This window comes from Manacus vitellinus, unplaced genomic scaffold, assembly GCF_001715985.3.
Source record: "Manacus vitellinus isolate BGI_N305 unplaced genomic scaffold, ASM171598v3 scaffold_0_pilon, whole genome shotgun sequence".
Taxonomy (NCBI): domain Eukaryota; kingdom Metazoa; phylum Chordata; class Aves; order Passeriformes; family Pipridae; genus Manacus; species Manacus vitellinus.
In genome coordinates, this window is record NW_021938789.1 from 10,817,356 (window position 1) to 10,889,444 (window position 72,089).

Here is a 72,089-nt window from a genome sequence, read left to right on the forward strand (position 1 = left end):
AGTTACAAACGCCTTTGAAAATCCACCCATTGAGAAAGCTGTGAATGTCCACCCTGTTAGAACATCACCTATGGGAGTAACGAGGACAGTGCTGTCCTAGTTTATAGACATAATCTAGCAATGAGGGTTTTCACAGTTAAGTATTCGAGTGTAATCACCCAGCACAGAAGGATAATTGTGATAACCTTCACCATAAATTTTCCTACAGATGTTGGAGACAGCAAGAATTTCTTTGTAGTCTGACACGAGTAAGCTCTTCTCCAGGTAAGAGTCTTAGCGTTGTCTTTTGTCTTTGCCTTGACAAGCGTAATAGCTGCTTCCTCTCCAAGGCCAGTAAACACCTTCTGATATGTTGTCAAACTTTCACCAGAGTAGGGAAACCACTCTGCAAGTCTTCTAGATTCTCAGTAGTCCTCATTTTAACAGATACGTCATCAGTTCCATCCTGCCATTGGAAAACATGTGAAGTAAAATTCCTTTCTAAGTGTACTGTATTGTCCAGACCTTAGCAGTGCCTTTTTTTTTTTTTAGGATAGGAAAAGTTTTTAGTATCTAGGAGAAAAAATTGAGTGTTATTTAACTAACATATTTGACATCACTTCTGATTTGCAGTATTTTTAAGCAGATGGCAATTATTCAGAATACTGAACAAAAATTAAGCTGATTTCTTTAAGCATCATCCATTGCACCTTGACACGTTCCCTTGTGCGTTGCCACTGAACGAATGGGTACATACTGTGCCGTTTGACAGTGCACTTGATCAAACTCTCACCTCATGCCTCTGCTACTATCAAGGACTATTAAAATTTAAATACAACATTTTATCTACATATGAAACAATTATTGAGAACTTATTTTAAAACTTAAGTGGAAGTTTTAAATAATAGGGGAAAAAAATCTTTTTGCTAAAAACCACAGTTATGAGATGTTAAATATTGCTTATTGAGCTCAGAAATTCAGATATCAGCAAACAGAAACATAATCATGCTCTATCATTTCAGCCCTGTCTGAGAAAAAGAATCAAACTTTTTCAAAATTAATAAAAAGAAATTTTTAATTTTTTTAATTAAAGCCATTTTATTAAAATTTTGTTGGACAGTAGAATATTATTAAGCAAAGTGTTTTCTTTTGTATTGCTTGCTCTCTGCAGCTACTAGAGCCAAGAAACTGTCATGTGCAGAACGTACAGTGCTCAAAGTCATAACGTAGTCAACCATTAGCATAGGATACATTTCCAGACCTCTTTCCATTTCATATAATAGAGCGACATCTATTTCCCCCTTTCATTCAACTAAAACGATTTAAGAATAAGAAACAATAATGCTTCAAATGAACTAAACTTTCCAATCCATCTGCAGAAACTAAAATTTGGATTAACTGCACCATCAATATAATCTTCTAGCATTTATTAAAGAAGTGTTTTATAAGTATGAAGCTGAAATTGTGATCAGAAAGAATGAATGTTTTCTGTTTGGGTTTACTGAACAGATCAATAATGGCAATGTCATTCCCTGTCATTCCCATGTCTCTAGAATGCCATTTACTATTCCCATGTAGTTTCTTTGCTACTGAGAAGCAAACATTGAAATGTCATGTAGGTTTTACATTCAAAAAAATCACCAAAAACGTACACTGAAGCTGAAAGTTACTCTTCTGAGCTGCGTATGAACAACAGCCTTTTACAGCCATTCATCATGCTCCTTTCACTGCAGACCTATTGATCAGGTAGATGTACAAGGGAATAAACAGAAGCGTTAGCCATTTCCAGTTGCAGGTAAATTGATTCTTTAAATCTGTCAAATAACAAAATATTCAAAGGCATGACAGGGTTCTGCAGTCACCATTCAACCCAGACAAGAATATTATTTATATTATATATTGTAGCAATTCAATTTGCTAAACTGTTTATTTGACATTAAAATATTATCAAGGAAGATTTAAAAGGCCACATTCTTACATCCTCACTCAAAATGAATAAGGATTTTTCTGGAGGCAGTGAGGCAATCTACAGCACAGAAGCAACAGATTTGAAAGCCAAGTAATACATTAACGAAGAGCATGATAACAAACTGCAAATATTTTATATTTATAATCACTGTGGAGAGAAAGAAATTATTAACTTTGATTAGACTTGTGTATATTCTATAATTGAAGACTGTATAGATAGAAATAATGACAATAAATTAGAATATATCACAAAGAAACTACTGACAATCATAGTATTTATCTTATAGGAAATTCCTCAAACCGAGTTCTTATTACATAGCAATTACAATCTAGATTGGATAACAAAAATAACAGCAGTAAACCTACAATTTTGGCAACGAATTGCAGCCAATAATTTAATATACCAGATATTTTCTACCAACCTTTCATTAAAGGACATTTGAGGGAATAATGAGGCATCAAAAGAGTTATCATATTGAATTATTTTTTCAATTTTTCATTTTATTCACTCACTGAATAATTTATCATCTAAATGTATTTATAAAAAAAACCCCAAACACCTACTTGAAAATTTCCTTTGCTGCTAAACCAGGCTGAATTCTTTATCTATGTCTTTCATGTGATTTTTTTTTCCAAAAAAACTAATAGCATGAGAAAAACTTGCAAATGTGACTAGATAAAAGAATAAAACATGAGAGAAGAAGAATTAGTTTTTTGCTCATCCTTATAGTTGCAAACAGTGGAGAAACAGTGTGAGTTATAAATATGGATCATATTTTCACTTCATAGGAGGTACAGGATACACTGCAGTAGAAAGAAAACCTTACTCAGCCAAGAACTAATGTTACATGTTGTGAGATCAGACAACCCCTATAGGAAATATCTACTTTAAAAAGGATGAAGGCACAGAATGGTATTATGGTTTTCAGGTCTAGTCTGAAAATTCGGTTTAGTGAAACTCTAAATCAACAACATTTGTGTGTAAAAAACTTATTCTCTTCAATTATATGGCCAACCGAGGTGGATAATACAGAGGATGCAGGGAAATCTGTAGTCAAAATAGTCACTAGATCTTTTGCCCTCAAGCTCCCTCCTGCTGCTAGTAGGGTCACTTCAACTTCCCCACAGTGGAGTTACTCCTTTCAAGTACTTCATAAAACGAAGAAAAGCTGCGGGTGATCATTTTCTTCTCTCTTCTAATACCTTTCTTGCTTTCACATGAAAATCTAAGAGATATTACAAAAAGATGAAAAGCTTTGAATTCAAATTAACTTAAGTCCATCAACTCTGAGTGATTTGTGAAAATACGAGCTAAAGCTCCATTAGTTTTGATTCCAAAACACAGGTTTATGGCTCACCAAATCCAAACAGTAGGTGTAGCCATGACTGCAGCTCAAACCTACAGTCCCAGCAAAACAGTCAAATTCCTTCTCAGACCATATAGATGTTCCAGATGTGCAAACAAGGGAAGTGAAAACTGGTTCTTCTGGGGTTTGAACAGAATATTTGGATAAAATAGGCACAGATAATACATCTGTGCTTCTGACTGTGATGCAAGGGTATTGCCAAGCCACCTTCAAATTAGCTAGCCAAGATACCAGAAGCAGATTTGCTGAGGCAACATGGACTTCAACACCACACGGCCAACCCACATGAGAAGCAGAACAAATTAGCCCACACTGAGTTCTTTGCTGCCTTGGCTAAACCATTTCTTATACATGTAAACTACACTACAGTCTGCACAGGAGACATGCCCACAGAAAAAAACATGCATGACTTGATATTGGAATTTCAAGGATAGAGGCAGAAGTACATCTGAGACTGTATGGAGGGTGGTATTATGGGCAAAACCACTGATAATATCTAACAGTCATTGTGCAGATAGACATCAGGTGATTGGTTTGCCAGACCTTAGCCTGGAGACCCTTGTTAAGGAGACCCTAGAGACCCTGGACAAATATGTTCCTTTCTGCACTTTATTCTAAAATGTAATGAATGCTTACCCATACCCCACAAATGTTTGAGAAAATTATTGAATCATTTTGATGTCACACCAAATCCAAAGTACATCTGTAGCAGCAGGCTGGTAAGGGATGCATAGGGAAGAGTAAAAGAATAGGACAAGTTCCCAGAACTTTCTCCCCAGGTGAATGCCAAAGAATGTTTATTCCGTAAAATGTAAGGTCACTTTTTGAATCCATACAAACCTATAAATATATGTCATGCCTTTCAGTTAAATTAACGTGAGAAAGTACATCTTTCTTAATTTTGATTTGCCTTGAGCAGTGCTGCATTGAATTCACTTGATTTCTCCCTAGCTCTTGTAGAGTAGGCCACAAGGAGCAGTCCTTCCCTTTGCATTTTCTCCATGATACTTTGTTTTCAATACACCTGTTAAATTCTTCATTGATCATTTCTTTTTCATTCTAAATTAGGGCTTCCAGACAATCTAAATAGAGCCCATGTCCACTCAGCTGTTCCTTTTTATTTTTCCTATTTTCTTTGTCCAGACTTTTTCAATTCTTACACCTACATTTTTGAAATGCGGGATGAAAACTGTACATGGTATGCAAGATGTGCACAGGCTGATCTATGTCCCCATTGAAATTACAGTGTTTCCTCTTCTGGTTTTTTACCATTTTTGTAATCATTACTGATTTTTCCTTATGATCAATATTTTTATTGTGCTAATTTTTCATAGAACTATTATAAATTCAGTATTTAATTCATGAATTATAGTAATGAGATCTGAGCCTATTAGAGTGCACATAAATTTGAGGGGTTTGTCTGTCACTTTACATATAACTTATTAATAATTTTTTGTTCAATTTTATGACATTCTACTTTGTGTGATTCTTCTGCGAATCTTTGATAACACCTCAGTTTATTACCCTGATAACTTGATATTGCAGACAAATGTATTTAAGTCATTGTTCTTTCACTTTTCCAGATGTTGAAGAGCACATACACGGAACAGATCCCTGAAGGACTTCATTCTCTCCTCTATGAAGTCTGCCCCTGCATTTCTACTCTTAATTTCCTTCATTTTAAACTGAGCATTTTTAGAGTTATTTTTATATGTGACTATATTCTCTCTCATCCCATGACAGAATACTTGCATTAAGAGCAAAAGCTCTTAAATACCCTCACCAAAAGCTAAGGTGGTCAGATGTGGGTTTTTTTGTTTTAAAATTAAAGTATATTTTTCAATCAAATATATTTCTGAAAAATATTATTAGTATTAGAACGATAATAATATAAGCAATAAGATAACAAGAACATTAATAAGGCAGTCAGTTGGCCCGTTGTGGTATCAAGGAGTGAAAGAAACTATTGATAATGTTAAGGATGTTACAACACAAAACACCTTTAGCAATCTTAACCATTAACAGGAGTGTTAAGATACTTAACCAAAGTGACTTCTTTCAGGCAATAAAAAAGTTGTGATTGGCTTTTTACTATGATAATGAAATGAAAAGTGCTTAGAATGAATGAAATAATTTAAAGGTTAGAAGAACACTGACATGCATATCACTGCAGTCACATTTCCAGTTGTGAGCTCCACAGAGCACAGCAGTAAGATACGTTGTTTCATGTTTAGACATAAAGTGGCCACAGACTGATCATGTCGCCAGCAAATAAATTAATTCACAGACATCTTATAACTGTCAATCTCTCCATTAGAGAAATATTGCAACTTCTCAAGGTTTCATTGTTCTCATATAAAAGCTCATAGGAGACATAAAATATTCAGCTCTGGGTCCAGGTTATTCTTATCACAATGTGCTCTTGAGAAGTAAGGACTGACTTCTTTATATCTAGAGCTTGTTCAAATATGACTGAGCAACCAGACAAAATACATAAGTCTTCAATTTCATTCTTTATGACTTAGAAGACATGGATTTCTGCTATATATTATGCACTGGAGGGGAAATACATCTATATAAATAAATCTGACACAGATTTCTTGTGTGCACTTGACCAAAATTCCTGCAGGATGATTATCACATTACACACTCCAATCAAGGTCTTGTAAAATTGAATTTGTGTATACATATACCTTTAGCACTTATTCAGCAGCCAAATGCTCCGGTCCTAAACTGAGAAAGTTGGTTTCACCTTTCTGAATTCTGCATTACATTTGTCTGTATCTGAGTCCACTTTGCAATGAGTGAATTTCAGTTCACCAAGCATCAGAGCAAAACGATTACATTCTTGCATTGCCTCTCTTACAGTTTTGAAAAGTTCTGTTTCATTATGAAAATTTGGACATAAATGGATCCTTTGAAAAGAATGTTCAGAATAAATCTTACATTATCAAGGGCAGCTGTCTCTTGTTTGTCTGTGAAAGTAATCTTCCTTCATATCCTGATATCTCAAACATAAGGAAATGATTCACCTTTGACACAAGAGAAAAATGTGTTTAAGTTCTAAGGCTGCATTTTTTTGTAATACTGGGATATATGATTGAATCATATGCACTGGTATTCACATAGCCATATGGGTCAAATAATAAAAGTAATTTTGTAGATTAACATAACAAATATTTATATATCTCATTGCTTTTGAAAGTGTAGGTTTTGCAAGCACGTATTCTGTTTTATTTCAAATTCATGCAGTCCTCTTCCCTGCTCTCCCAGGAGCTAAAGTAAAACAACCCTCAAATATTCTAATAATAAAACTTGTCAGAGAAGTGTACTGATATGTCTTTTCTGGAAAATAATACTGTTTAAGGACTAAATCAAAGCAAAGTTTTCTGTCATTTCAAAGACAGTGTGTTGTCTTTGATACTATCCACTCCCATAATCACACTTCTGAGACAGTGAACTGAATTTGATCTTTACCAAGTCACTGAGCTTTTTTGTTTGATATCAGAAAACTAAAAGTTGATTAAAACATGTTATTAAATTGGTCCATACGATAGTTCAGTGTTCCAAATTCTTGCTTTCAATTCATTTAGAGAGAGATTGAGATATGAATTTAATGCCACTTTAGGGAGCATGCAAGATAAATGTGAAAAAAATCCAATAAACAATGATTTTAAGGAACATATTAAAAATTATATTTATGGATTGACTTGCAACAAAGACATAGTAAGACATCCTAAGCACTTGGAGTAAAAATGCCTGTAAATTGACTGTGCATTCCAAACTAATCCCAGAATGCTTGATAATTTAAAAAGAGCAACAAATCTAAATGTTACAGTTGATTCAATGAATCTTTATTCTTCTTCCATTCCATATGAAGAATGTCTGAGGATTACAGTGCCCACTTTAGCAAAATAGTCTTCCATGAGCTTATGTGAAATTCATTTAACTGAATGTTAATGATATTCTACTGACATTTAATAAGCATTAGCCCTAAGTTGCCCACTAGAGCAGAGCAAAATGTAAATAATAAGATGGTCAGGAAAGTATTAATCTCAGGGACACTCTCATGAGGAGTGTGTATTCACAGTGTTGCACAGACAGTCACGGTAGAGCAAGAAGCTCCTGGCAGCAGAGGATTTGTAGCCTCATTCTGGCTGCCATCAAGATGGTAAACATCAAGCAGAAGGAAAGTAAACATTTCTCTGGCTTCTAAACATAGGGTGGTTTTCTATTTTCCCAGTTGATGTTCCTGAGCCATTCCACCAACCACTCCACCTTTTTCACCAGCATTTCCGTTATAACTCTTGGAACTTCTATATTCAAAGAACAATTTTGCTTGTAGCGCTTCATGTATCTAGATCTAGAGTTTGAAAATTTTAGTGTTCCCTTTTCCAAAAGAATTACTGTTTGGGAAATTATATCCTTTCCCCTTTCTTCAGCTGGGTAAATGGTAGATTTGCATGAACATAAACTCAGTATCTGTGGACTAAATTATTATGATCCTAGTTTGCTGGACTCCATCAGTGATTACACTGTTAATTGTATTCATGTAGATACAGTTCAGTATTACACTGCTGATGACAATGGCAAAGGCATGTGAGGCCAAATGAGGAAAGGAAAAAGGGAGGGGAGGGGAGGAGAGGGGAGGCACCTCATTATAGGAATATTAGAATAAAGAACATCCAAAGCAATGTGAAAATTACTCCTTCCTAATCACTGTTATTTAATTCAGATGATAGTCTTCTCATTAATCATGAAGTATTTTGTAGAATTTTTTGTTTTAAAAGCTTCACGTACGCATGTCCTCATTCCTGATGATAATCTAACCATATATCTAAATAGATGAAAAACATTGCCCTTAACCAGAACACTGACAAACTTTATATTTATTTTCATTAAATACATTTGGAATACAGTATTCAGCATAGGGACAGGTATCCTTTGTTTTCTTTTTCCCAAAATTATCTTTTATTTTGACAAAGTCATTATTCAGAAGAAATAATTTAAAAAATAGACGAGGAGAATAACATATATTGAATGTAGTTGTAATAAAGGTTAGACAATGGAACTCAAAAAGTTTGATTTACCTTTTTATTGTTGCCATAGTGCAGAATAGGCTGGGAAGGAAAAAAGAATTATTTTCCATGCCAAACAAGTCTCTCCATGCTAACCAGTTATTAAGTTTTAGGAGACTTTTTCCTTCCAGTCACACTATTATTTGAATGACTTCCACCTCTCCATAGAAAATTAGAGACTGGAAAATATCAAGATCCAGTGTCATATAATTCCTTGTCAGAATATTCAGTCTCACTGGCCATATTTTAGGCAGAGAGCTCATCTAATTCAAAACTATTCAATGATATAAGCATGTGTAAGATACTTCATCTTCCTAGCATGGTGCTAACTACCAATCATACTGATCACTTTAGGTACCTGTGAGGAAGGTCTCTTGAAGTTGTCCTAAGCAAGGCCTCCCAAAAGGAGGGACATGGATAACTTCAACTGTTCATGCTCCAATTTATTGCAGAATCAAGGCAATCTATCTCAAAATATCCACTTTCCAAATAATAGCACAGATTTCTTTGTTAGTGAATAGTTTCCAACTGAGAGGATAAATTGGGGTTTTGTATTCTTTATGCCTCCACTTCATAGGATCATGACATTCAGAAGCACAGGGATGTTACAGTTCCTTTCCTCCCAGCCATCAGATCCTCCTATTATTCAGGGCAGCCTTCATTTGCCAGCAGCTCACACTCCAATTCATGCCGGTTCACCCAACTTCATTGCGCATTCCCTGAGTTCTTCAGAATCAACCTAGGTATGCCTTACCACTACCAAGAAAGGAGAGGAAAAGAAAGAAAAGGCAACATATAAATACCATGAGACTAGAATTTTTATGATGAAAGGAAGGGCTCTTCACACAAAGCATAATTAAAATAAATCTTGTTGCCGTGGGGTGTTATGGATGCCAGGAGAAAGAAAAGGATTCAAAAGCAGTTCTAGAAATTTAGAGGAATGGCCTATTGAGAGTCTATCTAGTGAACACAAAGGTGTTAGTTCACTAGCTCTGCTAGCCACAGATTGCAACCTATGCTGGAAGAAACATTGCATATTTGCGCTATATAACTATATACAGTTATATTTTTATAGTTATATATATAACTATATAACTATATTGCCCTGATCTTAAACTGTTTCTCCAAGTATCCCCCACCAACCATTATCAGAGACCAGATACCCCCTAGACAGATGAGATAAATTTTTTTCCTGTGGTCACTGAGGCCTCAAATAATGGAAATAAAACTATTATTTTTGCTAGCTATTCATTGTAGAAGTACTGAATAATCTATTGGCAGCTTGATTGTGTTCACAAGACCAGTGCAATAATATTAGGAATATACCAGAGTATAAAAATCTCCTTAGACTATATGATATAGGGGAATATGCTATAACTGTGTTATCAATAGATCTGAAGACAGAGGAAAACAATTTTTTTCTTTTTGCTTCAAATGGCAAAGAAGTCTGAGAAATATATTACATTTTTTCAAGTTTATTGGAAATGTAGACAAATATTTCTGTAATCTACAGATGAAAGGATCCTAATATTTTCCAGCTATTAGAACTACCTTTTTTTGGATGCAAGGTAAGGATTTCTCATCTGCAGTTTTGGATTCTTTATGCATGACAAAAAATGGAAATGCTAGAGAAAAATTTTCTGTGTTTAGTACTTCATTAAGCAGCTTGTTTATTATATTTTTTTTTAAAAAACAAACAAATAATATAATATTGAATGCATTGAAATGTACATAGTTATTTTTTATAGAAGGAAAACACTACAAAAAATATTGATGTCGTAAACTTATTATTTCTGTTAAGTGTAACTACTAAATTTAGGATGTGTAATGTCAAAGGAGAAAGATATAAGGAGTTTCCAGCCTATATAATATATTATCATCCAAATAGCTGACTTTATGTTTTGATTTCAGCAAACAAAATTATCTTCATCTAATTCAGTCACTTTCTCACAAAAAAGTATGACTTTTCAAGAAATCATAAATATTACAGAAGGGTTGAAGCCTGTCAAAAAGTTCAATATGGAATGCTTGAAGAATATTGTGTCAAGAAAGATTTAAGGATGTATGTGTGTATGCTTCAGCAGCTTAATGATAGAAATGTTCACTCAATACCTTAAAACTTGAGATATTTATCATATTCACTGTTGTCACAAGCTCAGCAGTGGATTATATATAATAACTACACATACATACATATGTTCCTTGTATAAATAGACTGCCTGAGATTGCAGAGATCTGCTAAATATTCTAGTAAGGCTAAACTCCTAATTAAAGTTATTTTCCTTCTATCCGAAAATATGTTAATGGTTGTTTCCACTATGTGTTTATGGTTAGGAAAAAAAAGTATTAGATATTTAAAGTGACAATACTATGGTTTTAAATTCTGAATTGAGTTTAACTGAGTTGGGAAGCTGAGGTCATCCTAAGTATCTCACTGAGACAATTTGGAGGGGCAAAGACCTCAGACAGAAGTGTTCTTCCTCAGATTCTATGGCCTTGGTTTCTCTAATACAAAGGGAGGGACCAAATACATTCAAATGTAAGTGAACAAAATAACTCTTTACCAAGAAGGTCTCCCCCACACCCAGAAAACTGAGCAGGAACAGTTGGAGAGTCAACATTGGAACGAGGCTGCGGTGCTGGTACCTGCAGTCAGAGTAGGGTTGTGGACCCCCCAGGTGACTGGAAGGACCCACAAGACACCCCTTGGACCCAGAGAGATCCTTGGAGACTTGATTGTTGCAAATTCAATGTTCATTAGTTGAAGTGGTGGTTTAGTCCTGTCAAAGTGGTGATCACAGTCCATATCTGCCAAGGTGGTAATGGAAGCCCAGGCTGGTAAGGGAAAGCCCAGTGTTGAGTAACCATGGCAGTAGTGGATAAAGGGTTGGACTTGATGATCTCAGAGATCCTTTCAACCTGGCCGATTCTATGATTCTATGAAGTCTGAGTGTGGTCTTTTATTGGGCTTAGGCTAGGTGAGAACACCCCTGGTACTTTTCTTGGGATGGGGATTTCTGCATAGGATTATGTAATGCTGAATCATGGGACATATCAGGAGTCTTTGACACCTTCTAAGATATTACAGCTGCATAGGTGGATCCATCATGGTTCATCAGTAGAGATAAATATCTTCAGGTTATGTGTGAATTTTCCTGCTACTTCCCCTGAGGGGAGTAGTCACAACATTTGTGTAAGGACAAAGAAACAACACCCAGCTTGTAGCCTGAAGTGGCAGGTGTGCACACCCTCAACACTTGGGTGGTTATTCGCACATTGTCAACTTGCACCTGTGTTGTCTGGATCATCATCATTCCATTCTTCCACACCTGTGGATACAGCCTTCTCCTAGGATAATAGTACCACCCTTATCTCAAGTTCCTCTCACAGTCCAAATTAGCAGGCATTTTTGGGGAAAAAAGAAAATGTGGACCACATTTTGGACCTTTTATCAGATTTCTTCTTCCACAGGAATTAACTTGCAAGTTTCACAGGAATCATGTGTTCAATGACTCTATTGACAGCCTGGGTATATGTCGTGGTTTGAGCCCTCCAACAATCCAATTTCCAAATTCCCCACAATTTGCCTTAATGTGAGAGAGGTTTTCAGCCATAACGCAACTACTTACATGGGGAAATTATGTTAAAATTTATTACTAACACAATAAATATATAATACATTTATATACAACAATCCTAACTATCACTCCTATGGTAAAGCAATATATTTAGATAGATCAAATCCCTCCTTTCACTCCAATAAAAGTTCAGAAGGAAAGAAGAAATCTTTTAAGGTAGCACAGTCTCTTCCAAGCAGCAGATTCACTCCATCATAGCTGGAAAATATCTCTTTCTTTCTCTCTCTTCATTACAATGCAGGGGGTTTTGCTCACCCCTTTCGACCCTTTGGCTTCAACCAAAAGTCTCATCTATGGGCTTCGAGGGAAACAGCTCATTATCACCATAGTCGACATTCACGAGTTACAGGAGTTAAAGCTCAAAGTCTTTAATCCTCTGCTCCATGAAAGGTTTCCAGCCCTCAGGGACAGACTCTCGGGAGACTCCTCTGGGGATTTCCACCCCTCCTCCCCAGGGTTATAACGTTTAGGGGCTCTCAGTACAGTTTTTGCCCCAAGCGTTCTAACAGAGCTCCTTCGCTCCATCTCAGCTGCCAACGTGGCGGGGGGGAAAGGCCACTTCCCCCGCATTCCGTCCTGGTCCAGCTCACAGAATGTCTTCAAGTTCTCAGCTCTTCTCTCTCTCTTTCTAGCTGCTGCTGCATTTTGGGACTCCCTAAAAGTTTGGAAGCCCACCTCTCCTCTTCAGGAGGTCTCAAGGTTTTGGGGAGGTAGTTCAGTCTTACTCAAAACAGACTGTACTGAGTTTTCTCTGCTTTGTTGCCAGCTCTCCCTCCTGCAGGACATCTCTGCGTCTCTTAGCTTGGCTCCATGCTATCTTGCTGTTTGCTGGCTAGCTTCTCAGCTTTGAGCCACAGCTCTCCACTCAGTGCTGCCTCTGCTGCCACTCCAGCATCTTTCTGCCATCCACTCACAGTGGAGAAAATTCCCCCCCAGCCTTTGGCCACGGCACCCAGTCCAATTTTAATACAGTTCCAGGTCTCCCGCAGCCCAGCCAGGGACTGGGGGGCCTTGGCCCCCAGGGGGTTCGCTGGCCCCTCTCTCAAACACGTGGTGTCTCAAGCCATGGCTGCCTCTCTCCTGTCTATGTAATCTCCTCTCCTTTTCCAGTCTGTTGTAATATGTTAATTTTGCAGGGGTGCTGATGGGGTCAACACCAACAACCCCACCCCTGGGGCTGACCAGCCCAAACCACCACAGTATAGGAGCAAAAGCGAGTGAGAAGGATGTGTGTATTCATACAGAGTGAACTGATGACAGCCAGGCTCAGTGGCCTGAGCACCCAGACAGATGTGCCGCCTTGATTTTTGGAGGTGAGAACTGGAACAGCAACCACACTAGCACTATCTCTTTAGAGTCATGTTGCAAACAGCCATGATTGCTCAATATTTCTAAGCCCCTCACTTAGGAATGAACAAGGACTAGGATGAAGACAAGACCTGGCTTAGCACCTCAGTACCACTGAACCATGTTGTAACAAATTTTTTAACCCTACAAGTCCAGCCCCAGAGCATCTCAGTGAGTATATAAATGTGATATGGATAGTAAAACTAAAAGTCTGCTTAATACTTCTGCTGTATGAATGCCTTATTGCTGTCCTTATTCATAAACAGACAAATATTTGAATTGCTAGAGATTGCCTATTCCAACCAAGGTGTATTTCTCAGAAGACCCTTGAGGAATCCACTGCACAGACCAACTTCACACAAACTCTGTTATGCAGTGGTAGTTACAGTCCGAGGGTCAGACAGATATAGGGCTTCTCCTCAGAAAATACCTCTCACAGATAATTTAGAATGGCTGCCTGGACGTGATGTTTCAATAGAAGGAGAAACATTGAAACAGAGCCAAGGTTCACGGGAACAGTACCTCTGTACTTTAGGAGCAGTAAGTGTTCATAGGAAGGTAGCAAGGGCTGGGTAAGATACAAGCATGACTATTTTTTTTTCTCGTTGTTTACAAGATATACAACTGTAGTTTTCTAAAAGCAACAAGACATCACCATTTCCCTTTACCTTTGCATGCTACAACTACAAACCAGGATGAGAGTAAACAAAAATGAGTGGCCATTCCAGAGAGTAAAATTTTTTTTTAATACTGTTTGCTAAATGACAATACCTTTTTATGTTTTGTAAAAGAAGGATGTGCTGAGCAGCAATTAGAAAAGCTGACTGATTATGGTACTTGGGCTGGTGCACTTTGGTTCTGGTCAGCTATTCTGGGAGGAAGAAAAATTACCTGAGAATCTCCTGAATTTGAGAATTGGCCAGATAAATTTGCTAAGCAGGATGAATGAAAAGACACAGTTTAGAGTTCATTGGTAGTAGACTTGCTTGCAATAAAGCTACAGCTAAGTCTCAGTGTAGGACGAGAGAAGGACTCATTTTTCAGAAACCCTGAGCAGACTATTTAAGCTTTATACCTTCAGAAAGTCTCATACACCTGCTGGAAAGCCAGACTGGAAGAAAAGAGATTCTCTTGCAAAGGTACAATGGACAAGACAATGTTTAGAGTGGTTCTTATTTTATATATTTGAATTATAAAGTTTGACTTCCTTACTGCTTAAGAGATTTTTGTATTTTACTTTGATATTGCTTAGTATTTTAACTAATAAAATCTTTAGCTTTAGGAACTGGAAGCCTCGTGAGAGGAGAGAGCTACAGTGATATTATCTTTTCAAATGAAGACATATCGACAAAACTGTGTTAAGACTGAAAGACTGCATTTTTGGGTCTTCTGGGAGACTTTTGCCATTTCATATCCACTTCCATTCACAATTCTGTGCTGCAAAGACCGGAGTACCCTCAGTATTCTCCTCTCCAACCTACCAGTTCAGTCATCCCAGTGACAACCCCACATGCAATCCTGCATATAAGGAATGATGGCTTGGCACAACTCACGTCAAGGCCACAGATCAAAGCAGTCTTGTATAGATGTAGCTGATATATTTCTCTAGGTGCCTGACATTTTTAAATCTCTTGAGTTACTTCCCTACTTTTGCATTGCTTATGCCTCATTAGCATATAACAGGCCATGCATTTGATACGAAATGTAAAGTAAAAAGCAATTAGCAGCACCAGATTTAGTTGCCATCTGAAATGGACTTCAAGATGACATCTGTAAATAAGCAACTTCTTCTGGAACTGGCACACCAATGCCAGAGGCTGTGTTCCCAGACTGTCTGTCATGGGTCTATCTCTAGTGACTGTGCTGTCAAATGCTTGGAATGAGCTTTGGTACAAAATTAAATTAACAATTTGTTGAAAACCTTTTCTTTTATGAAAGAGACAGGGACCCTGCTTTTGACACTTTCTGTCAGACCATTTAAGATCGTACTACTTGAAAAGAAAATCTTCTGTCCATTTTATAGGAGCATCTTCCCTGGAGCTCGCTTCTGTCAGGACACACTGATCAGCAAAAGGTCAGATGGAATCGGTCTCTGCCCCTTACCAGACCTGTTAATGTTGTGGTTCACAAGGCTCAGTTAGTACTATAGATTCCCAAGTCACCCTCATCTTAAAGAACAAAAGACTTATTATTTGCAACGTGAATTCTCATGCAACATGTAACTTGAATGACATAATGGAAAATTTTCTGTGGGCTTGATGTGGTCTCTTAGAGTAATTGGTGCAACTTTGTCAGTTTTCTCAGTCTCCTTTGTTCAAAAGCCCTCAATATCAAGTGTAAGATTTTTGACATTGGCTCTTATTATTCATTGCTCCACTGTATTATCATTTTATGACTAGTGAAAAGTGGCAAGCCAAAGATATTTGGTTTATACTAGGTAAAAAATGTCATTCCTACTTCTAGGGTTAATATACTGTAGAAGGCGTACTAAGGCTTCATTTTGGAAGTGTACAAAGAGCACAAAGATAAGAAAACCTTTTTGTCTATGTGCAGATGTGGGACTACTGTCCAGATTTCAACACAGAAACTGGGCTGGTTTATATTCCAAACAGGTGTAAATTAAAATAATCTGAAACTATCACAGTGTTCATTAGAAAGGAATAATTTGCAGACACTTACGACAAAGCTATAAGCATCTTTTTAATGAGCAGTGTTCTCAACTCTGAAATTTTTATCAATTTTTAGTATTTATTTGATCTTAAACATTTATTTTAAAAAATAATCATTTAAACACCTACCTTTTTATGTCACAAGAATCACAGTTCCCACTTCAAAAAAAAAAAAATCCAAACAACTTTATATCATAACTTTAACTGATTCAATTGCAAGCAGCTAATTAGAACTAGGGTATCCGAAATAAACAAAAAAGTAAAAATAACCTTTGATATATGTATTAACACAATTTTATTTTCATACCTTGTTTGGAAGTTGAATGTTCTGATTTAGAATTGTGAGACTGTTTAATGACCATTCCCAAAGAAACGTGATTTTTATCTAATTAAAAAATATAAAACTTTTGCAAAATATTAAAAAAATAAGTTACAAAAATTAATTATTAAAATAGTTTGTGAAGTTATTAAAAAAACCTGTCTTACATTAAAAGTCTGTCACGTTGTTTCAAAAATATATATAAAAAATAATTTAGTGGAAGTTAAACACTCACAGGTCTGGGTTTTCTAAAAGTAGGCTCAATGACAAGAAATGGGATATAGCATATTTAGTATGGGCCTGAAGTGAGCAGTTTTGCATGCAGTAGTACCACAGTTAGAGGTGCTGTCATCTTCATAAGTGGTATTATGTTGTTTTATACAAACGGTATCTGAATCCAGTCCGTAAGCGTGATATATTGTAACTGAAGGGAAGCTAGCAAGTGAAACAATTGTTTTAGCATGTAAGTAGGTCTTACTAACACAGATGGTGCTTTTTTGTTGTTGAAAGCATGTTAGCTAAACTATTTCCATATGTTGATTTACGTAGTTTTATTGCTGCAGATTGTAACACAGCCCTTTAGGAGAGACAAAGCAGATCTCAAAACTCAGGGGGAAGATGGAAAATCACAGCTACTGGTACAACGAAAAAAGAAAACACTGCTTGAATGTCCTGTGAAGATTGAGTAGGTAGTATTCATCATTTTGTGTTCAAAACCATTACAATATAAAGCTTATTTCTTGGTATCAAAACATCTTCTAACTGTCCTTGCTGCTGATCTTACGAATTCCCATAAAGAATCTTGAAAGATGATTCTTTCATGCTGCTCTGCAGAGCAGACTTCAGCATCATTACAAGGAATCTTTATCTACAGGATGTTTCTAATTAATGTTGTCTTGAGGTTTTTTTAAGTAGAGGGAAAACGGACAAGGTTCCCAGACAAATTCTTCTGTTCCCTTCCCTTCGTTCTGGAGGAAGGCTCCCTCTAGAATTGCAAATGGCTTTGAGCTGCCAAAGCTGTTTTATGGAATAGGCAAATTCATGCAAAATGAGAAAAACTAGTTTATGGCATCAAACGTGGAATGTTCAGTAGAGCTAACAAATGGACATGGAGCAGAAAAAACATTGAATCTTTGCAGAATTGTGTGAGATTTCCTATCCCAGGCTTGCAAAAAAATCTGGAATCAAGGTTTTTTTTTCTTTTTTAAACTCTTGCTTGCAAAATCAAGAGGCAGGAACTAGATATTACTGCCACTTGTCCTAGTTTCTATATTCTACAATGAAACAGTCCTTTCTGTTCTTGAAGGGCTAGCATTGGTTAAGCAGTATTCCGGTGTTTGAACATTATCTTCCATCACTTATGAAACAGTATTTTGCAATATAGAACAGATACAATTATTTCTGTGTCCCTCCTAACTTTCAGGTGACAGTAGATGTTATTGGATCTCATTATGAAGAGAAAAAAACAAATACATCCCCAAAAATTTTTATTTGTTTAAACTGCAGAAGGAAAGACTGCATATAAATCATTAGGATTTGTCACTTGCATATGATCATATGCAAGTGACAGCAGTAAGGGTCTTCCATGACTTACAGTAGCAGACATATGTCTAAGTTTGCTCCTGTAGTAGTGAATTTCAATAGAGGATTTTATCCTAATGAAGAAAAAGAATAAAAAGCAATAGTCTCATCTATACATTTATATATTCTCTTTCATACACAATTTGTTCTCAGAAGCTTAAAAACTTACTTCAAAATAACAATTCATTAGTATTTGCATAAGGGAATTAAACTAAATATTATGGCAGAAGCTCAAACTTAAAGAAGGAAGGAAGGAGACAGTTCTGATATCAAACAAAATTGAATGACCTGTCTCTATTACACATATCTTTACAATATATTATTAATTAGGGATATGACTGATCCCCAGGGGAATCTAAAATAGATAGAACCTGTTGAGGTGTGCATTGGAGTGGTAGATGTGTCTGAGAGTATTTAAAATTTGTATAAAAAACCCATGCTCAGACCATCCAATGTGTAATTCCACTAGGTCTCCCATTGTTCTCTTAGCATACAAAGCCTCTGACAATATGTTCTCACAAGTAACTAAAATAGCAACAGTTCTCCTTGGAGCTAAGCAAAACCTTTTTGATTAAATACATTAGTCGTCAAATACATTAAATACAATTGTAAAGAGATCAATCAAATAGAAAAAAAAAAAAGTAGAACTCACTGTGTTCCTCAAAACTTTAATCACAAAATGTTTGTGGGATCTGTGACAGTCTCTCGTCAAAGCCAGGTGCAAACAAGCTAGTGGTCAGTCACTCCCGGTTTTTGTGTGAAATATGGGTACCCCTAGTGCCATCATCACCTCTAGCCATCCAGTTCATGGAAAATCAAACCAATGCAAAAGGAGATACTGAAAGAATATTTCAAAAGCTAAAAATTAAGTAGTTAGAACATATTCCTCCTCTATGTCCCCTACTGTACACTCCCTCTGCTCTCCAGTATAAAGCCAAATTGCAGATTGTGTGAAGATAAAAACTGAGACTGGCACAACTCCAACAAACAAAGCAGTCAAAAACTCTCATCCACCCAGATACAAGTGAAGCTTCAGTAACAATAATACATTCAAGGTCCTCAAAGATATTCCCGTGTTAAAAACTTTCCCTTGTGGCCCTGCTTTCTTCATCTCTTAGCCACAACTACAGCCCTACCATACAAAACTTAACAGGGCAAACTCAGATTTGTATGCACTCAATCTGGTCTTCCAAATTGCTCAGGCTGTGAGGTTACCATTTCTCTACCAGTACAGTATCCGTATGTATGTGCAAAGTCTCAAGTTTCAGTACAATTTACCAGTGGAGAGTTTGAAGATAAAAAGCAAGGCATAGGAGTTTTCAGCTCTCTTACTTTCATTTTTCCCAGAGGGGAAGTAGCAAATGTCTTCTCTAAATCCCCTAATAAATCAGTTTCTAGGATAGAGAGTTCTGCAGCACTCTTGCTGAAGTGTCTGTGTGACCTGAGGAGAGTATGTCCCTTCTAAACCACGGAAAAACTGAAGATGATATTACTGAGCAGCATGTGCATAGAAAACCTGTAATGCATGGTGGGAAAAAAAAATCATAGGAGACGGAAAATGTTATAGCTATCCTACTAAAAACCACTCACTTGAAATGCAGCCTAATCCATATCAATTCCTTAGTTTAGTTTTAAATTAAGATATAAAAGTAATATAGTGCTGTAAAATTCATTATTTACAGGACTTCTTGATTCCAGTGCAAACTGGTTAGATCACATCACATGAGAATGATGTACATGTAAAAGAGACAAGAGAGAGACAGAGAATTGTTGTAACAAGGAATGTCATACAACATGATGCATCAAAAGTCATTAGATTTGCTGTTTGAGTTTTTAGGCGGGTTTTTTGTTCAGTTTTTTGTTTGGTTGGTTGGTTAGTTGGTTGATTTGTTGGGTTTTGGGGGTTTTTTTGTTGGTTGGTTTTGGGGGTGGGGGGTGGGGTCGTATGTGTGTAATTTCCTACAATCAGGGGTCAATAGGAAGATAGCTGACTGGAAGACTACGGCACCAGCACCACCAGACAGGATAAGGTCTGAGTAAAGGCGAGAAAGTGAAACAGGCCTTTACAAGAAATATGTGTACTACTAGGCAAGAATAAGCAAGAGATTCATGTCAAAAAGTGCAAATATCTAGCCTGGAGCCATTGACACAGACATATATAATATAAAACCCAAAATCTAAGGTAATGAGCTATTTTACATACGACCATTTGTTTAAGGCTGTGATCAATATTCTCTCTCTAGAAAGACCACAACATTAGCAATAATTAAGGTACATGTTCAACCATGAAAGGTCAGTGCAAAATCAGCAGCTTGAGGTCATAACAATGAATCATGTGGTTGCAAGACTAGGCAATATAAGGATTGCTGAGAAGGAGATTAACCTGCTTTGGGCAGGTAAGGACTTGGAAATATGTGGCAGAAAGATTCCAAAAGAGAGTACTTATATAAAGTATGAGACTCTTGGTAAAAGGGAAGTGATGTTACACCAGCTAGGTTTTGTGCCTAGTGCCGAAGTCAGTTACCAACAGGGAGGAAGAAATGAAATATGAGATATTCACAGTACAGAAATGGGTTTTTTTTCTACTTCTCCTGTCCCTTAAACCAGCCACTATAGTAACGTGGCTGTTCAAGTCTGCCTTGAGCAGATAGGTAAAGCAGAAGGAAATGGAGCCTGAGGATTTAGGTATAATAGAGAGCTGGTATAACAAGACAACCAGAATAGTAATATATAAGGGAAGAACTTGTCCTGAAAAGAAAAAGAAGGAAAAAGGAAAGGGTAGGGACACGACAATATGTATGATCTCTTAAGAGCCTTTTGTCTCTTAGGTGCAGAGAAAATCATGGGTGATGGTAAAGGTGAAAGTATTGTATTGCTATAATGGGATCCATCCACTATACAGAACCAGAGCTAGAAGAAGGAAATGATGGGTTTTGTGAGCAACAACAGAAATCATTCAAAACACCAGGTTTACAAAGAAATGTGAATTTTAATATCCCATAAGTCTGTGAAAAGGAAAACAGCAAAGGTAGAGACTCTCAGTTAACTCATATGCATTGGTAACAAGTTCTAAACATAAGAATTAGAGACATCAGTCAAGAGAAAGTGTGTCAAAATGCAGGAAATGTCTCAAAATACCCAAAAAGAAAACATCTTGGGAGAGAGTGAAATGATGGAGTTCGTGATCCTTAGGAAAAGAATGAGGAACTATAACAAAACAAAAACAAGGCATTTATAGAAAGTAGGCTTCAGTAAATTCATAGAACTGGTAAACAAGGAATCCTAGGAGAGAAAAAAGAAATTAAAGTGAACTGTCTGCTCCATAAAGAAATTATATAAAGGTCATGAGTGCAAAATATACTATTATAGAAGTAAGATACAGTAAGAGATGAGCTCGATAAAATCATGGAGTTTTTCTGCATTTCAAACACAAAAAGAACGTGGAAACTAGGTTTGTTTACTAAAGTAAATATAAAAAGCAGAACGAGTACATAAGGAGAGAGTAAAAAGAAGATACAACACAAAATCAAAAGCCTTTAACTAGAAAGTTAAATTTTAACAAGAAATCCTTCCATAAGAGGAAAGACTGGCTAACTATTTGGTTGATTGCCTATTGTAGTGGGGTGTTACTACAGGCTTATGTAGGAAAAGTCAGGAGTTTAATAACTTTTTACAAGTTATTGCTGAAAATATCAAAGGGCTGTCATAATTAATACAATTCTCAGAGGATAAAACCTTCTCTAATAAGGAAGGAACAGGTCAAAAAATATCTAAATGCTACATGTTCTCAAAACAGTTGAAGCAGCTGGTCTTCACTGCAGTGCAATTAAAAACCTGGCTGATGAAATTGCAGTATCATTAGTTGTTATCTCTGAAAAATTAGACAGAATGGGGAGGCAGGTAAACAAATAGTTTGAAGAAATGGGAATGGGAAAAGGAGAAGTCAGAAAATAACAAATTAACCAGTTAAACATCAGCTTCTAGAAAAACTTTGGAAGAGCTATTTAAATTGCTTTTTAAACCTAGACAGAAACACAAAAATGAGTAAAAACTGGCATGTTATCAACCAGAAATAATAGCAGATCACTTTTATATCTGTCTCCCACAGGCTAGCAAACTACATGGGTAGAAGAAAAACTGATAATATGTAGCTTGACTTCAGCAAATTTTCAGCACTACAAGTATAATCTTAAAGAGGAAAGAATGTCCTCAATGAAAATATCAGAAAGATACAAAGCTGGTTGTATCAAATTCTGAAAGCAGTTATAATGAGCTCTGTGTTACAAAAGCACATAACTCATGAAATTCTGTCGGGATCTGTCCTGAGTCAGTGTTCTCATTAGTTATGAGCTATATGTTTATTAAATGTGTAGATTGTACATGGGTGGGAAGATTACCAGTATCACTCAGGATATACCCAGAACTCAATCATCATCATCATGGCCAGTCTTCGCGAACGAAGATTTGGGAAAGGTCATTACCCTTTCGAGCCTGCACAGTGGATTTTTTAGGTGAGACACAGTGTGCGCTGAACTGAGCCCACCCTTTAATCCTGAGGTTCAACTGCCGGAGCCAAGAGAGCTCGGACGGTGGCAGCGAGGTCCTCAGGACGTAGGTTTGTTTAGAGTGACCTTCTCTTAGATGATGGCCTTACAGGGCTGACGAGCTCCATCTGCCCGGAGGAGTTCCCTGACCAGGAATCGAACCCAGGCCGTGATGGTGAGAGTGCTGCATCCTAACCACTAGACCATCGGGGGCCCCTCATAACAATCAAGACAAAGTAGAAGTGTCTTATGAAAGAAAATCAAGGTATTTAATAATGACAGGTGTAAGGTATCTATACAAGTAGGAAATACTAGATAGCCAGTAACAGTAAATAACTGCAAGTATTTTCAAGTTTGCTGTAGGGGGTGGCACAGCATTTTGTGTTCCTTGTAAGTAGAAGAGGAGTTAGTGTAAAGGACATTTAGACAGTCATAAGTAGTAAAAGCATTTAAATTGAATTTGTCTGGGAAGTTTGTATCTTCACAATTTCATCTACCAGTGTCGTCAGTCTTGGTGAGTGTGTCATCACTGACCTATATAATTCTGTTTCGGACAAATTAATGGGCTGAAAGATGTTTTTTGGTTCCATGTCTCCAATCTTATGATTTTATATCTACCCAGAAGCTACTGCAGCCACCTTCAGCAGCTAAGAGGCAAATGCATACTGCTTTCCTGTGTGAGAATGCAGTTGAGATGCAGGAATGCACGACAGGACCGCCATATGCTCCACTTTCTCACAGTTCCTTCCTGCCAGCTCTAAAGTATACTTCATTCCTTCTGTATAAACCATATGCACAGAGAGAGTGCAGACAAGGAGACACCCTACAGCTAGTGTCGGGAGGTTTCAACAGATGATGCCTTCAGTACTTATTAGCAATTTGGTTTTACATTTGGGATTCTGCAATGTACCTGCAAGCACTGAGCTCAACAGCCTGGTTAGGTAACTCCACGTAGATATAAGGGTCCATACAAAATTTGAAGACAGAGGAAGGTAGTGATGAAAGAACAAGAAAAACCTGCAGAAAATGCAGAGTTTTCTCAGTCAATCCAGGTAGAGATTGAATATATATATATATAATATATATATAATATATAAAAATTATATTATATATATTATATATAGCATACTATATAAAGCATGAATTTTCTTTGGCATCTTCAGACCACCTTATAAAGGTATTAGAACAGCAATAGCTTTTAACATTTGTGGTAATATGAGAAGAAAATAAATTACAGGAATATGTCTGAATTTATCTTAAAAACAGATTTGCGTACCATATCTAACAGAAATCATCTATCACAATTAGGAGAGATATATTCCTCAACAGGTATTCAAATCATTAAAAATGTATTTTAAAGACTTTTTTTTTAATAAGTCTCTTACAGACTACCATTTATTGTCAGTACAGTTCTAAGATTTCATAATTAATAATACCCTGTCTGAGTTTTTTTGCATCCCTCTAATATCTGAACATTAATAACAGCCAGTCTTAATTTCCTGTGTGAAGAAAATAAACTTCTCTTTCCAAAGGTATTCTGATTCGTTAATCTATTGCAGAATATCTGAACTTTTTAAAATTAAGAAAGCCGAACAACACCATTCAGTCCAGATAGAATCTCTATACACATGCGTTATGGTCATAGTAACATAACCAGTGGGAATATAAATTCACTGCCTGTGACTGTCACAGATATAAAGATCTTCTGCAGAAGGTATGTACATCAAGCATAAGAACATATGACATTTCTCCACCTCTGCAGAAATCAGTTCATCAGATAATCTGTTTAAGGAAATTCCAGCACTGTAATTTGCTTTTTTGCTTTTAAGCAACAATGCGATAATGCAGAAGCCACGTTCAATGATTCAGAATATTTAGTTTGCAGGAAGCCCATTAATTCAACCATATTTTCCCATACTTTTCAGCACCATATTCTGTCATCTGGAAATAATAGAAACATTAGCAGTAAATTCTGAAAGCTCAGAAAAAACATGTAAGTACAGCTCACGTGGTATTTACTGGCATGCTGATGTTAGCCCAGCCTAACCAAAATTAGAGTTCCTGGGTAAACCTGGATTGGCTTTCTAATGAAAAGGATACTAAAGTGACAATCAAAAGCAAATGTGTCATGGTTCTATATTTATTTATGTAACAGAGAGATATACGGATCCTGAATCCAAAATAGGTGGAAAGTAAGTATTTTCTTGTTACTGTGAAGATGTATAATCCTACTACTACTACCACTAGTGCTAATAATAATAATAATAATGGTCTGTGAATGCAAAATAGGAATAAGAAAGAAAAAAGGGATCATCATACTTCAAGTGTGACTAAGTTTTCAGTACCACTCCTTCTTAAAAAATCTTGGTCAGGCAATGCTTTTTTAAAAATACTTTATTAATATTTTTAAATATTACTACACTTTTATTGTAAATCTGTCTTCCCTGTATTCTGAAAGGAAAAATGTTTTAGTCTCTCCACAAAATTTCTCAGTCAGACAGAATATCAGCCTAAAAACAAACAAGACTTCTGAGGAAGACCCATAGCAAAGCTCACATGTTGGTTTCTGTAGCTCAGTTAAAAGCAGTAAGTATATTTTTAGATTTTGACCATGGGAATGTGTTTCAAATGCATTAAACATTCTCTAAAGGCAATTCTCTATAAAAATCCTCTTTAGGTTTTTCATTAAAGTGAAAAAAAAAATCACACATGAGGAGGAAAAGAAGAAGAAAGGTTTTGCAAACTTAAGGTGCTTCACTGTGCTAATTATGACTTGTAATTTCTTGGAAATATCATAAATTAGGAAACCTCTATACACTGGACCAATTCTGACAACCTTTAGTTAATTCAAAGTTAAGTGGCTCCTTGTATCCCCCACTATATGTCTCTACATAAATATATCTGTATACATTTGTACAAAAATATATGTAGATTATTGCCTATTTATTTGAGTAGAGAGAGAGAGACAGGTATATGCACACAGAATATATGTGTAATAGTTTCAGGTCTGCTGATGGCAATGTTTGGAATGGAACATGAAACAACGTAGAGGACAGGACATCTCAGAGGCTGCAGTGCCTTCCCTATTTATACAAACCTTAATGGTCAAATTGGTAACAGATGTGAATCATTAATGTGCATTAGATATTCATTATATAAGATCAGTCACAAAGTAGCTGCATCACAAACTTAATCATTATTTGAATTAAAAGATCTTTGGTTCCTTTTCAAATTTCTTAACAAATCCCTGCAAAGGTCTGTAGTAAATAATGATAAAGAAAAGGCATAACAAAAGTTCCCAGGATTAGTTGGTTTTATAATATATACTTAGTTTTTTCATACCTTCCTTTACTGTTTCCCTAATTGTTCTATATACCTGTGGAGGTGACGTTGGTAGCAGAGTGGTCAATGAAACGATGACGTTGGTGTTGCTGCTCCCATTGAGGAGTGTGCAGCTACTCTGACAAAACCCCAACTCCTACTGAAGGGAATTTGCAATTAAACTCTTTATTTCCATGCCTGATATCCTTAGATTGTTACAACTGAAACCTGAAACCTGCTGTATTGCTGAATTTTAGGCACATGAATAATCTATTTGAGAAGAGACTACTCAAGTTTAAAATTATTTCCTAGGTTTAAATCATACCCAAAAGAATATGGAAAAATTGATAAAGCTGTGAAGATTAAAAGAGGGATTTTCCCTCAGGACAGTTAGTACAGCACCTTAACCAATAAGCATTCAAAACCTGAAAAGTGAATAAAGAGGAGGAATAAAATATTTTTTTTTCTTCTCTATTACTGCTTGACTAACTCTCTACTAAAGAAGTTTATGGGCCATGAATACATTTATGGTGATTAGAACACCTAGCATGAAGGACAAGTTATATATATATTATATATTATATATTTTTATATAATTCAAGAAACTGAACAGAACAGACTGAAGTATTTTCAAAGATATTATGTCTATATTATGAAACTGGAAGACAGTGTCAAATTAGAAACATGTAGTGACTCTTTTTTTTTAATTGTATTTGTTTAATTTTACATAACCAATGAAAATCAGATGTATGAAAACATTATGTGAATGTTTGCTATTAATTATTTTGGGGTTTACAGAATAATTTTATCAAATATTATTTATCATATTTTTCTAGCAGGAAAAAACTTTTTATTGTAATTATTCGCGAACAACTGCATTCATCTACATTTCACTCTTTCGGTCTTCATGAATAGTGGGAAACTGAACTGTTCTGTAAAATGCACAAAATATTTGAAACCCAATTCAAAGATGTAGGATGACAATGAAAATACTCAGATGCAGAGTTGTAAACCAGTCTGTGTTCTTCTGACACTCTACTCAGGGACATACTTTCATCTTAAAAAGATATTCTAGTAAGAAGTCCAGAGAATTAATTCTATTGCAATCAGAGACATCTGATAAAAGCTAATTAAATTGTGTTTATTTATCATCCATTATTTTTAAGAACTTTGATACAAAATGAGAATTTGATCACACGTATTTCTCTAAAAAAAGGAGGAAGAAATATATTTTCCAAAAAGACAGTAACTTATGCCATGTAAAGAATGTCATTTATCAGTTCAAAAAAATCTGGTTTGGAAGGGAAAGAAAAGATTAACTTTCTAATTTGCCTGTGCCAAATATTTAGATTACATACATATCTTTGTTTCCTGTTCAGCAACAGGAACCCAGTTAAAGAATTCCTTTTAATCCTGACAGTCGTAGTGTACCAACAGAAAGAACCAGTTTCTGAGATACTGGGATCACTGGATTACATTCAGCTTCAGAATTAATTACCAGGACTTTGAGCTGGAGGTACAAAGGCAGGCACTATGTTGTGCTTGTTGGTCCATGGACTTATAAGATCAGCAGTTCCTGGGCAGTTCTAAGGAAACTACATTTCTCATTTTTTTTCTGAAGGATGTCCCTACCAACTTTAAACAGCCAAAAAATCTGAAAAGACTCTTCTGTATGGAGAATGCAAAAAATTAGGCAAGTTCAGTAATTTACATTAAAAATAGGAAACAAATACTCCCAAGAGACTCTAAAGTCAGAATGTGACATTTAAGTCGGTCGTTATATACAGACTAAAACTGAATTTCCTTATATGGAATTTACTTTAACTTTTTTTATAAATTCTCATAAATTTCCTTATAAGAATTTTTCTTACATGTGCATTAGTATACCTGGAAAGTATCTCAGCCCTGATGCACAAAAATTTAGTGTCAGACAACCTTCTGATCAACTTCTGATCAAATCTTAGGAAACAGCAAAGATTTTGGCAAGGATTAAGTACCAAATTGATGAACAAAGAAATGATGAATTAATTTCTAAACAGTCTCCATCTGCTAGAACATGTGATAATTTTATTGAAGACAATAGATAAAACAATGACAGCCTGGTGCTCATGTTTTCTATCCACAGCACTGAAGAAATCCTCCTTCAGAACAGTGAGTGTCCTGCAGTGAGCACTGTCGTCAAAATCGGTAACTTAGATGGCTGAGGATATGCAGATTACAGGAAAACAGATGTTCCTGGATTTTACAGATTCTGTGTTCTCAGAAAGTGAACTCATAAGCATGTGATTATCTACGTTCCAGATAAAATAGCAATTTCATGCTTTAGACATACTTTAATCTTAAATCCCCCCTCAAACATCGGTTTAGAATACTTATCTGAACACAGGTCCTCACAAAGACCTTCTTCTATGAGCCCTTATTCTGGATTCATGATCCCAAGTAAGTAGTGACAGGGCAAGTGGAAATGGCCTCAAGTTGCTCCAGGGGAGGTTTAGGTGGGATATTAGGAAAAAAATTCTTCACTGAAAGTGTAGTCAAGCACTGAAACAGGCTCGTGAGAGAAGTGGTGGAATCACCATCTCTGGAGGTATCTAGAAGATATGTAGCTGTGGATCTTAAGTTTTTGGTGGTGGACTTGGCAGTGCTGGGTTAACGGTTGGACTCAATGATCTCTGAGCTCATCTCCAACCTAAATGATTCTACGATTCTATGAGATCAAAGTGCATGTGGTAAGGCAAGCTGTTTTCCTCCAGAACTGTCATATTTTTTCTTCCATAAGCAGGAAAGCAAGAGAGGTAATTCTCATTGGGACCTTTGAATTTGAGAGATTTTCTAAATGACAAAATGGAGCTAAAGGTACAGTCAGATACTTAGTGCTTTTAGTGATAGAGTAAAATCTGTCTGTATATTAATCTTTTGTCTTTATCATCATCGACTTAAACCAAATGTCCATAGCTGTTCAATCTGCTTTTTGACCTGCTCAAACTCTGCCTACAAAATGAATCAAGTCATCTGTTTCTCAAGACAAGTAAAACTCCAACACATATGTAGCAGCTCATAGTCTAGATCTGTCCATAAAGGCAAGAAGCTTTACATCCAGCCACCCAAAGACAATAGAGATAGCTAAAATATTCCTTCCACTCAGTCAATGAATAGCTACTTGGAAATGATGTTTTGTCTTGGAGGCAACAAAAGCCTATGAGGAAATGCAAGACCAAAGTTTGAGAGCTGGTTGCTCTTCTCTGATTGAATGCTTTGGAAAAGAGAGGGTTTCTGTAGAAAAACACTGAAATTGGACATTAGAAGGAATTTCTTCACAGAAATGGTGATTAAACATTGAGTTGGACTGTCCAGGGAGGTGGTGGAGCCACCATTTCTGGAGGTGTTTAAGGAAAGACTGAACGTGGCACTCAGTACCATGGTCTAGTTGACATGGTGGGGTTTGGTCACAAATTGGACTCAATGATATCAGAGGTCTTTTGCAACCTAATTGATTCTGTGATTCTATAAGGGCTTACTATTGCTATATAGAGAGCAGCCTCACCAGTGCTTAGATGACTATAACGTTCTCAGGGGCCCCTACATTGTCATTTGTAAACTGATGAATCTACAGATCTCCAATATGGTTCTCCAGGGGCAGTAATTACATCTTGCAGTGAGTTGTATATTTTGTCTATCCCTTAATTTTTCACTATTTTGTTGTTGAACTGGGTGTATTATGAAATCATACCAGACATTCAACTATGTACTCAGTGAGTGTTTTCTGCTGTAAGCTTTCTGGTAAAAGTATAATATTTCTGAAGAGGCTTTGTGATGCTGTTGCAGCTCTCTGATATATTTAGTCAAAAGTAATTATCCCATGCTTGTTTTATGGTCACTTCAGTCTAAATCACCAGATATATGCTTTTATTAAGCTATTTAAACTAAGTTTTGCCAATTTTGCCTGCACAATCCTTTAAGGTGTCATGGAGTCACTTTGTTACTTTCTGCAGTTGAATCCTACAAAATAATGGCTTCACTTATCTCCATACTATGTGTAAAAATGACATAGTTTTTCAGGCATTAGTAGCTTGGGACAGCTTGCGTTGCAGGATTCCTACAGTCTCTTCATTCTTGGTTAACCAAGTCATTAAGGTGTGCAGCTGATTATAGGCTTTAACCCCTAAAGAATCTGCCTACTCTTTGTATCACCATTAATTTCATTAGCTGTTATTATTCAAACCCCTTATTATAAATGGACAAGTCTTTCACTCAGCAGTCAATAATCCATTGTTTCCCCAGAAAAGATATTTAAAGCTTTTCACTAAGTATTCAAATGCTACATGATATACTTTTATAAATTCTAACATTCGCTTCTGTGTTTGTTTCTTTCCTTGCTATCATTCAAGAATAAATTCTCACCTTCTTTATCTGTAATGCATACCACACTTATAATATAAGGAAACCACATGAACACATTTGAATTTCATATTACCATGATTATTAACTATTATTAATCATAAACACAGATGTAGGTCTATATGACATAAATAGAAACTGGTTTGCATGATTTAAGATTACAAATATACTAATTTGAAGTTGAAAATTTTAAGGGAACAAAGGCAAAATCCATACTGATGGCCTAGAAACTCAGAAAAAAATATCTCTAACAATATATACACAGAATAGTTTTTGAAAAAAGAAGGTTCATTTTCTATTCCTGCAAATGCAATTCTGTTATTTTCTATTCTTTCAATCTTCATAGCTATATAAGACTTCTTCATACTCTGTATCATCTGTTTACTTATTATTCCTCCAAAATGCAGAAATGTTGGCTTAAGTTTACAAATACCAGAGATATACAGAGAGAAGTACAGAGCATTTTATTTATATATATTTTCTGGAAGAAATGTTAAGAATAGTATTTGTACTGCCAGAATGAAAAAAAAAAAATCAGCTAGGGGTCTTCTAATTAGCTGAGAATTTTTACACTGCCTATTAGGAAAAAACAACTTTCTGAAGATTTTGAATCCAAGTGCCTCCTACTATCACTGAATATGGTAAATAGTCTCATTCAGAGATGAATCAACTTCCTTTTAAATACTCAATAGAATTTTGTTTTCAGCTGATGCTAGAAATGCTTTAATTTCTGACATACACATATTTGTAGATTTTTTCCCTACCTTCCTTTAATAAGGGTGTAACAAGGCCATTTTTTTCCAGTTATAGGAAACCACACTGATCATGATTTTCCATTAATATTTCCTATACAGAGACTTTCACAGATAAACATGATTATTCTACTTTGTTACAATAAACACAAATAATATTATATCCCAAATGTCTCAGGATTCTCTTAAATAAAATATTTTATTATTTTAATAGTAATAATTATAAAAAATTTAGCCTTCATTATTGTTTATATTAATAAATATTAACAAATATTAATATTTTGTATTAATGATTGCAACTTAATTTTTAAAAATATTTTTGACATTGTTCCTTTTTTGATACTAAAAAAAAATGTGAGCTCTTTAACTTCTTTTCCTTCCCAGGGAACATAACTTCTTGTGTTCTCTATTATAGTGGACAATTGCTTCCAATTATTCTGTGAAGCATTTACAAAAGTCCTCATGAAAATTGATAATGCATCACACTGTAGGATTTTAAAACTTTTTCTACAATGACTGTGTGAAATATTGAGTTACTTTTACGTTCTCCTACCTGAAAACATTTTACAGAAAACTAATTTTGGAAAGAGTTTAAAATTTTTAGAGACATCAGATGTATGTAAAGATGTCAGAGCACCAGTAATGCTCTTTCATTCTTATTTTTGGTAACTGTGGTTTTTTACATGCTACAGTCTTCCTTGAGGCTGAATTTTATTTATTATGTGTATTTTGTTGGTTGGTTTTTTTTTACTCTCATACTAGTTTTAATATCACACAAAAACCATATAAATTAACATTAAAAATTATTTTTCTTTCCTCACTTTACTTTTTTCTCAAACATCCTTGAATGAAAAGAAAGTGCCATTTCCCCTCCCTACCTTCACACACAGTTTTCCATAGTAAAATGGAGTGTTCTGTTGAAGCAGAGCTCTGCAACTGTAGAGTAACAAGAGAACTGGTATCCTGGAAAACTAGATTTTTCTTCCTCACAGGTTCACAGTACAAAATAGAAGAGATTTTATAGCTTGTTGGCAAAGAAATTTCTTACAGCATTTGATAATATTTACCTCTTTCATCAAATAAGAGTACCTCTACCTGGGCACATGTATATCAAAGGTTGATATAAAATTAATAAAGAAGCTTTCTTGACGTACAGGCACCAACTCATTAATTTCCAGAACACTGAAAAAATCTTTGTAAGTGAAGAAGATATTGCCTGTCTTGTATTTAAATTGTCAGCTCTTTAAATCAGTGTACAATCCAGTGAGAAGTTCACCTGTTTTCGGGGACATCTGCCTAAGATGTATGCAACCAATTGTAACTGATAATTATCACTGCTATGATTGATCATTATTACAGATTATAACTGAAACAACATCAATTCATTTCCTACTAGGTTTATCTCTTTAAAAGAGATACATGTGCACATTTATAAAGGAGAATGTTTTCTTTTTCAATTTTTTATGATCACAATCAAGAAAATGGCTTTTAAAGGGGGTATAATAGCCAGAAAACATATGACATTGATAATATAATATTTTAAATTAATCAACTTGGCTAATATGATAACATCTTCAGTCAGTGTGTCATACTGTCAAGGACAAGGTTGTTTTCTGCTTACAATCAATCTAGTTTTCCCAGAGTCAAGACTGGTGACAATTCATGTGCAGGCAACTCAACCTATCACTCTTTCACCCATCTTTTCTGAACTGTGATTGAGCTTTTATCTGGCAACCACAAAGAGAAATCATTACAGGGATAATCACAAGAGAAATGCACAATCAGTCTAGTGAGAATACTGGTAAGTACACATGAATCTGAATCACACATAATACTTTCCTGCCATGTTTTTAGTCAAGATGTACAGAAATCTACAATATAAGGGAAGACTGAAGTACTAACATGGTTAGCTTTAAGGGGATAGCATTGGCAGAAAATGAGGTAAGAACTGACAATAAAATGAAAATTTGATGCAGAAAAATTATTTAACAGACTATAAAGGATTCATAAGTGCCATGGTCTTGCAAATATAATCCCATCATTTTTTATGTGTAGCAATAACGATTTTGACAGCTAGACAGAGTCATTGCAAAATATGCTTTCAACCCTGAGGTAATTTATATTATTAAAGCATTGCCTCTGATAGACATTTAAGAGGTACAATAGTAGTCACACTTCGTATGGTAATATATTGCATCATTGCTGGGATGTAATTGTAGAAAAACAACTTGAAGATAAAGAGCTTCAAATAAAAGAAGCTATAAAGTGATTGTGATTACATGTATGTGTTATTAGCATGTTCAAAAAATGTCGTAATTGCTCTTCACCATTGCCATATGTCCTATTTCCCTATCTGTATAGCAAAAACTGTTGATGTGTCGACTAAAACACTTACAAACCTATTATTACAGACAGCTGTTCATCTGTTTTCTGCTTTCAATTTAATTTAACTTCAAATTTAGGGGAAAAATGCACAGATTGTAGACTTCCCAGGGAAAGATGTGTTACCATTTTAATTAACAGAAGTAGCATAAATACATAAAAGAGTATATTTAATTCACCAGTAATATCAATGTAGTCACTGAGAAGAACATGGATCTATTTTGCTTTATTTTTACTCATCCTGTGACTTGACAGAAAGGGGTCATGTAGTTGGGGATCATTTAATAGAAGGAATATGAAAGGATCATTGAAGTTCAATGAAATGAAAAAACTCGGGATTCAGTCAAAAAGAGGAGAAGAACACAGTGTAGTAGGGCCTCAGGGGAGTAGAGTAGAAGCCTGAGGTTCTAGTGAATGGCTGCTCCTCTGTGTTCAGCCTGGAACAGGGAACAACCTGAACCTCCTGGGATTTTTGCCTGCACCAGGCAAAGCTGTCAAAAAGGCCCTAACACTGTGACCAGGGAAGGAAGAGAAACCCTAAAAGAAAGGACATTCACATTTATTTAAAATTGCCTTTTTTTTTTGGTTAATTTTGGAAAACAAAAGTTTGTTTTGGCTAGTAAATTAAAATAATCTTATTATCTCATAACCCCAATGGAACTGTGGACCACTGCAGGAGCCCTGACATCATCTTTTTTCAGCTTTTTCTCTGTGTTCAGCAACAACAGATTCTTCAATATGTGACAGAAAATAACTGTTGAATTCAGTATTCTCCGAGTCAGAGAAGCAAATCCCTCTCAAAGCCTTTGTTTGCACAGCTATGCCTGGAGATAAGCAGTGTATCACAGTGCAGCATATGCCCTCACCAGAGACCTAGAGGGGTGTCAACTTCCTTAACAAATTCAGCTGCTGGGAGGTACGGGTATTTAATGTTGGCTGGCAGATTATAACTTTAATATCCTTTTATAACAAGGAGATGTCTTACTACTGCAACAAGCTGCATATATAAAAAACCAAAAGTATTATCACACAGAGCTATTCCCCTCACACCCACCCACAAACAGCATCATAAACAGTAAAAATAGTAAATACAGCATAATTACCATGTTTCTTCTGAAAACCTACTCACAAACGTCCTATGGGAAGAGATTCTGGCATGCATCTTAGAATAATTTTGTTCAATTTCAGAAACAAGACTTAAAATGAAAGATTATCATATTCAAATTCAAAGAGATCAGAATACACAAACCATCAAAGACTACTCTATCACTAATATTTCATAAATATATTTAATTATTTCTTAGATCTTCACCAGGGAATCATTCAAATTTATAAGCCCAGATTTTCATGCAACAGTGCCTGGATTCATTTCATATTTGGGTTTTTATGCCAAAGTATCCAGATTTGAACATTTTATTATTATTATTATTATGCAATGACATAGCCTTTCTGAAATATACCGCTGAAAACCATGCACACATATTTCAAACTAAAACTTTAAATATCAAGTTTGTTCCTGAATGGAGAAAAAGTAAATCCTGGGGTTTGTCCCTGAACTGACTATATTTAGAAGAATCAGCAATTTCTATACAAATAGAAGATTTTTTCCATTGTGAACAATTCTGTTTGCTTGTATAGACGTCATTAACTATTTCAAGACTGCGGTGCCTTAGAGCATTAAGTACATAAGTAAGGTGAGAAAATGAAGTCTCCAGAAAGATATTTTAATACCATTAAAAATACATTGCTTAGTATGTAAGCTACATGCTCTTGAATAGTCAACTTTGAACACTAAATGAAAGAAAATGAGGCAAAAATGTTAGTCATCTTATCATAACAGTGTAACTCTTCAAGTTGACATCTAAGTGGTTGTCCAGGTTTCCTTTCAAAAATAAAATACTTCTAACAGTTAGGATGAAGAAAACCAGAAATTTGTCATGCTATCAGTAAACTCAGACAGTACCAGACTGAATAATAGTGTTTAGAGAAACAGCCTTTGGGATTAAATATTTTTGTGTTTATTTATTTTTTAAATGTAGTGTTGATTCTGTAGTGCATGATGATAGAGCTGTCCATATTTGCAATACTCAAAAACTGGGTGTTGGCCTTTCAGAGCAATTTCTACAGTCATTCTTACTGTTGTATATCTAGTGTTATAAAAGTGTCTTGTTTTGTGGAGCATTGACTCTGTCCATGTAGCGTCAATTGAAAATCATTGTGCTGGTACAGTGAGGATTATAAACAAGCACCTATTATCCATTTCTGTGCTGTTGCCAATCAAAGGGTGTTCATATCAACAACCAGGCTGAAAACAAATTGATCAAAAATATCCTGCAAATACAGACTCCATCTTCTTTTAAGGTCTAATGAGTGATATGGTGCATCTACTAATGCAACGAGCTAGAAACACTCTTACTTCTTTGGAAGGCAGATGAATGCATATGAAGTTGGCAAAAAATTGCATATCAACACCTCTTTCTGAGCCTCTTCAGTAAAAGGAGTGCAATTCTGGTTTGGTTCATTACACACTTCATCTTCTTATGTACCTGTGGATACTGTTTCTGAGTTAAAATTACACATAAAAAAATGCAAGAGACCAGTTTGATGTCCTTTGAAAATTTAGTTTGGCAGTGTTTTTGGGACATTTGCTGCTTGAAATATCTTAATTCTCTTTGCATTTACATACTGGTGGACTCTTTGTTTTATACACTTGGAAAATAAAGAGCTGGGAGAGTTATTGTATGACTTAATTTACAACCTTACAAATAAAATGGATGGTCCCATACAGGTGATAAGATTAATCTGTCTCAGGCTTACAAAATTGTCATGGAACACATATAATACAAAAGCTTTCCTCGGTCATCACAAGGAAAAAACTGATATAATTTTCACTTAGAATATGGAACTGAATTTTATCACAAATAAGAAAATTCCTGCTGCTGGCTGCTTGGACTATAGTAGACAAACACTTTTACCTTGGGTCAAAATCCACCATGTTTGGACTTCTTTGCAATTTGCTTCTCTTTCATTCCAAAAATAAGTGTTCTGTTTTCACAAATATATGCTCTTTCTCCCCACAACAGCAGATACTTCTTTCCAGTGTATAATAGGTATAGTATTGCCTCTGACCCTTGGTTCCAGCTGGATGCACCTGACAAGCCCTGAGAGTAGAATCTTTTTGCATGACCTTAGAACTTGATACGTCCAGTGTCTTAACTTCCCCATGATGCAGACAATCATGTTTTGATGGATAGGACCAAGGAAACATAATTCTGTAGTTATGAAGCCCCCTTGTGCTAATAGATGGGTTAAATCTCTTTGAAACTGGTAGGCATAATAGCTGCTTCTTAGAATAAATGTAAAGAGATATTGAGCTCTTTAATGGAAACAAATAGCTGAAACAATATGAGCCATGACCAAAATATGGCTACAAGGCAAAACTGCTGTGAAAGTGAAACCATCTGTCAAACAGCCAATATATAGGAGAGATGTTTTGATGGAAAAAATATAAATTTTTCCAAGGACACTATCACAGAAGCATCCTTGAAGCTATTGTGATTCTCAGAAAAAAATCTATGACAGCTTTATAAGTTGAGCCTAACTATAAAGAAAAACTTAAATGCTAAGAAAAGATCATGGAATAGTGACCACATGAAAGTTTCCTTCTTTCTTTGTTCCTGAAAGAAAAATATACACAAACATGGTGAGCAAATTAATGTAATACTAACTAATAATTTAACTCAAATAGAAGAAATGACTAAACAAGGACAAAATTTGAAAAAGAAAATAATCTAAGTAGAAGATGAATTACATTATAGAATTTTATATTTTTCACCTAGAAGATTTCTCTACTGACAGCTAAAAATAACCCCAAAATAATTTTTGCAATTCTGTCAGACTGAAATGAAAAATAACATTACAGGTTTTCAGACTTAAATAACACCAAATTAACTGATCTACTATGATGACAGTAAAGCTTAAAAGTTTGATTACAGAAAAAATAAGAGAGAGATCTAAACAGTAAAGACAGCTACTTCACTTTAAATTCTCACCTTAGTTATTTTTCAGTAACTTTCCAGGATTTCTCCTTTTAAACAAGTACTAAATATAAAAAGAATCCCTTTAGTATGGAGTTACTTTACTGACAATATGCTAAGGCTTTTCTGTTCTAATTTACCTAAACTGTTAACCTTTAGTTATTGAGTTGCTATTTTGGATAAAAATCCTTAAAAGGAGAAACTAGCAAAGACAATATTCATCTCTCTGTCACACAAAAATAGCTCACACAGAATAAGACACCACCTACCTCAGGGTCAGATTATGTTTTTGTATTCCTTCTACAAAGGTGTGGAGTTAGATGTTTGCAATGCATAAATGAATAAAAAGAAATATTTCTTAAGATTTCTCAGTATTTCAGAGCGTGGCACTGACTGGCTACATTTCTGCATTTAAAGTTTCTTCTGATTTTACTGGTAGAATATTCACTCTGTAATATTGTTGCTTTAACCTTTAGACATCTGATTTTAAACATAAAAATACAGGATTTCTAATTTTTTTTTAAAATTTTTATTTATTTATTTTAAATATTTATTCATTCATTCCAAGTACTTAATAAAATGGGAGCATAAGCTGAGGACTAGGCAGCTGGCTCTGCTGGGGAAGCTTGGACATACTCATTTCATTAAAAGCAGAGACTTATATACGTCCCATGCTTTTCCTGCAGTGACAAGATAAAAATGCCAAAACTAATTTACTTCAGTTTTGCACTGCATTTGTCTACAGTACATATTGTTTTGTGTCTTTTCCTTGAAAGGCTTGATTGAGAGGTGGAAGCTCTGATTCACAATGAATCATAATAATTTTTTCTGTCTTGATTTTTGAAATGGAGTGAACATGTCCAAACAGAAACAGAGTTAACATTCTTATTCTATATCAATTCAAATACATACATTGATTCACTTACAGCATACCCCAGATAATGAGACCCTATGAAAGATAGACTGGCTGATTTTAACAAAATTTAATCTAAATTACCAACTAAACAAATAAGGATTTTGGGATCAGTGTTTCTGAACTTATTGCCATTTCTATTGAACTATGAACTTATTTAGGATAGGGATATGTTGTAGATGCAGATGTGCTGCTTGGTAGACTAAGATCTGATCTAGCCTGGACAGAATGACCAGGAGGAGGTGGATGTATGTCACCATCCTGATTGATAGAAAGTTCAGATGTATCTACCTATTGCAACCTGAGAAGGGTTTCTACATCCTGCACTTTAGCTACAAACTTAGATTAACTGATAAAAAATGGAAGGGTCCATCATAGCTAAAAAATACAGTTGAGAAAGTATTTCACTCTGTGATAACATGAAAAATTCTTAGGTCATTTACCATAATAATGCAAAAGTTGAATAATTCTGATCACATAGTAAAGAAAAGAAACAAAAGCCTTTTTTTCTTCTGCAAGAGAAACTGAGCCACTGTGTTGAGATGGAGCAAAGGGAACAAATTTGAACTATCCAATTGTACAACACTTCTGAGCTGCAGTGAAACCTACAGTAATTTAACACATGTCATGAAGCACTTAGAAATGTAATAAAAATCCTGTTTATAACCAATGCAGCTCTGGGCCAAAGCATTCATGTGAGACTCATCTGATCCTTATAGTTGATGACCTTAGAATCTATCTCCATCAAGAAGAACAAGATTTATATTTCTAGGGATTTTTATACCCTGCAATATTTTCACAGACAGATTCTATATAAATATGATTGTTTACTAAATCTTAGACTTCTCTACATGTCTCAAATTGCCCTCTGCAGATCTAATATTCCTTTAGGAAAATAAGAGTCTGCTGCAAGAACAACTTCCCCTCCTTTGTCCAGATGATTACCCTCCTTCTGAGGAGCAGAGACAAAGGATGGATAAGGTTGAGTGCCTTCACTCATAGATTTCAGCACAGAAAATTCATCTGTCAGGTAGCACAGCTCTCTCGCTTTGTTCCAAATCTCCTCTTAATTTGTCTTTACAAGAGGAAGATATCTAGCCTGTACACATGCCTGGATGACTGAACACAAGTGAAAAGTCAGATGAATAGAACACCTGGGACCTTAGTATGAAAGTTATAGGTAAACCTACGCTGACGAATTTGCCATCTCTCCAAAATCCTTCATTGTAGGAGTTCCTACACGGTGATGAGGAATTTAAATACATGAAGCTTCTCTTCAGTATTCCAGCTTCACTGGAACTTTCCTGTATAGTATACCAGAACAAATACCCAGCAATGCAAAGGCTGTTTGCAAGAGGAACTTGGAGACATTATCTCACAGATCCTTTTACACATTTTCCAACGTGCTCTCTCTGGAAATTTTTGTTTGTTACAGCTCACCCTTTAGATAGGGATGTAAAACACTCAGGATAATGACAACCGATCCTTCTGATGCACCTGATACCACATGCTCCTTAAAACAGCTTTTCAGTCTGGATCAGACCATTTTGCTGATTAATGCAGCTTAAGGCTGAAGCTAAGGGGAGGCAATATGCGTGTTCTCTGGCCCCCAGACTCTTGTTCTATATGTTCTATATCTATGAAAAACAAGTTATTGATGCAGAGGGCAAAAATTATACCTGAAACACATCTTTGAGCTTCCCATTCATTGCAGCACTACAGTCATATTAGCTGTCCCTAATTCAACAATGTCATAGTTCTGTCAGTGTGGAGCTCTAGTTCCTCACACTTGTTTCCCATGCCACATATGTTTATGTACAGACACTTACAGTGTTTCATACAGCTACATTTTGTTGATGTAGGCTGGTATAACATTAAAGGCTGTATCTCAGTATCTCTAGTATAACACCTTTCCTTAAAAATGCTGGTTTGTTTCTTCTCTCATATATTTTTTTTCCTTTTAGTTCGAGTTCTGTTTGAGGTGGTGCATCAGAAACACTACTGTTCTTTTGAGCAGTAGCTGATTTTTATTTTTTTTTTTAGCTATAGATGGAGCCCCAAGTGACAAAGCCTATTGATATCAATTGGAGCTATGGCTATTCGGGGGGAAAAAAATGACCCAGACAAAAAACCCTTTAACTAAATGCATTATTTACCCTGAAATTCTCCCTAGTAGTGGATTGATAATTTTTAAAATGGAAGCTTGTCTCTTTCTTATGTCCATGTCCATCTCGCCATAACAGAGGACAAGAATCCCAGAGCTTCATCTCATGGCACTTCACAGAAGTTGCAGTAAGATCAAACTTTGAGCATATGACTTCTGAATCCCACCATGCTGCTTTCAGGAGAAGTTTCTGGAGCCTTTAAGCCATATTTTGCAGGCCCTTGTCTCCCCTCTATTTTGCTTGCCAGTGCATTTTCCTAAGGGAGAAGTGCGGGGTTAAAGCAGGGCAAGATGCAGACCCAGAGGCTGCACTCTTCATACTGACCTCCCAGATCCATGAGTGTGCCCTCAGGTGTCCTGGGATTTTTTCCTCAGCTACTACTAGAGGAGCTCTTCATCAGCTGGATGTTGTTGAGACAGTCATGATGTTCTAGCATGTTAGCTGATACAATGGAGGTGGAACATGATGGGCTTTTACACAAGCCCAGACAGTAATGTTCCTGTATCTTCCAGGCAAAAGGCAAGAGTGGGCCCTGTGCAGAACAAAGTGGGTTTTTGCTGGACTACCCGAGGAACATACAATTACACTGGAGACATACTCCAGAGAGCCTTGTGATCTATTAGGAATCAAAGAAGGAAGACAGAACTGGGACAGGAGGAAAGAATGGTAGAATGTTTTCAATCTTTATGATCAAAATGGACATAGACTAAACAGCTTTAAAGTCACAAAAATGCTGATATTACTTGTTTAGTAAAATGCATTGTATTTATTAAAGGGGAGCTGGGAGCTAGTACTCTCAGTTTTATTGACAAACCTCAACCAGTCTTCTGGTAGCAATGTAGGACAATCTCAAGTGAGAGAAACCCATTTAAATTCAGAAAAGAATTAGCAGATTTTCACCTTGAAAAGTCATTAGAATGGACTACATTCTCTAATATGGACTACTATATTCATATATTAAACACTGACAAAAATGATATGAGGCTGGTACTCCACAAAGGTCCAGATAATACAGTGCAAAGTTTTATTGTTCTAATAAAATTTAGAACTAAAAATACTGAAAGTTTAGAAAAGCAATGGCTAAGACATTTAGCAGACTTATACCACTTTTAATAATTCATGTTCATTCTGCATTCACTCAATCTCAGGTTTGTAAACATATAAAGAAAAGGTCATAACAACAGCTAGAGGATAAATAAACCTTTTGAAGAGAAATAGGGAATGCAGTTACTTGTACACTGATGAATGTATCATTTGCAGTGATAAGAACAAAAAAATATACTTGAGTGATTAAAAAGAAAATATTTGATCCCCTTAGGTACTGAATTTGAGGTGTTTATGTATGTACGCTTTGGCCTTTACCTCTCAGCCTCTTCTTTTACTTGCCAGCTGCAGCTTTTTTTTTTAAAATATGCTTCACTGTCAGACAGAAAAAAACCTGTTAAATCTTTTGAGGGAGGCAGAGAGGCTCTTTGTAAGTTCATCACACACTTGTATTTCTACAGCGGTGCTGCAGAGTTAGAGGAAAACTTTTTAGAAACACCTAAAGAGCTACACACTTCCCTAAAACAAACTATTTTAGGAAAAGAACAACTTGCTTAAGAGATATGTGCACCCCTCTATAACTTATTCTTGTCTGTGAACCTACTTTTTTTTTTTTTCCTCAAGAAAGAACCAAATTTGCCTCTCTGGTAAAATTCTAGTTCCATTGTATATCTAGAGATAAAAATTACCCCTTTGCAGACCTTCACCATTAAACTGCTGGGGTGTATTTTTCAAACTGTATGTTTAACATTTCTATATTAGGTCACTCCTCTTCCTAAAAATGTACTTTTCAAAGCTTAAGTATAGCACTTCTCCAAATGTCTATTTAACCCTTCAAGTTAATTGGTTTCTGTTGGGCTTTGCCTATTGTTTTCAGGGAAGCAGCTTAGTTTGGAATTTTGGAGTGTTTTTCTAAAGCTAACATTCAGTTCCTAAACTCTCTTGATTGTTAAATATTAATTTATTGACAGACCACACTCAGCGTGTCATAATATATCTGATATTTCCTGTGCCCAGAGGACCAACAAAAACTGAGTTCTAGGAACCAGTGCATGCTGAGCCCTGCAGCAATTCTTTTTTCTGTATGTGTTTATATAACTGTTGTGCCTAGCCGGGTCAGGACCCAATTACATTAAGTGCTGTATAAATATTAGCATCCACTTCATCCTTCACAAGGTTCTTGACCACAATGAAAGGTGTGAAAGATCATAAAAAGGGGTAGATTAATTGAGGACCTTGAAGTGATGCCATCATGGTGGTATGCATAATTTACTGAGTAAAGACAGCACAGTATAGACAGTCTAAGAACCTAAGATCTATTCTAAGGGTTAGTCAAATCTCTTTTTCCTTCCTTTTTTTTTTTTTAACCATTTTCTCTCATGTTGACTTATGTCCACATCAAGTGCTATAGCGTCTCACCAGATCATTTATTTCTTCTTTATGCTGTAAATATTTCAGTAGTCTCCAACATGAATTTGATTCACTTATTGCAATAAACTATTTATTCTGCCAACCAATTAAAACCAGCCCCAGTCTGAAAATAACACTGTTCTTGCCAAGAAAGCGTATCTGAAGACTTTGCTAAGTCTTCCAGTTGTAAGGAATTCCTAAAGCTTAATTTAACATAGGACGCAGACCTCAGTGGAATAAAGAAAAATCTTGAGAGAAAACTGAAGAGTACCAGTCAGTTTTTAGTCTGAAAGTTGAGGTAAATTCAAGACAAGTTTTATATGCGAATAGAATACTTCAATGAACTGTTTATTCTTATTACCTCACATTCCAACTATCCTCTTATGTATTGATTGAAAGGTCATGACGCTTTGAAAGTATGTCTGCAACCTGTTGAAACTTCTGATAACAATACTCCTCAGTGAATGGTAGTATCTTTCTCAGCTGCAGTAACCCAGGGATATTATTTTCTTGTCTTTCTTCAGATAGTAGAACAATATTTTCACAAACAGCTGACTGAGGAGCAAAGCTACACCTCACTGGCAACTGGTATAATTAGTTTTTCTTTGTACTATGCTTTGAAAACCTCAGATTGTGCAAAGTTATCCAAACCAAATAAGTTTCTTTAGAGAGGCTTAGCAGCAGAAGAGTGATTCTTGGGAGCTTTATTTTTATTAGCATGATGCTGGTCTTGTAGCTCTTTTATTTTTCTTCAATTTCTGAATGAAATAAGTTTCTAATCCAAGGTTCATTAGTCTCTTGCATTGAAAATTGCAGAATACATCAGTACATCTAAAATGCAGATTTGAAGAAAGTAAAGTATGTTTTATTCAGCGTCCAAAAGCTTTCAGTTTGAGAAAATAAATGTTGGAAAGTATGTACAAATTCAAATATCTTGTGAGCTGTTCTAGCCCTTAGTCTTGATGAACTATTAATACTTCTTCAATGAAGCATTGTCAAAAGTTCCAAGTATAAAACAATCATTTTGTTTGACCAGAGGGAATTTGGAGATTTTTTTTTTTTCTAATTTGATACATTCACTAGGTGTTGGCTATAATAACAGATTTTCAGGTGAGGATGATTTTATCGTATGCTTTAAAAATGAGCTGTCTCCTATCTTAAATGAGACAGTATTTGAATTTTTAATGATGGAATTTACTGAAAACTTTTAAAACAGAAGGCATTTTTTGTTATTCTTCCAATCTGCAAATGTGAGTTAGATAAAAAGCCATGCAAGCCTTTCCCCAGAGGAGTGACATTCATTTACATTCAGTCAACAGTATACATAAACTACATAACTATTCTTATAAATTTCAAATCATGTTTTGCATAAAAATACAAAACGCAACAATACTTCTTCCATTGAATTACTGACTTAATTTTATTCCAAAACCTGTAAATGTCTTCCTTTTTCCCTGTCATTAATCATTTTGGGAATTACAAAAAGAAATTATTACAAAAATCAGATTTATATTTTAATCATTATATAAGCATATGTAATTCATCATTCATGTTTTACTTAACTTTTGATCTTGTACTTTACAAATATTTGTACTCTTAAAACACTTGTTGATAGAAGAGGTGCTCTGGAAGAATAGTAACAAAGTAGTAAATTTATATTTACCTCCTTTTCTTCCAAAAGCATTCTTAAGAATTGTCTATTACTTTGACAGATCAACACGCCCTTTCAAGGCAGGAAAATCTGAAACTCACCGGTGCTCCTTACCCTACTTCTGATGGAAAGTGTGAAACTAAAGCTATGTCCTCTCCAGGTGGGACAGGTAAGCTTCCACAGACTGTGGAAAACATATGGAAATGTGTGCTGGTGCCAAGCCAGGTGAGGTAAGTATTAATAATCACTGCCTAGCACTCCTATTTCTGCTAGGCTGCTACAATACCAACTGGAAGATACCATATGGCTTTATCAAAAGTTCTTTGCTGCTGCAAGTTGGCCTCTTCCTAGCACAAAAGAATTGCTCTTATAGCATTGGGATCCAAATTACATAGAAGACCACTGAAAGAATTTTTCGACTGTATCTGTCTGTAGACCACAGACAAGTGCCAGTATGGTTATTGATATCTCTTCCCTTCCTGTTAATACTCCTCATTGGTGAGAAACAACATTTATAAGCCTGGTAATGGAGGATAGGAATGGTTGCTATGAAGCTCTCTTCCCTAGATCACCTATAGAACAGAGTTGGTGTTGCTTTCCCAGGGAGCTGCTTAGTCTGCTTGCTTGACTGGTTGCTATGGTTGAGAGGAAACAGCAGCTGCATGAGGAAAAGGAGGGGGAACCTCTAACAAAAGGACATGAAAACCATTAGTCTAAAAAATTGATTAACTGTTAAGGTAGTGATATCCTGGGTGTTTTCCTCTGGCAAAGCTGAGAGAGTAAACAGGAAAAATGGGGGAAAAGAAAGGACAGGGTTATTATTTAATTCTGCTCTCATATGAAAACTTATATTATTGTTGTTATATAATCAGTAGTTTAATAACAGCATTGTCTTCTGCAGAAAAGAAAAACAACATTGAAAATTAGCATCTATAGTTGTGTTTCTTTTCCTTTTTTTACCCAGTCTTTTGGGTTTTTATGGGGTTTTTTCCTACTTTATTTTCATCATGCTGTATTATGTAGTTGGTGATTGTGTATTCTTGAACTTTTATTTCCTCTGGTAGAAACAGTCTGAGTGCATTTGACAAAGATATTTTTCCTGAAGATTCTATCGGAATGGGGAGTGGCAGGTGAAGTTTGTTCCTTTCACATATAGATTGGAACAAAGTGGTTTAGCTACAGCCACAACATTTGTGAAGTGTCATGACAATTAGTAAATCTTTTGTCATTTTTCCAAGAACCCGTTCTGTGCTGTTCTTGTTTCAGTGAAGATCAGCTTTCAGTAATAATTTTTCAGTATATATCACTGTACTATCTAATGAAACTATTTTATTCGATTATCATGACCTCATCCATTCATTCAAAACTTATAACTATTTACAAGTAAAATCGTTCTTTTTAAAATGTTTTACTTTAGCTTCAGATCTCCACATCATGTGAAAAGGATGGGATTTACAGAAGTTAATAGACCAAGAATAGTATTCGCTTGTCCTTGCCCAAAAATTTCCAGTACGCCTTAATATTGTCTTGAAGCTTTTATAAGGTTGATCAGGTGAGTTAAAATCTCTTATATTTTTAGTTCTCAGAGGAAATCTTGTTCCACTTGGGGTTGACAACAAAAATATATTAATTTTAAAGATAATAAAATTCTTTCTTTAAAATTCTTATATGCTGGAAATGTGAACCAAGATTTTAAGGAGTCTGACCACACTGTGATAAAATCCAAGTTTTCATTGCTAGTTCTCAGTTATCTCTTTTCATTCTTTTGAGGGTAGTTATCTAAAATATCAAGTGAATTTTAGAGACATTTTTGGAAATGAAAATCAGCATGCAGAAAGTGACGTTGCTGAATGGAAAAAATGCCTAAGAGAAACATTTGGCTTACCTTCTAAATGAAATAATTCCTCTAGAAATATTTTTCTGAGCCATGTCATGCTTCGAGTGGTTTTGACATTAACCCAAAGCAACTACTCTGAGGAGAAAACAGTATCAAAGTAGTTAGACATACTAGAGAGATTATACCAAGATAAATATCTGGAATGTCCTTCTGTCTCTCTGACAGTGCACAGTGTTTTACTGTCACTGACACAAACAAACTGCTGTGGTTACCATGAAATAATGGAAAAGGGTTTTGGAGGAACAGACTCTGGGAGGAAAACGACCCAAAGGATAAGGCTAAAACTTAGGTGGTTTAGCAAAAGTAATTCACAGGTTTGGAAATACTGAAGTTATTCCCCAGCTGCAACGGAATGAAAACTCATGAAGGACAAGCAGTATTGTCAGAAATATTGGTAGAGCAAGGACGACCCTCTTAGAGACATATTCAAATGACTCTCAAAAACAGAGCTATAAATCTACCTATGAAGAGTGCCCTATTTTTAGTCAAAACTGACTTATTGAATACTTTATAATAGATGATATGAAAAGTGTGATTACAGCATGACCATTCACAATTATCCCTGGTTAAGGGATGTGAATCTTTTTAATGCCAGTAAAGACTGCCAAAATGACTTAGGAAATATAAAAGGAATCAAGGATTTCTAAAGTCAAGTGGATTCTCTGACTTCAGTGCACCTGTATTTAGGCCCTGGTTTTGAAGTCTGTAGAAAGTCTGTGTGTATAGAATTTAAGTGTTACAGAATGCTTGTGGTTTTTTTGTAATTCCACAATCTTCCACTGTGTAAGCAGTTGTTGGGGGTTTACATGTCATAAGGAAAGGGCTAAAAGTTTCTGTAACTACACAATGATCATTATATTAACAGGTAAAAATAAAAAAAGTTGTGGGTTTTTTTTTTAATAATTGATAAAAACATGTTTGATTCAGATCGACTAGAGAAAGTGTTAGAATAGAGAAAGTGGTGGAATGAGAGCTCATAGTTGTTGATAATTTAATAGTTAAGGAAGACCACCCCCATCTTCTCCCATGAATTAGCTTCAGGAATTTACCAATGTCAAAGGAAACTTTAAGAGGCAAAAAAATTGGTTATTAAGTGCTCTTTTATGAAACCCTACTGTAACCACAGAGGTTCCTTAATCTCTTTAGAGTTTCTCCTGTACTTTTTTCTACTCTTCAGCAAAAGTATTCCATCAAAGAAAAATTCATCATCATAGATAGTGATTTATTTTCACACTTAAATCAAATTGAAACTATCTCATATACAGTAAAAGTAGATATCTTGAACCACTATTAAATGAATACACATTTAAAAATATTTTGTACAAATGCCAAATCAGTCCTTATTCATCCTTGTATCTGCTTACCATATTTAATCCTTTAGCTGCCAAGAGATGTGCCAAAAGACATATAAAGCCTTAGAGAGATTGGCATGCTTGAGAGCCACATAAATTTAAATAATCTCCTTACGTCCCAAAAATAAAGTGGAAGTGGTATTCAGACGAGTAAAGTACAACTTCATAGTGCAAAGAAATTGGAATTAACTGTGAGGGAGTACTAGAGCAAAGGGGTTATTTTGATTAATATGGCCTAGAAAATGTTAAAATTCCACGAAGACATTTTATTAAATTACTAAAAATCTGGGAGAGGGAGAGGAAGGAATTTTTCTTGCCTGTCCTGGTTTAGGACTTTTTCAATCTTAACAACATTCAACAAATTAAAATAAGCAAGTTTAAATCTTGTGACCTGAATCTAATCTGCATTTAATTAAAGTGGAACAAATATTTTTAAAGTATTAGAAAACCTAAAAACTATGGTTTTAATTTTTCCTTCTGTCAAAGGAATCCAGGTAGACTTCCTATGCTAAATAAACAATCACTGGCTAAGGTGTTTAAGAATAAAAAACAAAAATAGTAAGAATAACAAAAAGTCTTGCCAAGCTAATTGCAAGCATCTGTAGTCTATTTGTATTTCAGGTCTTCAATAAACTTTGACAAGAAAAAGTACCCAAAGAACTAACACTTTAGACCATCCATTTATTGCTGAATTTGAATCTCTGAAACAGTCAAAACAATTTCAAATACGATTTTCACATTTCCAGCAAAGCAAAATATGGAGAAAATAATGCAGAAATGCCAAGCCTGTTCTTTTCAAGATGTTAAATGAAAGTTTCCGAAGAGGCAAAGGCATGGGGCAATTTGTAAACACAAAATGGAGTAGAAAAAATTGTAAAGGGCCACTGACAGAACACGGTGAAACAGCCTGGAATCCAGCTGTCTTTTCATCCAGTTGAGTACTCTAATGATTACATTATGCAATTTCATTCATATTCTCTTCCTGAATTAATATTTAGTTACATGAAGTAGAGCCTCTTCAAAAGGAGATTGATATTTACTCATTCCAGAGTATCCTACAAGCCAAGAGTTATCATACTCTCTTGAGACAGGGAAAAGCCAAATTCTAAAACAAATGGAAAGAGCGTTTTGGTCCCAGCACTTCAGCAGAGCAGGTAAGTGTTGTAGCAACTTTACAGGCTGTGTGTGGAAGTAGCCACTGCCTCCTCCAAATATTTTGCAAATTATGTTTAAACCCGCTGATGAATCCAGCTGCTTCTTTCCATATTTCTTCATTTGACATTGCTTATCATGTCCTGTATTTCACTTCTTTCTGCTAGGATCCTTATTCACCAGGAAAAAAATTGGAGATCACCATAAAAAAGTTAAAATAAATCGCTTCTGCTTATTGTAGAATGAAATAATTACACAGAATAGTGAACAAGTACCAACACTGACAAGTATTGAATTTGACAGGCGTAAAGGGAATTTTTTTCCATTAAGTTCTTTCTCTTGCACCTCTATAGGCGCAGAACCATCCATGCCAGACATCTATATAAATTTGCTTATAAACAGAGTAAACACTTTACAAATTAGTTTCTCCTATAATTCTCTTTATTAACAAGCCATCCTAGCAGAGACATGTTTTTGCTCTTATTTATCTGCTGTTCAGAATTGTTTGAGAGCATAAGAACAGTTCAGTCTTTCACTTTGCAAAATTGCTTTTTACTGCTAAAGATCACAAATAACTACATGGAAAAAAACCAACTTCCCACTGTAGAAGGAAGGTTAGTTGAGGCTTTAAAATAAAATAAAATAAAGCATTTAACAATGCTCACATGGATTATATAGTTTGAGATGTTGGCTTTCTTGGTAACGGTTGCTAGGTAAGGTAATCTGATTTGATGCCATCAACTATAATGAGGGAATATTTCAGGATTATTGCACTTCATTAACAAAGGAATAATGCAGAGACTCTAAACAAATAAGTACAATGAATTTCAGCAGTCAAATCAAAAGAAATACAATGGTGACCTTAAAATTACAAAAGGAAAAGAAAAAGAAAAGAAAGATGGGTGAAAATGTGAAGATATTAGACACAGGTTGTATTTTGGAACCTATTTCAGTAAATTTGACATTGAAACCATTATCAGATGATAGATATCAAATATAAGAAACAATCATGCTGTCTTCAAGTATTATTCCATTAACAATAAAAAATTATTTGGTGGAAATTCATTTATCCTTATTCACAGTTTTCTTCAACATTTCTTTGTTCATTAGCCTGTGACCATTAGACTAACATTCTCTGTATTTAGATTCATTAATAGTCTTTCAGTTCTCTGAGAGCAGCTCTTTATGAATGTGCAGCAGATACTGCCTTGATTTTTACAGCATGCATTCACCCACACTTACTGCTCCATTGTTTGTATACAGAATTAAGATTTAGCTATATTTCATAAGCAAGCCATGATTCAAATGTGATTTTTCTAAACCTCTTTCATTAAAGAAAGTCTTTAAAAATCTGTATACATAATTTGGACATGACCTTAAAGGTTTTCTGAATTGGTTTTGAACCTTGTTCAAATCCAGTATTACAAAATTATAGATGAAAAATCTCTCAGCACTAAGCTTTCTTAGAAGATGTGTATGTCCTTACTTTGGTTGTAATATAAAAACGATACTCCTTAAGACTCTAATTTGATTCTACAGCTAATGATGTGGTATTCGGGCCATAGAAAGATGTGGAACTAAAATATTGACTAAAAGTGAAAAAAAAAGATAAGCAATAGCCTACAAACTTTTTTTAAGCTTGGTTTAAATTGTTGCTGATACTTCTTGTCAGCATTCTTTTTTAACCATGTTATTCATCTGTACATTTTCAAATTGTAATCTTTTAAGTATTTTACAAATTCTTATTGCTTCAAACATTTAGTTTTCTGTGGTAACTTTTTAGGGTATCTTAAGTCTAATTTTTCATTACCATTGACCATTTACGCACCAAAGCTTATCTCTGTGGCTCCTTTCTTTGAAGTAAATAAATAAAGCTGCGGGTCTCTGGCTGTTCAAGTACATATTAGAGTGACTCTCAAATTAGCCCCTTTCTTGAACACTTCATGGGTTTCATATTTTGAAATGTCAGAGTAATGGAGATCCTTTGTTATTGACATTTTAGTGCTTATACTTCCTGGTTTATATTGTCATTCAGATCTACAAAGTTTTCAAAAGTTTCCTGCAATTATTTTCTTGGCGTTTCTGTCTTTCACTTCAGTGCAAATGGTTTATGTTGGCAGGAAATTTGCAAATGTCATTCTTTTCTTCTGATATTCTGCTTTTATATATATAATACCACATGTACCAGTCCTCCTGAATCACTCTTTCTTGTAGGTTTTATATTCTTGTATTTTGGGTCTCTTTTCAGGCTAAACCAAAAGTCATTTCTATGTAATTCATCATGCTTTGCTTAAAAAAAAAAACAGCTGGTTAGAAAAAGTGTTCATTTGTACATACAGCTCAGCTACTATGTTCTCAGTACCCCTTATCTGAAAAGAATATTTAAAAATGCTCTGGTTCCTTTTCATTAGGAAACTACCATGTTTTTCTTTCTACCTGTTACTTTTTATTCCCTCACTATGCAGTTCTGCTCTAGTAATGCTCACCTGCCATCAATTTCCAGCTGTCTCTTACTTTCTCATTCAGATGCAATTCCTGTAGAATAACTCTCAGCTTCTACCTATGAATGGCAGAAAAGCTTAAAGTACAGCTCTGCACCTTCTTCCCCACAGTCTCAAGAGGAAATGTCTGAACCACATTTTCAAAAGCTCAAATCTCTACTCTTTGTCATTTATACCTACCTATACATTAGCTGCTTTCCCTTGCCATCTAAATTATCTTATCACTGAGCTGTCTAGGACTCTCTTTAGTGTAACAATTTCATTTCACAGCAAGTACTGCACTTTCCCTGTCAGCTCTTTAATTACGACGTCAGGAAAATTGGTGGAGGTTGAGGAGGAAACAACTGTTTCTCCTCTGCTTTGGGTGTGGAACTTTTGTGTGTTGGGAGGGGGAGAGACAGATAAAGGCGGGGTGGGAGGACACTAAAGAACCTGCTTTAAAAAAAGAAGAGAAAACATTTCCTTAACAGGAAAATCTCAAAAGAAATTTTTATGCTCTTTCCTGGACTTTGAGACTTTAGTCCCAGGAAAATGTCTACATGTCATGATACCATTTTTAGTATCATTGATTATTCAGGTACTGCTTATAATTTTGTTGGCAGTCTTTTAAACTTGTCCTTGGAAAGAGGTTGTATAAACTTTTCTCTGAATACTTCCATCCAAATAATAATATCTCATTATTCTTCTAAGTAAACACTTTACAGATTCCATATTTCACTGACATGAAGGACTTTACTATTATGTTTCCAACTCTACAGGCTCTGTTCGTTGAAGTGATTCTAAAATTGGTTAATTGCATGAGCAGACACTGCTGTTTTCCAGATCCACGATGAGTTTTAAGTATTTTAGCTTCCATCTTCAGCGTAAGTGATGGAGGGACGCCACTTTGCATTGTTGAGCATTCAAGCAGCAAAGCTGCAAACCCGGAAATATCTGATGGCTTCATTTTCTGTGTCACTAAGCACTGAATAAGATAATTTGAGAGTCAGATCTTTTGACCTTCCCTGGTACTTTTCTAATAATCATCGACAGAACATGATGCTGTGCAAGACCCTAATTGCAGGTAAGAGATCTTGTCAGTCCCATTCGAAAGGGGGGTTTGCAAGTATCAGAAGTAACTGGAAAAGCGATAATGGGAGGATAGATCTGTGATTAAAAGGCTGAGGATTAAAGGCTCAGAAGCCTTTTGCTGTTATTCTTCCCTTCATAGATAAACAAAGAAACAAACAAGCAAATACATGCTATATAAATTTTTTCCCATGAACATCATAAATTCTCTTTATTTCCTGCCTGTTAATAGTGTTCATCTCTCTTCTCCTTTTTGTGATGATACAGTGAATCATATATATTTTGAAGCAGAACAATATTCTAGAAATGTATGTTTCAAGAGTTAGAAGTTTATGTGTGTGGTCTGTATGTAAGCATACAAATTTCAAACTATTAATTGTCTACTTACCTTCAGAGCAGCAACAGTCCCCTGCACGCTGCAGTGGGTTAACCTTGGCTGGATGCCAGGTTCTACCAAGCCACTCTCACTTTTTTCCTGTACTGACAGAGAAAGAAAAATATGACAAAAGACCCATAGATTGAGATAACGATTACCAGCAATTACCATTCCGGGCAAAACAGACTCCATTTTGGGAAATTATTGTAATTTATTAGCAATCAAATCAGAGTAGGATAATGAAAATAAAACCAAATCTTAAAACACCTCCTCTCACCTCTCCCTTCTTCCCAGGCTCAGTTTCACTCCTGAGTTTGCATCTGTTGCAGTCCAAAATTTGAATACCAACAGAAAAGGAACTGCTAGGATTAAACAAGAAACCTTGGGCCACAGGGGCTGGGAAAAAAACACCATTTAAAAGACCAGACAAGAACCATTGTCCTGATCTCCCCCAGCAGGATGTAGAGGGACTTTGCATGATGCTATCAGACATCCCATTGTTTTCTCCCTCCCTGTGTAAATCCTTCTTTTGGGTAAAGCTGATCACCCTTCCCCAGTGTAACCCTGCTTACTGGAAATATCAAACTTTTTTCACCAAAATGCAAATACTGTATCCGAGAAATGTAAAATCATTTTTCCCCTTATGTCGCCCCTGTTACTGGAAATGCTAATAGATTGTGGAATCCCCTGTTTGGAATAACCCTGCCTCCTCATTAGCATGGAAGCCCCGAGACTCTTAAATAGCACTCGTGTATTCAATAAATCATTCCATTTTTTTGCCTCTATATCTAGGATCATGATAGCTTTATTAGACCATTACACCATCCTCCTCCCTCAAGCACCACACTTTGCCGCTCCTTGCTACTCAGACTTTTCCCCTGCTCCAGTACATAGGAGTCAGTCCTCCATGAACTTTTTCAATGTGGGTCCTTCCCACAGGCTGTAATTCTTCACAAACTACTCTAGCATTGGTGCTCCATGAGTCGTGCTATAGAGCCTGCTCCAGTATGGGCTTCCCATGGGGTCACAATCCTTCAGGCACCCACATGCTCTGGTGTGGGGTCCTCCATGGGCATTGCACTGGACAGCATTTTAACTCTCTTCCTCCCCTGTAGTCTGTTATCATTTTTCTAGAAAATAAAATATTGTGACACCTCTGGTCTAATATCTCAAAAAATTTCTGTTAAAGAGGTAGAGAGTCTCTATATTTCTAGTTGAAGGAAGTTCCTGCTTTTATCTATGTGTGATTTTAAACTCCATATGGTGTTGTACCCTCCATACTGTTTTCTCTGTCATAGCACAGGTAAGGGAATATTGGTACTGAGTTTCATTTTATAAAGAAATTCTGCGAAATAAGCATGCTATTTAAAATCCTGAAAACCACCCTGCTGGTGACAGCCCAAGATTGAATTGCATAGAAAGATTTCTCTTGTCAACCTCAGTGCTATGCTTGGGGAAGAGGAAAAGAAATAGTAATAGTCCAGTTACCATTTTCATTACAATTCATTTTATTGACTCGAGTAGCTTTTTTTTTAGCATAATAACAAGCAATAAAATCTAAGTGAGGAAAAGCTTTGAAAACAGAAAGGATAGCTAATGAATATATAAGTAAACACTACAGGAGTAGGGAAACTGGGTGCACCAATGTACTAAATGATAACATATATATGTAATGGAGTATATGTTGTATGAGTGCGTGTGGATATAGAATAAAAAACTTTACAAAATGTAACTGTATTCATAAATACCTGATGGATGGCAGGGTTTTGGTAAAAAAAAGTTATTTAAGAACCAAAAATAATTTAAACAGGAATGCCAAGGTAATATCAGAAAGCATATTATGTAGGATACACATAGTCCATTTTGTATTACATATATACCATGTACATTGTAGAGAGATGACATTCTAGAATGTTTTATACGATTTTAAAAATGTTAAAAGAAATAAAAGAATAATGTAGTCTCTGTAAATCCCATTATAATTGTTAAAATGAATCCAGATTGCGAAGGGTACAAAGGGCAAATAAAATTTCTTTAAACTATCTAAACTAGCTATTTTGTTCCATGTCTTAAATTCAAAATTTAAAAAACTGATCAGACTCGAAGCTAGTTTCTGAAATCTTCTCTGTCTCACTGAATTAAGTTTAATTTTAAAACCCAGCACAGGCAACTGGTATAGGACTTTTAAACGATGCAGGTATAATGTCCAAAAACACTCCCTTTGGCCCAGATCTGTACCTAATGGGACACTAAGGAGATGTGAGGCTTGGGCAGACAGATTAATCTTTAGAAGAAACCTGCAAAACCAAAGTAACACTCCCTTTAGGGTGGCAGTGAATGAAACACATGGTGGTTTGAGATCTTGAAGTTATTTCCATAATCTGCTGTGAGATCTCAAGAAATTACCTTTGGGTATGTGATGGACAATCTCATTGTTACAAGAGACTTGAGAAATGGCATCCACCATTCTTCTATTATTTTTCTTTGGCTTTTCCTTTGTCATTTTAGATTGTCTTACAGTTTCTGGAACCAGACCAGAAAGCTAGTCTCAAGATTATGAACATGATACTGGAACAGCCAGTACTACAAGAAGAGAAGAAAGTAGTTGTTTTCATGGCAATCAATATTAATGAGGATCATAACATTCTAACAACGCTTTAATTTGGTGTCAGGTGAATGGCAATGATGTGGAATGGACAAATACTTCTCATCAGGTTATATGGACAAGCTGAGGGCTGTGAAAGTCAGTAATTTTTGTAAAAATGGAATACATGACATACTGGCCACAAGTTTGTGAACAAACGGCATTTTCTGTGCAACCTGTTTTTTTCTTTTTTTTTTTTTAATATGAGGTTTCAAAGATTTAGCAAAATAAATTTAGAATCTAAAATCAAAATCTATTTTGATTATAGCCCAAATTTTTGTTCAATACAAGTATCTGATTCTAACTCAGAAATATCTTATAGGCCTTATCTTCTATTTTGATATAAAACAAACTTTCAAAACAAACTCCTGTCCTGGACAGAAGAGCTGAGATGATGGAAAATCCAATGCTCCTCATCTAAATTTAGTCCAAATGGAAAAAAAGAAAGAAAAAGAAAGAAAGAAAGAAAGAAAGAAAGAAAGAAAGAAAGAAAGATGAAAGAAAGAAAGAAAGAAAGAAAGAAAGAAAGAAAGAAAGAAAGAAAGAAAGAAAGAAAGAAAGACAGAAAGAAAGAAAGAAAGAAAGAAAGAAAGAAAAAGAAAGAAAGAAAGAAAGAAAGAAAGAAAGAAAGAAAGAAAGAAAGAAAGAAAGAGAAGGAAAAAGAAAGAAAGAAAAGAAAGAAAGAAGGTCTAATGAACTAGTCAAGGTTTAATTTCTGTTGCTAGTTGGAAATTTTCCAGTGGAATATATTTTTTTTTATTTTTAATTGGAAATGGCAGTTTGTCAAACTCAGAACATTTATTAGAGGCCTACTGTTTCTCTAAGAAAGGATTTTCAGATGCAGGATGGTGAGACCTTACAATAATAAAAACTCTGATGATTCAGAAATTTGCACTGAGTAACAGCTACACCAGCTTAAGCTCTTCATGGTTTGCAACAGGGATATAAACTGTATGCCATATTCACCACAGATGCATGAGACATACCATCATGTATTCATACCTTTTCCTGAATTACGAGAACCTTTTTTAATCCAAATACAAATTAAAGGAAAATATAAAAACAATGACATTTACTAAAATTATCCTTACACTACTTCTGGCCATTGCTTTTATCATCAAATTTTTTGTAAAAAAGCAACTCTTTAACTGAACAGGAAGCTCTAAAATGAATGCTAAGCAATTCTTATGTTATTTTGTGGATATTCAGTCCCAGCTTGACTGAGGATGAGATAAACAGTAATTTAGAGTCAACTTTCTTTCCACCATAATTCAATCTGCTCCAAACACTGAAATTCATGCACCAAGAGAATGTAAGGTACTCAGGGGGAGGCTGTGACAGAGGCAGAAATAGCTGTGGTTTCCTTAAGGCTCTGCTTGTCCCATCCCACAAAGTGAGTGACTGGGGTTTAGACAGCTGTGCTAACAAGTAACCAGCTTCCACTTGCACTACTTAGTGCATATCACCCTGCAGAATGCACAACATTACTTAGAGTGGTACCTGTGAGTAAATTTTCTGTGGGAACTACTGCTACCTGTGAGACAACTGAGCTGTGAGCTGCAGGGAGACCGACTGTACTCTGTGGTGCCACCTAAATGAAAAACTCACCCTCTATGAATACGTCATTTTCTTCACTTAGTGCCGAATTGGTTTTGTCTCTTGTGGACTGAAATGAGAAGATGGCACGACATGCTTCTCTGACATATGTATGCATCACTAACTTCCTGAAATAACAAGTACACTGCACGTCTGCACGGGGCAATGGATGGTTCTTAAAATGCACATACATATTTTATAGCCTCATTAAAGCAAACTGGCTTTATATTTCTCTTTTAAAGTATTGTATTTTTAGTAAGGTATTTTCCCATTGTGACAGTCAATCTAACAAAATTATAATAATTGGATTTATCAACATATCATTTGTTGCCCTCTGGGTGAAATTCACATGCTCTCTAATGAACTGATGAGATTTGAATGAATCACATATTTCTTACATGTGAGAGAATCAGATATTTTCCCACAGCGTAAGTATATAGAGTTATAATTATTATACTTAATTTTATCTGAAATGTGGGAAGAATTTAGGTAGAGAAAGAAAATAACTTCACTTACCATTGCATTTTAAAGCATATAACTGGAGGCATAAGAAGATCACATTTATTAAGTTCTAGTAACCTGAAGAGTGATGTTTATGCATCCATGCACAGGGTCGAAAAGGTTTTCCTAGAAAATTTGTATCTGAATGTGCTGTCATAAGATTGGCAGTGCCTTGTGTGCTTTAAATCATGTATTAAAGGTAGAGTGCAGAAAAATTAGTTTGCTATTGGGAAATTTACCTTCTAAGTTACATTTTCCCAAATGCAGTACAGCAGCAATACCTCTCCTTGGAGAAGGATCCAGCTCTTCAGCTACAGAGGGTCACTATACTTTCAGTCTTTCCGTCAGTTTTATTTCAAAGGTGACATCCTATAACAAGGAACAAGTAGTAGTTCTGCACTGCACCTACCTGTGATGGGATCAAATTATCAGGTGAGTCAAAGCATAGAATTTCGTCTGCAATTTGAGAGCTAGTAATTTTGCTAAACAAAAAGTGAAAAGTGAAGGAAAACAAGCCTGGTGTGATGGAAGGCTATCACAATATTGGCTCACTAACCAATGTAGTAAATATTTGTGCATTGACAACACAAAGCTGAAAACCATGAGTCAGGCTTCAAAATTCATTGCACCCATAGATCACAAATTTTAATAATCAAGATTATAATGGATTGGTCTGTTTCCTAATTTCTCAGGGGACATCTTCTTCATGTTTTTGAATATAACACATACACGTAAAACATGCCAATTCTTACTTACAAGTATCTTGTACAATGTATAGAGTCCATTTTGTCTCTTCTTCAGGGTTTCTTTTTTCATGATCGAACCGAAATAGCTGACTTACTAGGTTTTTTTCTGGTAATAAATTTGCACAGACACGTTACATCAATGCTCTTTAGAGCAATGAGAAATTATAAAGCACCAGTGTTCCAGTTTGAGTTTGTTGACCTAATTCCAGCAAAAAAAATAAATATTGTTATACATATATATGTTTTACCCTTAACAGCAGGACTAGTGAAGTCTGATTTTCAATGTATCTCTGTCTTTTCTCCCCTAAAACACATCTCTTTGTCTATTACAATAAGTACATCCTGTCACCCTATCAAGCACCTATGAAACTTTCACAGAGCAAGGACAAGCAGCATTGGTCAGAAACAACATGCACCTTAACTGGCTGGTCACTTTAAAGAATAGACTATTTGGACATGTTTCCTTTGCACAGCTGAGGATAAAGATCCCATAGAATGACAGAGTAACCATATTTATCTGGTATGCTTCCTGAATAAAACATGTTGCAAGTGGCAAAGTGACTGTAATATTGTTCTGCTGTATTAGTGGAAGGATTTGTCTGTTTTGACTCAGATAGCTTCATCTAAGCAATATGTACCATACCCGATGAATGATGAGAGAAGAGGGATAAAAACTGATGTCTGGGTTGGTGATGTACAGCACCTTTCCTAATTCATAAGGCAGTGAAACTGATGTAGACCTCTAATAGGTTTCTAAGAATAGATTTTCCAAGTATAACTTCAGGCTTCTATCACAAGGCAAGACAGATGAAGATATGAGGGAAACAGAAGCAAGAGAAGTGATAAATCCTTTGTCCATATCAAACCTTCTTTAATCACAAGACTAAGACTAGCTGCACCCAGTTTTGAACATGAAGTAACTAATGAAACTGTCAAAACTATACAATATATTTGCATTTTAATGACAAAAAGACAAAACAATGCTCCCATTGCGAAACTGTGTTTCTCTGGCACTGATAGCCTTTGCTTGCAGATGTCCTATCTGCAGGTATCATAAAATGATTCATTTGTTAGGACTCTAAAAAAGCTTGTCTTTTCTTAGCTGGCTGACCAGCTGAATTTTATGGGACATTACGACTTAGATGTTCAAGATTTTAAGATTTGTTTCTTCATGTTAAGTTCATGTTTATTGTACTACATGTATCCCTGAAACATCATTTGTATTTTATTGATTCTTGTTCAAGATTTTAGCAAACCTCTTTTAAAAAAACTAATTGTTTGTCTGATTCAGACCAAGGTCAGCATTTTTTGAGTCTTAAAAGTAGATAGTGAAGGAATGTCTTATGTACTCTGAATTGAATTATCTCATAAAAAATAAATAGACAAAATTATCATTCAGGAACACTAAAATCTGTTATTGAGGATTTCTGGGACAAAGAGTAGTCTAGCTTGCCAGCAACAAATTGATCACAAAAGCTTTATTGTAAGTTTCTTTTTTTACTTATTTCTTTTTCTTTTTTGGTATCAGCATACAACAATCAGGTGAACATTTTCTAAATGTAAGTGCCAATTCACGGTGCAAAAAATATTGGATAAAATACATTATTTTTATTTGAATAAATAAATAAAAACACACAATGTAGTGTTGCTCACTCTTAAATACTCCAAGCATTAAAAATTACTCTAAAATCTGAAATACTTATTCATGTCTCAGGAAAAAAAATGGTGTCCTATTCCTGTAAAAACTTCTTAGGAAGAATAAGGTGGGGTTTTTTCCTAGTCAATTAGTAGAGGGTAGAAAGAGATTGGGCTTTAAAGATATATATATGGTAATAGAAACAATTTTCTTAAAAGCAAATAGGCAACAGAAGTCATTATGTATTTTTCTTATCCATAAGTCTTACACACAGGTAAAGCTGTATGTGCACGGGTTGATGAATTCTAATCTTTTGAACTTTTAACTTAGTTCTCTGTGTAAGTAAAGGAATATACATAGGAGGGGGTATTCTTGTTTCTCTGGTTCTTCATATATTGCAGAATGTTTCTCATATACCTAAATGAAAGTTTTTTATTAAATGAAGGTTTCCTTTTTTTATATATATATATATGAATGTGGCAACTGTTTTCATATCTAGGTAAGTTTATTTGTTTAAACAGCTCCCATATACAGATGAATTACTTGAAAGGAAATAGGAATGCTTGCATGATGGGATATGGTTGCTGAGTGATGTCTGCAGGGACTGCTTAGTGCTGATAAATAACTGAGGAATTTGTCTATCAACATTTTGCATACATGTCAGTCATAGAACTCGTGGTTGGGATGAGGCAGCCCTGAATGACAATGTATTTCTCATCTATATACGAGCTTTAAAGGAGAAGAATAAGGAAACAGAGAACTTAGAGCAGCATACGTTTTTTGAATGTGGGTGTCCTCCAGCAGTCTTCTGCAGTTGCTTCCTGTGAGATTTTGCAGAATCCAAACAAAACCCAGATGAACTCATGCCTTTGGCAGGTTAGTAAAGTAGTATGAATGTGTTCCATGCCTAAAATATTACATTTCAAAGAGTCCTTTAAGTTAATTTCTGTATCAGATTTGTCAAGTCTATAGGCTCTTAAAAACAAGACTGTCATCTCAGATGTGAGAGAAAGCTAGACAGAAAATGCACTAATAGCCTTTTTTTAAGTTTTACACTTGTGCGGACAATTAACAAATTATATGTAAGAACCTGAAATTCCCAAATACCTTCGCAGAGCTGGAAGAGTAACAGAGGGATGGAACAGATATTTTGACAGCCCATATTTCTCCTTGTATTTATATAAAACTAGACTTTTTCATGTTAGAGGAGTCTGAATCAGCTCACCCAAAAAGCACATAGAGTAGCACTGTTTTCTTACCAGTACACAGAGCTCACTCTGCCTTAGCTCGGCCTCCAAAGCAGATAGAAGCATGCATATAATCTTCACAAACAGGCCCCAGTAAGTTGATAAAGCACAGCCTGATATTATTTCAGATTAGAAGGGCCTAGAGCATTTCTTTTGTATTCAACTTTTCCCTAATTAGTCAACTTAAAATAGACTGAGATTGGTATGCATAATAGCTATCACATCTTCATTGCACCAAACAATCTCTTTGCTTTTAAGATTCTTGGTAAATGATATATACAGGCTTATCTTTTCTCTCTTTGAAATTGCTGTAAAGTAGGGATAATTTCAGGTCACTCTTGGTTTACACAAATAGCAATGAGAACAGAACCAGGACCAAAGGTCCCACAAGTATTGTCTACCAGATGCAAAGCTATAAAATGCTACATCACAGAAACTGGCCACTGTTGGGCCTGAGAACTTTCAGAAAGCTGAGTTAGAATTCCTCCTTTCATAAGCCCCCATTATGAAGAGGTTTTTAAGTTCTAAATGCATCAAGACATCTTTTCTAGGTGAACCTCAGCAAACCCACAGAAAATTAGCTGTGACATTTTGAATCTAATGTTCTTGTTACTATATACAGCTGCACAAACTGCAAAAAGAGAATGATAATTTTGTTAGCTCATTCATATATCCTAAAATCCCAATAGAAATAGAATAAGTTAAAGCTATCTTGTATGTTTAACGGGGATGAAGGATTATAATGGAGAAGGTGACTACAGGAAGACTAATGGTAGTGATCTTCTATCATAAGGCATCTTCCCTGTTGAGACAACCACTATCTGGTGTCTTTCTCGATGTGGAGTAGAATGAGATTAATTTTATTGGCTTCAGCAGAACTCCAAAGGACTTGGACACTGAAAAGGTTCGAATATATATGGGGAACAATTCCCAAAAAAGAATCATAATTTAAGAATTTCACACATTAATTTATTGCTGGTATGTTGTCTTTTTAATGAAAAACTTCAAACTGGAATGAAGCCCTCAGAACCATATTTTTAATTAAATATAGAGCTATGGTGGGATTGATGGAGACAATAGCACTCATAGTATATACTGAGATTCACTCAGTCAATACAAAGAAAAAAATTATTTTGGTCACTCTTCCCTGAACATGTACAAGTATTTTATTTTTGGTTTTTATCCAAACTTCAGTAATTCTCAGAATTTCCACATAACTATTGTTCCTTTTTTGGGGGTGGAAATATTGAATTTAATAGAATGATGACATCTATCAAAAGCTTTTACTTTCATATGCATTAACTGAAGAAAGACATTAGATAAGACAAACAGTGTTCAGTAACAGAAATTACTTCTTGTTCTGTCATCAATTCTTATCCCGAAGTCAAACACCTAAAAACGTTCAAAATGTGCACAAACATGTACACTTCAGTTTGGTGTGTTCTTTTTAGTCTAGGGAAATAATTTGTAGAGTAAACTGAAGCTTTAATAAATAACTCAAAACCAAAGAATTATTCAATTACAATGACAAGGAGAATAGTTCCTTAGGGTCTGATGCAGAGGGGGGGAAGTTTGCATCTGGCTTCGATATCATGGAAAATAAGACAATAGCTTTTGGAAGTGTGTACAAGGCCAAGCATTTACTGAGACTGAGCAGTTTACTGATGTACCTTTTCAAGAATAAGTGCCAATGCTCTTCTTACTGTATGTTTGTATATCTCTAGTAATTTTATTCATTTCAGATAAGCCCTGAGACTGCAAATACTGAAAACTCTTCACTTACTCTGTTCTCTACTTAACACTGTTAACATACTCAGTACTTTTCTATATTCCAATCTCTCCTGAAACTCAAACAAACATCAAAGATAAAACAGGAAACCTGTGGAAGAGACTTACACCTCTTTTTAATGAAGTTGATTTTCAAGTTTGTTACTTTTTAAAATCCTGACCAAAATTGCTGACCAAAAAAAAACTCCAGAGGAAGTGAGAAACCACATCTCTGTGGAAGATAATTTCAGATATTAGAATAGCTCACCTTAAAAGCAACTCCTTAATATCCGTTGCAGTCTAAATGTACATATATATATATATATAAATATTATTTTATGTCATATCACTTTCTTTCCTCTTCTTTATGTATATAAGACTGATTCTAGGTGCATTGTCTGCTCTTATCTGATTAAGGATTCATGTCATCTCTGTGGTAAATTGGTGAGGGAAAGAATTTTCATTTTCTTAAAACATTCCACCAGTGATTAAACATGTCAGCTAAGATAACTTAATTATAAGTAGGCTACTATTTCAATTTGATTTGCTTGTCTTTAGTTATTTTAAAAAGAAAGAGTTGGGTTTGTTTGGGTTTTCTTTTTAATATTCCTTGCTAGACATTGTGCATTGTACAAAATTGTGCTACCTCTAGTTTGCATCCATTTTAGTTTTTTGGACCAAAGCCATTCTAAACCAAGGGGAAAAAAATGATGTTCTGATCTGAAACTACAAAATGTTGCTGTCCCAGTTGACATACTCAATATCAAGAATCAAAAAGCCAATGGGATATAATCGATACAGATAGTTAACACATAACTCTGTTAAATTATTACATTTAGAGACCTCTCATTTTATTACCTTGTATCTCCTCTTCAGGGCTCCTCTCTTGCAGCAGCCGGTGGCAAGTTCACCATAAAGCAAGATCTGAAGAGGAGATACAAGGACTCCCTGAAACAAGATCTCAGCCTTGGCCATATTGATCAACATAATTGGTCTACTCTGGCCTCCAATTGGGAGGTCTGGAAACACACCATCTATAACGCTGCTGCTTCTTTTGAGAACACATGCAGGATCACTCTCGAGGAGAAAAGGCAACGCAGAAAGAATCGTGTCTTGCTGATACCACCCAAGGAGTCTTTCTGCTGTGCCTTTTGCAACTGGACTTGTCTATCTCGTATTGGCCTTTTTAGCCACCAGCGTGCTTGTAGCAAATGTGGGTAGAGCCCTTCCCAAATCTTCATTCACGAAGCCTAACCATGATTACTATACTGAATAAAGACATGTGGATGTTCATTTAAATTATTATTATTTTAATATTCCAATTAAGATAGATTATCATCCTTAAACATTCCTTTACATGATCCTTTACCCCTGTCAATCCAGAAGTATGCTCTCATGCGGTGCCCTCTGTGGTAGTCTGAATGGGCATTTGTGGCAAGGTGCTGGCAGCAGATGGGCTACAGGGATGGCTTTGTGAGGGGAGGTCAGAGGCTGCCCCATAATGATCACAGCGAACTCCAACCGTGTTTGCAATGGACCCATTAGAGATGAAATATTGAAGGCCAAAAAACACCACAGAGAGAGAGAAGGAGACAATAAAGAGGGAGAAACAACAAGATGAACCCCTAGGATGAGAGGAAGGGAGGAGGTACTCCAGCCACTGGAGCAGATATTTCCCAGCAGCCCATAGAGAGGACCACTCTAGAATAGATATCCACACTGTGGTCCATGAAGGACCAACACTGAGCAGGTGGATGTTTTCTGAAGGAACTGCAGCCCCTGGAGAGCCCATACTAGAGCAAGCTAAAAATGTGAGAAAGGAGCTGCAGAGAAGAAGTGTTAGATGATGCTCATAGACCCCACTCTCCCTGCACCATTCAGGGCTGGGCAGAGAAACCTGGAGTGAAGCTGAATCTGAGAGATCTGGAAGAAAGGTTCTCTTTTTTTAATGTTTGTCTTCATTTATCACTATTTTAAGTGGCAACAAATTGAATTAATTTTCCTGAAGCAGTTACAGTAGTAACTGGTAAGCAATCTCCCTGTGTTTAACTCAACCCTACTTCTGCCCCTCCCCACTTAAGAGTGAGTAGATGAGTGGGTGAGTCAGTGAGTGAGTGAGTGAGAGGCAGGGTGGGAATCTGGCTGTTTGGCAAGGCTAACTCACCACACAATCCCTAATTTAAATTAATTATCCAGACTATCTGTGACCCTGGAATTGTGGCAATCCACATTTGTGAGTTGTTGGGTTTGGGGTTTTTTTGATTGAATTGTTTGTTTGTTTCCATTTCTTTTTTGATTAGACTTTATATAGCTTTCTGAGAAGAATCCTTATAATACCAGAAGATGAGGCTGATTGACAACCTTCATTCAACCCAGACCTAGGATTTCCATGAGGGCAATGCTGGATATTGGAGGTGAGTGTAGGAGTTTGCCCAAGATTCACAATGCCTAGGTATATTCTGTAAGCACCAACAAAGACAGACTGCCAGAGCTGGTCTTGGAGATGAATCAAAGCAGACATGGAGAGATGCTAACTTTGAGGACAGAGTCTAGGGATTGTAGTTCCAAAACCAAAGTATCTCTCATGATATTTTCTGAAGTTTTCTGAAAGCTGGCAGAAACAATGTTTTCTTTATTTCATTTTAGGTGCCAAGAACAAGCTCATGATTTTTTGGCTCTCCTAAATTAAGGACTATTTGGCCACGATGACTCAACAAATGTGGTAAGGTAAAGGACTTTCAGGAGAGATCACTGCTGACTTGTAGTCAGCAATATTCAATATGCATTTTTGCCCGTAGCTCAAATTGTTCAGGGCAAGGGAATGGGAGAAAGAAACAAAAGCGAGAAGAGCTCAGTTGTGGACAAGCCTCAGTTGTGTGAGCTTCAGCAAGCTCCTAAGGAATATTCCTTAAAGTCAGTACTTTATATAATGCTATTTATGGAAGATTTTTTGACCCATTTTGGTTTGTGACAATGCAAATTTGAAAGCTAAGCTGTACCATGCCCTAGCTTACCATAAGAATGACACAGTGTGAGCAATACGTTTTGTGACTATGAGTAGAAAGAGGCATTCTAAATGTAAACATGGCAGCAAGCTTATCAAACTACAGCTTGGCCACCTTCCCAGAAGATTTCCAACAGCTCAGACTGAGTCCCTGAGAAGTCCACTTTCTTAGGATTAGGAACAAAATATGGGTGAACTGACAAAAATGGCTGAATATAGGCTGGACCTTCAGAGAAACCAGAATCCAGAGAGAGATGTGACTCAGAAGCTTCCCGAGCCAGAAAGATATTAAGATCCTGGGCAATCTGCTCTATGTGACCTTTCTTGAGCAAAGCAGTTGAACAAGATGACCTCCAAAAGAACGTCAGTCAATCTATGATTCAGTGATTCTGTGAGAAAAGTATTTTTTCTAAAGTGGAAGAATTACCTTACCAAGTTAGTACAACCGAGATTGCTTTAAACTGCGTTTCTAATCCATGTCATAGACCAGACCAGTTAGAAACTGGGAACTTCTGTTTCATGCTGGATGATAGCATGATAAAGCCTGGTAGGAAAGACTGAAATGGTGCCACCACTGAAGCTGGTCTCAGAGTATGGACTTGCAGGTTATGCTAGGAGCCTCTGAGATAAGTGGTGGCAGATTCTGGGCATATCAAGCAGGAATCATTGTGAAATGGGGTGTTTGTGTCACTTACTCGTTCCATCAAGGTCTCCTCAAGGTTTGAGTTCATTCAATGTTTCTTCCCTTCACGACTAAAATCAGCCAGAGCCCTTTCCTGATGTCTTAGAAGAATGATACTATTGTGCATCTCCTCAGTGATTACGTGATTAGGGCAATGATGGAAAGGAGGTGCCAAGGGTGGTCTTACAGCACCTCCCTTGTGGTACAGGACAGATTGTCCTGAAATCAGATGGAGCACTTCCAAGTAGTTCAGATGTAAATCATCAAGCACTAATTCAGTTTTTGATACTCAAGACAAATAAGAAGTATTAAACCAGAACAGTTCAAATATATTTTATGCTGTCCTGACAGTTTAGATGTTGCTGAGACAGAACAATCCACATGTAAACATTGGGATTTGGGGACCCAATCCTTAAAAGGGAACAAGAAATAGCCTCAATGGTTGCATTTAAATGACCTCAAGATAGACAGTGTTCACTAGGTTGGTCATAGATCTGATATTTGTCTACCTACAGACTGCTGCTAAATTAAACATATTATGAATATGAAGTGGAAAGAAGGAGTTTATAATTTCCTTTTTCTGTTTGCTCTCCTGGTACCTTGGAATCCCATTTCCCCCAGACCTGCCCTGCAGACAATTTTCCTATGCATTTATTAATTTCTTTAAATATGTTAAATACATTTATATTTTCTTTTTGAAAGACAGATTAAATTTTTGGATGCATTTCTGTTGTTGTCACCTAGAATATTCCCTTGAATTCATACTGAGCTCATATCAATCCCCAAGACTATCAGAATGATAGTGAATGTACTTGTAACTTTTTTTTTCAATTATTTTTTAGCTATATCTATGATTTTTTGGTGCATTTTCACTACTTTTCAGGTGCCATAGCATTTGTCCACCTATTAACATACACGAAATAGCCTATACTGGTTGATAACAGTGTGCCCTCAGGATATATTTGGATATCAAAGGCAATACCAGAGGTGTGCTCTGCTTCTTTTGGCAAGCACTAATTTTTTAAATATTATGACATTATTTAACTTAATTACACTAATGGATAAGAGTATCTTATGATCAGTACAGGAAGGATTTCATCATAAATCGTTGATCCTTTTTTCATAAATACACAGATTTTCACCTGTCTTGTAGTAACAATAATGGGAAAGTGCAGGGTTTGTGGTGTTTTTTTCCTATGGCAAAAGGGGAATAGAATAATGTTACATGCCTTAAAAGCATGATAAAACTGGCAGAAGGGTTATAGTTACATCACAAAAATGTATTAAGGCATTCATGACAAAGTACTAAAGTATATGATTATAGATATTACTGGCTATGAAGATGTCTTATAGTGCTTAAAATCCTACATCAATAATTTAATTAGGAACTAGTTTGTTTCAGTAACTAAGAAACCACATCAAATTCTGCTGACACTGTAAAAGAGATGAGCTTCATTACAGGAAATACAGTTACGGTGAAATATTTAGGCCCAGCTGAATGTTTTAGATTGAAAACATCAGCCTACAGGTGCAAAACAAGAAATTGAAGCTAGTTAGAAGTCACATTTGTACAAGACCTACCCTTGGAGATGACTGGAGGAGATGCTTCTGAGCAGATGCATATATTTGGATGGAATCATCTGCAGTGAAGTGACAATAAGAGAGTCTTGGCTGTAAAATATCTGAGGAAATAACAAGGAACAGTCCTTGGGTTTTGTAGACAGACATTTCGTTCCTCTAGACCATGAAGTTAACTTCAGAATGTCTTACTCCAATGATGATTTATACCTGAACTGAAATACTCTCATACTGCTTTCCAATCAATGTATGAAAGGCAACCAGGTGGAATAAATTTTTACTGAAAGAAGGTTGAGGCAATGGACGAAAGGTGGAACTGCAAAAGTGTGATGGTGAAACTTTCAGACATGGAAACTACCAGCTCTTGGTTTAATAACTAAGACCATTGGCTTCATGTCCTGCCTCCATACAGAGAAGAGCAGGAGCCAGGAAGCAACTGCAGTCTCCTAATCTCATCAGCAGAATCCAGTTCTTGGATTTTTCCTAGCCACTTGACATTTTTTCCTAATCTCTGTTTCCACTGTGGATTAGCCCTCTGTTATCATCAGAGACCTTCTTCTCCCTCTTCTTTTGTCAGTTTCTGACGACTTCCCAACTCATTCCTCATTCTCTTAATCCTTCCCCCTCTCACTTCAATTCTGATCACTTAATCAACATTCATTTTCTTTTCCTTCCCTGAAAACTACAACCAAAACATCCAACCTATAGGCAGTTTCAGACTATTAGTGCCATCGTCCTTCCATAATCCCAGACATTTGGTTGGGTTTATCCATTTGTTTTGTTATTTCTATCCCTTATTGTTCTCATTCTCTGCACATATTTTCTTTTTTACAACATAAATCTTTTTTGTTTGGTGGGGGGTTTTTTAGGTTTTTGGTTTTTAGTTTTATTTTTTTAGGAATTTCTATAATGTTTCACTTGAAAATAAAAATTGATTAATAATGAATATGATATGAAAATACGTAATCTGGAAGGAAAGGAGTAGAGGAGAGTTTGTAAAAAGGAAAATTGGGGTTCAAGTTTTATCACAGATTCCAAGGCTTGAAAGAAAACTTTGTTATTATCCAGTCTGACATCATCTTTGATTGCTTGGCAGGAGCTGCAAGACTTTTTTTAATTAATTGATGTTTTAACTGTATGCTTTTTAGAAGCAAAAACCTCAATCTGTTTTTTAAAATGTGTGGCAGAGATGCACATATTCCAGTGTTCCAATTCTTAATTACTGCTGTAATAAAATACAGTTTAATCCTAGTCTAAACTTGCCTGTTTTAAAATGGTAGGCATAGGATTTTTTTATGTATTTATCTGAAAAGAACACTCAAATCAATTTCTCTCCCCCATTAAATACTTCCACATTGCTATCAGTCCATTTTATAAACTTCTCTTAGGTAAACTTCAGCTCCTTCTTTTGCAAAGAAACTATTCTCCTGTCTCCTTTCCTCCTATTTTTTCCTTGCAAAACTCCTCAATTTTCCCTTAGCACTTAAGTCATCAATACTAATATTTAAACTCTTTAAAAAGTTATTTGATTTTTCAATATCTTTCAGAGGTCAATGGAAGGTGCAGACACTTGGCTCCTTTCAGGCCAGACACTGTCACTAAATCTGGGATTATGAATTTAACCTGATTCACATATTTTGAAGACGGGCATTCTACCTATGTATTACAACTGCAGAGAGCCACATGGTCTTATGATTTTACTGGATTTGTATGGGAGTAGTTAAGATTAATTTTTTTAAGCAAACTCAAAAACTCTTTTCATTGATGAAATCCTGTTACAATGTTAATATTTAATTCATAGAAAACCTTATCTCCTCTGTTTCAATGGTCTTGCTGCACTACTGTCTGAATTTCTAATGAGGAAATAACAGATCCTCTAGTTGTTTCTACAAAGTAGAATGGAAATGAATATTCAATTTTTTTTCTCCCAAGGTTGCTATTTCTCATCTAATTCACACAAAATATGACATTCAAGTTCTAAGTCTAGTGGTGCCCTCTGGATCTGTTTTGTTGATTCTGTTACTACATTGACCAAAGATAAATACATAACTCTCAAGCACTAAATGCTTAGGATTAGGCCAAGTTTATTTTCTTTTGGTGTCATTTTGTATTTAGAAGTCAATTCTTGCATTATCAGGCTAATTTAAAACAAGCAAACAAACAGAAACCAGCCAAGTAAAAATTTCATAGCTTCTTCCAGTTAATCTGGACAGCTCCTGAACTTTGTGGTGAACATGATAAATATTAATTCTTTCTATTCAGATATATAATGATAGTTATTTTGTAGCAAAATTGTTGGTGTAAATAGAGAGAGAGAGAGAGAAAAATAAGATACAGATACAGCAACAAAATCAAGAACTAATTAGAGCACAATTGGAACAGCTCACTAATAGATTATGGAGGAATGAATACTAATGATATTTTATACAAAATTGCAATTGTTTTTATGAAGTACTTCTCATTGAACAGCTTATTAATGTATTCAGGGTAAATGACCCAAGTTTCCAAGCTTCTCTGGTTTAGATTGGAGATATTAAATGGTGACAGGGTCTCTGGAATCAGGGAAGCAAAACTAACCTAGAGTCATTTCTACCCCTGCTCCTCAAGTTCTGCATCCAGAGACTGATCTGACTCAGAAATGGTAATGTTGCCCTGAAGGATCCAAGTTTATGGGATGGCTTTGGGATATTTGTATACAGCTGGAGATCTCAGACACTGAATGCTGTGTAGGAGAACCATCAGTTCAGAAATACCTTGGTGTCTTTTCTTCTTTATGAGACCTCGACTCTCACACTGATATTCATAAATATGTTCCTTTCTTTTAATGATCTAAGTTATAAAGTCCTTTTAAAAATTACCTTCAACTTAGAAGGAGAAATAAAAACATTTTGGAATGCAAGTTGTTTTCACTCATTTATTCATGTCATGTAGATGTGTTGTTTGTTTTTAAGGCCACTGGCTCAGTTCTACTGTTAATGTTCTTTTATCAAATACTTAGAAGAACAATCCATAAAGTTTCTCTGACACATTATAGTGCCAACATCAGGTCACTTTAGTAATGAACAAAATAAGCAATTTCTGATTAGTGTTGGGGTTGCAAAGTGGCAAAAATTTCTTCCTTCTGCATATTATATATCATTAACTACTGACACTTCTTTATTTATGTATATTTTTTGTGAAAGTTTCTATAAACAGGAGAACTAATGAGAAATATATACTCGTTTTCTAGTCTTCCTGATTTTTATTAGCCAGTTGAATCACAGGATCCTTGTTGCCATTGAACTGACTCTTTAAAGGTTAAGCAAATTAAGTAATTAATGAATCCTATTAAATTCTTTGAAGTATGATTTCACAAAAGGTGGTCAAAAACCCCAGAAACAAGAATGAGCACAGGGGCAAAATTTGTTTAGCCATTTCTATTTGCCCAAAACTAAATGTTTTAAAATATCAACTCTCTGTTCCTAAACCAAGATTAGCTGCAAGAAATCACATATGATTTTAAAAAATTAAATGCAACATCTTATAAATGTGAAACCTAAGAAAACTAAGTTAAAACTCATCAACATTTTCCATGTTCAACATTGTACAGTGCAGACTACTTAATTCTGCACAGTAAATTCATACTAAACATACTAAATATATTTGAAACCAGAATATACTTCGTATAAGAAATGAAGAGTGGATTCTTGGAGAAATGGAATCTTGGAAAAATACTGTGTCTGTGAGGAAGGTGTTCCTAGAAGCTGGCCATAGTAACGTAAAACACATTGAATAAATTC